Source organism: Bos indicus, chromosome 14 (genome assembly GCF_029378745.1).
Source record: "Bos indicus isolate NIAB-ARS_2022 breed Sahiwal x Tharparkar chromosome 14, NIAB-ARS_B.indTharparkar_mat_pri_1.0, whole genome shotgun sequence".
Lineage (NCBI taxonomy): Eukaryota > Metazoa > Chordata > Mammalia > Artiodactyla > Bovidae > Bos > Bos indicus.
Genome location: NC_091773.1, coordinates 77,042,361 through 77,114,449, shown reverse-complemented (window position 1 = coordinate 77,114,449; position 72,089 = coordinate 77,042,361).

The window sequence follows — 72,089 nt, the reverse complement described above, 5'->3', positions numbered from 1 at the left end:
CTGGGTGATTATTCTCAGTCCACACGGCAAAATCCATCCCTCAATTATACGCCAGCTTCTGACGACTGTAGAGGTGGATTGCGAGGCGCCTTGTTTTAATTTATTTATGGCGTCCTGGACGACTCGGACCTCTTGTACCCAGGAGTGCGTTAGTATACGCGTGGGTCCCCCAGTACACTCCACAGCACCGTCTCCGCCTCGTTACACATCTATCACACGTGTCCGTGGCATGGCAGCCATCAGGACGTTAGTGCGACTTCCTAACACACAGGCACTATTTAAAGATGCTCCAGCCCTGGAGCATTTTTAAATTGTGCCTGCCAGAGGGATGGTACGGGGAGGGAGGAGGGAGGAGGGTTCAGGATGGGCAACACGTGTATACCTGTGGCGGATTCATGTTGATATATGGCAGAACCAATACAATATTGTAAAGTTAAAAAATAAAATAAAAATAAAATAAAATATATATAAAAAATAAAGATGCTCCACATTCCCACTCAGCCTTCCTTTAACTTGTTTCTTGAAATTATAAGAATGTTTTCTTTATCCCAAAATGAATAGGATGGAACAAAACTCCAGCTTAGAGGGTTAATTATAGTTTTTCATTTCAAATTTACCTCTTCATAAGGTCACTCGCTAATTTAAGAACCAGCTTATCCCCAATTGCCTGCAGCTCATATTTCCCCCTGGCTTTCCAGGGCTCTGCTGACTCATAACATAAAATCACTTTACCTTCCAGGGCCTCAAGTTTCTCATTTGTAAACTGGAGAGGCTCATACAGACCAGCTTGGAGGCATTTTCTGTGACAAGCAGTGAAAAATGAGAGCCAGCTAAGTTGTGGCTTTCCTGTACTCAAAGGAGAAAGCTTTTCAAAAAAGTATAAGTGACTGTTGAGGCCAGCAAATCAATAGCTCAGCTGATTCAATATCTTTTCCTTTTTTGTTTTGCAATTCTGTCATATAATTTAATATAAAAGGGGAAATAAACTTGTGACTTCTTAAGAGGCATACAGGAGAACAGTTAACTTCCTTTGTTGAGTTCTGACCTGAAAAAGATCACATTAGGTAAAAGGAGATCAGAAAAATGATCAAAAGTTTCACATTGTGCAGAATCTTCAGAATCTGTAAGGAAAGGGAAACTGAATTATTAAGTTGGATCAAAAGACACTTGAAGGGTGGATACGACAAAACTTCCTTCATTCTGTACATATTCTGTGCTTATTTCTTAGATAACACTTCTTTTGTTGTTACTGTTATTTTTGCTTCTGTGTAGGAAAATTATTATAATCTAGTTGTGGTGTGTATGTGCTGGGAATGTTACATATTAGATTTGAAAGGATTAATGAATTCTTTGAAACACCCCCTTCTTTGCTAAATCATATTGACAGAGATTAAAGGTGCTTTGTGTTCAAAATAACTCTGCCAGGAAGTAATCACAGACACATTCATCTAGTATTACTTTTTCTGCCACCTTTGCATCTCTTTTGTGGCTGTATTCCTGCCGTCTCCTCATTCATTTACAGCGTTAGTTTGCAGGCTGTGCCCCTAACAGAATGGGGGTCTTTGAGTGTTTTTTCCTGGGTAATCTCACTATCAGCATTATACCTGCTATAAAATGGATGCTCAGGGAAAAAAAAAAAAAAAAAAACAACTTATTGATTGAATTAATGAATTGGTGAGTGAGTGAATGGAGAATACCAAACTAGAAATATGTAACTGACCAGGAGAAGTGTTTGACATTTGAAAACGAAAGATGTTTCTGGTGTAACCAGGGGAAAAAAATGACCAGTGAGATAATTGTGGGCTTGATGGATGTGCTTTAAAGCAGTGCTTCTCAAATGTCAGTGCAAATGTGAATTGCCTGGGAATCTTCTTTAGATACAGATTCTGCTTCGTTACATCTGGATTGGGGCCTGGGGTTCTGCTGTCTGAATATCAAGGCTTCCAGGGCCTGACTTGGAAAAATGATGGGCCACCCTTGAGAGTGGCTGACTGGGCCCAAAGTTCACAGGGTTCTGCTTGTGGAATTACAGTGGATTCTTGTTCTTTGTGGATTCTATAAAGTCGCTGAATACTGAATTAGCAAATACTGAACTATTGATGCTGAGGGAAACACAGAACTAGGTCTCTGTGAGCCCCTGGTCACAGCATTTTTGCCAACTAATCAATACATCTTGTTTTATATGTGCTTCTTTTTTTTGGCTTCCCTGGTGGCTCAGTGGTAAAGAATTCGCCTGCCAATGCAGGTGCCACAGGAAATGCGGGTTTGATCCCTGCGTCGGAAAGGTGCCCTGGAGAAGGACATGGCAACACACTCCTGTATTCTTGCCTGGGAAATGCCACAGACAGAGGAGCCTGGTGGGCTACAGTCCATGGGGTCACAAAGAGTCGGTTATGACTAAAGTGTTTGAGCACAAATGTGTTTTTACAGGTACTTCATTAAATATATATTATTGATTCATTAGCATTAAATTCCTGAGTCACACCATGACTCATCTCTGAATGAAGCTTGTCCAACATTTGTGCTTTCTTTGTGAGTTATGTCACAACCTTCTTGCAGTCAGGGACACTTCACACAGACAGTGTTATGCTTGGAGGCCATCATAAACAACAAAATCACCCCCCAAAAACACAAAAATGTGCAAAATGTGACACTGAATACACTACAGAAAAAACGTGTTACAGTCTGAGAGCTGAAACCAGACGGCAGAACACCACCTTCTTTGACCTCAGCTGGGATCTTGCAAAATGGGCAGCTGGTATGTTTCACCTCTTTGCACATGACGGCCACGATCGTGAGAATGCCATCAGTATTGATCTGAGGAGCTACATATAAATGTTTGTGGGTAGGTGAAACCACGAATATGGACTGTGAGTGATGAGGATTGACTGTGTAATATTCAGGTGTGTGATGAACCAGAAGAGACCTAAAAGTTGCAAAAACTTCAGCAGAACAGCAGCAGAACATTTCAGGACAGTATGATAAAAATAACTGGATTCTTCTGGGAAACTGCAAAGAAAGTCTGTGAGTCTCACGGGCCAGCAGGCAGGGACCACCGGGAAATCCCAGAAGAGGGCAAAGCTTGTGAGTCCCAGGACAGTGCAGCAGGCGCAGCGCTAGCCGTGGTTCAGACTTCAGTGGGGGATGAAGGCACTGTGGTTAGACAAGACCCCAGGGGTTCCCATGCAGTCATCAGTTACAGAAGTGTGTCCCAGCCAGCACTCCTCAAACCTTCCCACCCGAGCTAATGGCAGATTAAGCAGAAGCGGTATATACAGATACAGTGGAATATTATTCAGCTATAAAAAAGAATAAAATACTGTCATTTGTGTCAACGTTAGATGGACCTAGAGAATATTGTGTTTGCTGAAATGTCAAAGACAAATATTAGATGATATCACATATGTAGCATCTAAAAAATAATACAAATGAGTGAATATACAAAGCAGAAACAAACTCACAGATATAGAAATGAACTTCTGGTTGACAAAGGGGAGAGGGAAGGGGATGGAGGTACAAACTAGAGCATGAGATTCAAAGATACAAACTACTATGTATAAGATAGCTGAACGGCAAGAATATACTGTAGCCACAGGGTATCGCAGCCCTTATCTTGCAATAACCCATAATGGAATATAATCTGCAAAAATACCAAATCACTATGTTGTACACCTGAAACTAACACAATACTGTAAATCAGCTCTCAGTCCAGTTCAGTTGCTCAGTCGTGACCCTTGAACCGCAGCACGCCAGGCCTCCCTGTCCATCACCAACTCCTGGAGTTTACTCAAACTCCTGTCCATTGAGTCGGTGATGCCATCCAACCATCTCATCCTCTGTCGTCCCCTTCTCCTCCCGCCTTCAATCTTTCCCAGCATCAGGGTCTTTTCCAATGAGTCAGCTCTTCCCATCAAGTGGCCAAAGTATTGGAGTTTCAGCTTCAACATCAGTCCTTCCAATGACTGATGGATGACTTCCAATGACTATAGTTGAAATCAACTATATGTCAATTTAAAAAATGTATTCCTAAGAACCTGCCTCAACAAGGTCCAGTGTTGTATTCCACTTTATGAAATATCTGGGTTTGTTTGAATGTGACAGCGTTTCATATTATTTACTGTCAGATCAACCTCCCACCAGGAGCCCCTCTCACTCTCCTGACATGCACCACAGCCCAGGGAGGTGCCCTCTGTCCGTCTCTGTGTTGGTCATCTAGACTGCCCATGAACCAAGTCTGGCCCACCACCTGCTTCTGTAAATAAAAGCATTTTTGGAATAGAGCCATGTCTACTCTTTTAATATTGTCTGTGGCTGCTGTCACACTACAAAAGCAGAGCAGAGTACCTGCAACAGAGACTCTAAGGCCCACACAGCTGAAATTATCTGCTCTCTGGTTCATTGTGGAAAAAGGCCCTACACCTCTGGTCTAAATTTTTGTGTTGCTCTTTCTTAGTGATTGATGTTATCCTCTTCCCAACTTCGTATGTAAAGAAGCCTTTCAGACATTAAAAACCCAGACAGGCCTGAATTCATTTGTTTCAACTGATTTTCAACTCAGATACTGATTTCTCTGGAGTGAGCCAGATCTTCAATTAGACAAGATTCACTTATAACTCGAGTGGAACCAAATAAGACCTGGACCTGCTAACAGGAACTAGATTTTTTTAGCCTGAGCTAAGACTGTCCTTCTGGTCTGGGAGAGCCAACGGTGTTTTATATCATGTAAAGGTCAGTACTTCCTCGTGAAGGTGACTCAGTAATGGGTGATGAACGGGGAAAATTAGAGTTTAGACTAACGCTGATAGTCCAAACTCTCAGTGTAGACTGATAAATAAGGATGAAGAAAAGGAATTTAAACACAACGGGGCGTAAGGAAGGGGGAGGAGTATCCACACGCAGGACAATGGAGAGGATTTGGCCGCCTGGAGTTTGACCGCCCAAGGTAGTCAGGACAGAAGCAGCTGGGGCAGAGTTCAAGCAAAGCTTTGAGAAAATGCTGAGGTTTAATCTGGGATAAATGCGACTGACAAATCCAGAGGACGGGGCTAAAAATAGCAGGTAAGCCGGGGGAAAGGAAACACAGGTCTGAAACAGAGCAAGAGGAAGCATGACAGCAGAGCCAGGAACCATCCAGAATGCTGTACCGCAAAGAGGAAAAGCATCTTGCCTTCGATGGCATGTTGTCAGTGTTTGGAGTTCGGGCGATTTGAACGAGCTGGAAGAATCTGCAGGTTTTGAGAGGTCCATTCGTTCAATAAATAGAGTTTTCAGAAGGCTTCTGAAATTTTTTTTTCTTTTCTGAAATTCAGAGCGAGACTTGGAGGATCACACAGAACCTTGATTCTTCAAGAGTTGGGAGGTATAGTGGAAAAGCAGAATAAAGTTTGTAAGACAAAGCCTATTATTTGGAGCAAAGTTGGAAAACGTAAAGGCTCCTGGAAAGGCTTGGCTCAAGGAAATAAAAAGATTTATACAGGGGGAAATCGCAAAGACTTCTTAAGTTCTTAAACAGCGTATTATGGTTTCTATAATCACAGGCATGATGTTTGGTTGGTTTTACATATTGTCTACCTCAAGAATTTTCACATCTGGGTAAAATACTCCAAATAGGTCTTCCTCTCTTCTGCCCCTGCACATAGAGTGGCTGGGCCAGTTATTACTGATTATTCACTGTTAATTTGAGGTGCGGAAATACGTAAGGGCAGGAATTTCTTCTTGAACGAGGGGACGCTGTAGTTCCCTTTGCTCCCCACTGGCTTCCGTGTTGATGATGGAACTGGCCTTAGACAGAGGACGACCCAGAACGTGACCAAGTGGTGAGACTGAACAGAACCTTAGTTCTTGCTGGCATTATGGAGCCCTGGTGTACTCTTTGTTGGGCTTCTAGTTACTGAAAGAGTACATTTTTTTGTTTGTGTGTTTTGGTCATTTGGGGTTGGAATTTCTCTTCCTGTCAAAATCATACTGCTACATACTGACAGGCCCCAAGTCTTCTCCGGACACTAAGGCTGCAGAGGTGAGTGAGAGCTGGACACAGGCTCACTGGGAGAGCAAAGAAACCAGATGATTTTAAGAGAATGACCTGCGATGGATATTAGACCCCCGACTCTGGTTATCCTGCTACTCTTGATTAAATGACTTGATTTCAGGGAAGGGGATGGATTCTGAGGGAGCAATACAAACCCACCACGGAGGCTAAGACTTCTATGGTGATTGAAAGACACATGGTGAATCTTAGGGGGAAGGTTGGTGATGAGGGGTGATATGGTGGGGGCAGACTGGGAGAGACGGAGGGGTGTTTCCTCTAGGAAAGTCCTCTGAAGGAGACTCAGAAGGAATCCAAAAATGCGAATGAACACCAGGAGAATACGGAGGGAAAGAAATGAAGGAAAATGTATTTAAAGGAGACAATGGTTCATGGTGTCAAAAGTAGCTACGAGATCAACAAAGATGCAAACTGTAAATTGTCCACTGGATTTGACCAGAAGGTCAATAGGAAACATCACAAGTGTAGAGTCTGTGTAGAGATGGAGTGAGCTGATCAGGGAAAAGAGGGAAAGAAGTAGAAACGAGGTGGGTTATTTTTTCTCAAACAGCTTAACTGGCAAAGAGAATAGAAAGAGATGGAAGGTTGTGTGTATTCGTGGGGTGGTGGCAGAAGGAGAAATCTGAAAGTTCTTTGGGAAATTCTGTTTGGCCTGCCAAACAGATGGATGGAGAGCCTCTAAGGCAGAGGAATGAATGAGGTCCTTCAGCCCTGATCACAGGCCCAGTAAAGGCCTGCTGTGAAAAGGTCCACCCTGTGATTCACACGTTGAACAAAGGGAGTTAAATGAACAGGCTCGGATTGCCCAACAGCGCGCAGCGTTCGTTGAGTCTGGCTGTCAGAGTCACGGCTTTTCACTCATTGCATAATGTTGTTGCAAGTGCTTTTCTCAGCCAGATGTGCCTTTTCCACAGTTTTGAATCGAGTTCAAAGCTTATTCAGCAAAATTTTAAAAGTCTGTTTTTAACTGTAGGAGTTATCCATATAAGTAGGTGGTAACGCACTCCAGTATTCTTGCCTGGAGAGTTCCATGGACAGAGGAGCCTGGGGAGGTACAGTCCTTGGGGTAAGAGGCAGACACGACTGAGAGAATTACACCAGGACTACACTATAAGTGGTGGAGAAATCAACCTCCGCTCCCCCGCCTCCACGCCCCCGACACAGAGGAAAACCCTCTCTAAACACTGTGGTCTGGTCTACTTCCTTTCAGCCTTTTGCTGTTCGTGTGTTTATTAGCAGCCCCCACGTCTCAGTAGCTCACTGGGCCTGGATCCCTTGAGAAGCAGCTCTGAGATGTGAGATCTAGGCCCCCCTCTTCAAGCACTGACAATATTCTTTAGAAGATAACAAATACAGATTTTTTTTTAAAGGTAGTTTTAATATGTGAAAGTATTTATCGAATTTGTTACAATATCGCTTCTGTTTTACATTTCGGTTTTCCGGCCGGGAGACATATGGGACCTTAGCTTCCCAATCAGGGATGGAACCCTCACCCCCTGCGTTGGAGGGGAGGGTCTTCACCGCTGGACAGTAGGGAAGTCCCACGCATGCAGACTTGAGCAGGCATTCAGCGAGGTGGACCGACTGGCAGGGTTAAGACGGCGATGAGGCGAGGCTGGACACAGCATGCAAGTCGGGGACAAATTCTGTCTGTATTCAAAATGTTGATATTTTCTTCCTTATTAATTTTTTTTCATTAACTTTGATTTTAAAAACATTCCATTAAAGCACTGTGTATCTTGATTACTGAGTTTTGCAACCAAGGCGAATGGCTCCCTCGCCTCCCTCTCGCCCCGGCCTGGTGACACCCTGGTGAAGAGACGAGCTTTAGTTTCAGACAGATGGAGGTTTGAAGGCATCTCTCCCACTTTCTAGAAGTGTGGCTTGAGCAAGTTACCTGACTTCTGTAAGCTCAATATCCTCATTTGTAAAGTGGAGATAATTACATTGAGTTAATACAGATAAAATGCTTAGTTTAGGGATAGCAACTATTCAGTAAGTAGAATATTATTCCAAAAGCAAAGCGAGCAATCTGGATAATTACATACAATAGTACTGTCCAACAGAAATTGAATGTAAACCACGTGTGTGATTTTACATTTTCCAGTGGTTGCTTTTAAAAATGTAAAAAGCAAAAGATGAAAGTAGTGTTAATAATGCTGCTTAAACCCAGTTTATTCAAAATATTCTTACTTCAACATGAAATCGATATGAAAATTGTTAATGAAATATTTCACTTTTTTGGTACTAAGTCTGGGGAAGTTGGGCGCATATTCCACACTTAACGAGTGTGCATCCTCAGTCGTGTCTGACTCTTCGCGGCCCCACGGACGGTAACGCACCAGGCTCCTCGGTCCAGAGGATTTCCAGGCAAAGATACTGGAGTGGGTTGCCATTTCCTCCTCCAATTCTATACTTTACAGGATATCTCAGTTCGGACAAGCAGCACTTCAAGTGTTCAGTAGCCACACCCGAAAGGCTGCTGCTGTTTTGGACAGGTGACAGACATTCTTTGAAGGTTGTTGGAGGTGAGAGCCACTGGGACAGAAATGTAGAGAAAGGAGACATTTCTAACCCTTTCAATGGGGAACTTTGGAAGGATCACAACCTCCAAGTCCAGGACAGTTTCTATTATCCTTTAAATATGCAATAACTCTCCTGGCCTTTGAAATACGAAAGACTGTAAACATTTGGGAACAAAAATAGAAAAAAATACCTGTTAGGAAAATTACATTACCGCCTCTTTCATTTCTACCAGCGTATCAAACACTATTAGCTTATTCTTTTATTCTACTGAACTCTAAGGGGCTTCCCAGGTGGCATTAATGGTAAAGAACCTGCCTGCCAACGTAGGAGAGAGAGAAGTCTGGTGGGTTACCATCCACGGGGCCGCAAAGAATCTGACACGACTGAGCGCATGCACACTGAAGTCCAAGAGCACCATAATGTTACTTCAAAGTACAGTAACCATAGGTCCTAAATACTTTGAGCTTTAAATTAGTCTATTCCTTGCACGAAAAATTAAAAAGCATTTGAAAGCATAACACCCAGACACTTCACAGATACTTTAAAGACTCAACAAATGCAAACCTGAAGCCAGAAAAAATCCAAGTAAACTAAAAGTCGGCAAGGATTTATAATTTTAAAGAAACTCTTGCTTAGGCCAAATTCTTAAAAAGACATTGAGCCTGTAAGTAGTGTGTCTTTTATTAAAAAGCTGAGAATCTGTGTTTGTTTGATTCACTTGTGTCGAGAAAAAAAAAAAAAGAAAGTAATTCCCAAGGAACATGTGCAATATCCTTAGGCACGATCATAAACCATTTTTACAATGTTAACTCCAAGTGTGCTTGCTTCCTAGCCTTCCCCTGCCTTCTGTCAGTGGCATCTTTACGTCCTTTATCACACATACGCCACTGAAAGTTAGCAGTGAGTACATACCAGGTACTGCATGCATTTAAGATTAAAAATCCCAGCCACAATCTTCAGGGGCAAGTTATTTTCCTACCATGAAAGAAATTGCTGGTGTTTTATATGCTTATGGTTTACCTGGGGCTTCCCAGGTGGCTCAGTGATAAAGAATCTGCCTGTCAATGCAGGAGATGCAGGATTCAATCCTGGGTAGGGAAGATCCCCTCGAGAAGGAAATAGCAACCCACTCTAGAATTCTTGCCTAGGAAATCCCATGGACAGAGGAGCCTGGCAGTCTACAGTCCAGGGAGTTGCAAAGAGTCAGACACGACAGAGGGACTGAGCATGGTTTATTTATGGCATTTAACATTTTACTTCAAATCAAGACATAATTTTGGAGTGCATGAACTGACTTTTTGGAAATGGCAGGGATGAAATTTCTTTAACCAAATGCGCTTTCCCTGTGACCTGTGTATCTTCAAGGTACAAGCTGAGTCATCCATGATGCATTAAGAAACATCTTTTTCTTCCAGCTCCACCCCCTTGGATAGGGAATGGATATGCCAAATCTCACGTACAAATCATTTCTGGGAAGTTTTCCAGGTCTGAGTGTATGAGAAAGGAAGCTGTTTAGTTTACTGCAGCCTCAACTGCTCCGCGCGTGTGCCTGGATCAGCACTCCCAGCCTCATCCGAGAGCTCATTAGAGAAACAGAACCTGGAGCCCCACTGGGTCAATCAGATCCAAGCCTTCACCTTATGAGGTCCACTGGATGCTTTCTTTGCACATTAATGTTTGAGAAGCACCAATCTACAAAGCACAATAATCTCCATGGTTTTGTTTAAATAATCAGTGTTAAAAGACACCATGATAAATTGTTTCATTCCTATTAGCATTCTTCAAATTAAAGTAAAAAGTTTCCATATTTCACCATTTAACTAGCTTTAAGTTTTCCCTTACAATAACGTACGCATGCATGCATGCTCTGCCGTGTCTGACTCTTTGTATTCCCATGGACTGTAGCCCACCAGGCTCCTCTGTCCCCAGGATTTCTCAGGCAAGACTACTGGAGTGGGTTGTCATTTCCTCCTCTAGGTCAGGAACCTAGAGATTAAACTCACGTCCTCTGAGTCTCCTGTGTTGGCAGGTGTATTCTTCGCCACTGAGCCACCTGGGAAGCCCCACGATAACATATATCATGTTGTTATTTAAAAGTGGCTGGGATTTGACTACTACACTAAGAAATTTTCATGTGGTTTACAAGTATCATGGTAACCTCTGCATGCATCCAGCCTGGAAAGCTGTTCTTGGGGCTGTCTGATGCCTCCACAGGTTTTGGCCAGGCCCGGGGGTTTTCTAAAGCTTTCCTGGGGAAGCTAATACACGACCAGGACCAAAGACCACTTCTGTCTCCAGAATGTCTGATCCTCAGCCTCAAGGTCTTTGCAGTATTCACAACCAAAGGGAACCATGTTTTGCTTTTTTTAATGTAGTTTTTGTTCTAGGATTTTTCTCTCTCTCTCTCTTTTTTTTTTTTTTTGGTAGTTTTAGTTCATCTAAATATGTGATTACCCCATGGACTGATGAGATGAAGGGTTCTTTCCTGCCTCTCCTAAGTCTCTCTGGCTTTCAAGTTCTCAGCCACTGCCTGAGCAGTCACTCTTCTGGTTCTGCCCAGACTTCACTCATTAATCATTTCCTTTCACACTCTGGTCTCTTTCCAGCTTTCCAGAGCCTTTCTGGGATCCAGGAGCCTGAAAATAGCATCCCAGATGTGTCTACCTCCGTTTGTCTCCCTCCCTTCTCTAAGATAGTCTTCTGAGACAGCCCGAAATAGCACTGGCCTTTTTGTATTGGGATTTAAACATTCTCAGGCAGTTTTGTGGGTTTTTTTTTAATGAAAAAAAAAAAGTCTGGAATAGCTAAGTTGCATATCTAACAATTCAGATCACTGATTGATTTTCCACAAAGCCATAGGTTATATTTAAAAGCTAGAAATGCTGATGGAAAAATAAAGTGCAGGCTGCTTCTCTTCTTTAGCCCTGGGCCAATGGCTACAAGAAGCACTCCAGGGCTGGTTTTGGGAGCAGATGATATCCCAATGCTGCCGTGTTTATTTTAAAAGTGTCTAAAAATGCTGTATCAATGAATAATATTAAAAATCAAAAAAATGATGAATTTAAGCAAACTAAGTTAATTCTGTAAAACACATAAGAATGTCAATATTTCAAAAACAGTTCTGGCCAGTTGCTTTTCCATATAACTTGGAAAACATGCATATTACCCAAGGAGGGAACTAGTTTGGATTTGAGAATCTGCTGCTGCTGCTGCTAAGTCGCTTCAGTCGTGTCCGACTCTGTGCGACCCCATAGACGGCAGCCCACCAGGCTCCCCCGTCCCTGGGATTCTCCAGGCAAGAACACTGGAGTGGGTTGCCATTTCCTTCTCCAATGCATGAAAGTGAAAAGTGAAGGTGAAGTTGCTCAGTCGTGTCAGACTCTTAGTGACCCCATGGACTGCAGCCTACCTGGCTCCTCCGCTCATGGGATTTTCCAGGCAAGAGTACTACAGTGGGGTGCCATTGCCTTCTCCGATTTGAGAATATAGCTGTGAGAATGACCTACCTATTGTAGTTCTATTTGCTTGGTTTGGGGACTGTTTCAACAAGTTTTTAACTGGTAAGGACAGTTCTTGAAGAAGACACAAAGCTGCTGTTTTCTGTCTGCTATCGTACATCTAGAAAGCAAGAGTGCTGAATTCCAATTTCTACTTCAGGAGTCATTTTAGGTCTTTTTGCCCTCAGGCCCAAGCTTCCCCTCACAGAGAGTTCCTCGCAGCCTATAAGCTATTTTTCCACTAGATCAGTCTCCTAGTTTGCTCTTTACTAATTCACATCTGTTTTGATCCCTGAGACAGCAAGGCATATCGAACCGGCACAGTAAGAAGACTAGTGTACAGGTGGAAAGAGCGTGAGATGTTCGCCCTGGGTTTCGAGATCACTGTGAAGAGAATTGAAAGTGCTCAAGGTCCTGGATTCATGCATCTTCCTCCACCAGTAGCCTGGCCAGCCAAGGGACCCCAGTCAAGCAAGGTGGGGTAGTCTGCTGGGAAATGTACTTTTCAGGAAAGTGCTTTAAAGATAAAAATTAAAAGCACTTTACGAGACCTCAATGGCAATATTACCACTCAAGGGGGTGCTTAGAAGTTGAACTTTTCCTAGAAAGCTATACAAATAATGATGGGATCTTTAAATGCTTTAAAATGCAACTTATCAAGGTTTAAAATTTTAAGAATGAAATATTGCCATTTGCAGCTACATGGATGGACCTAAAAATATTATACTAAGTGATATAAGTTAGACAGAGAAAAACAAGTATATGATAACATTTCTATGTGGAATCTAAAAAATAATACAAAGGAATCTATATACAAAACAGACAGACTCACAGAGAAGGATTAAATTAATAGACACAAGCGACTATAATAAAATAGATAAGCAACAAAAACTTACTGTATAAAGAACAACATTCAATATCTTATAATAATCTAAAATGGAAAAAATACATGTCTATAACTGAATCACTTTGCTGTACGCCTATACTAATACCTCTCAACATTGTAAATCAACTATACTTCCATTAAAACAAAGATATAAAATTTTTTTAAGCTGATGTAGGAATTTAATATAAACAGACCCAAAATCTATGTAAATTGTTGGGGGGGGGGTGATACGATGTAGATTTAAAAATTGTGTATTTCTAATTCTAAGTACTCTCAAACAGGCTCTGTAGAAATCATGAAAGCACTTCTAAAAGACAGACATTCCAAAACAGCCCTACACATTTAATATAGTGCTAACCCTTCCTTTGAGAGAACTCCAGGAGGTGGTGGAGGACAGAGGAGCCTGGTGTGCTGAAGTCCATGGGGTCGCAGAGTTGGACATGACTCAGTGACTGAACAGCAACAAAACTCCTCTGTCATGTAGCTTGCTTTCACAGTGTACTGGCAAAGTCCAGGTTGAAATCCTGAACTGCCCTCCACGTGGCCAACACATTCAGTCTACTTCCAGCCATCTTTTCTAATTTGTGGGCTTCCCAGGTGGCACACTGGTAAAGAATCTGCCTGCCTACCAATGCAGGAAATGCAAGAGACTCAGGTTCGATCCATGGGTCTGGAAGATCCCCAGGAGGAGGAAATGGCAACCCACTCCAATATCCTGGCCTGAAAAATCCCATGGAAAGAGGAGCCTGGTGGACTATACTCCATGAGGTAGCAAAAAGTTGCACACGACTGATTGAGCATAGCACATCTTTTCTAATCTACCCGCCTAGTCTGTACCCAAACCCCACAACTCAGCTTTAGCGTCAGCTGAGACAAGTCTGCAGCTGAAAAAGAATAAACTTAACCCTACATGTAACCCTGATTTCCCTAGACTGGAACGAACATAGCAAAAAAATCATGTCTTCAGCAACAACCACAGCAAGACTGGCTCCAGCCCAACCAACGTTATTTTGAGTCTAGAGGCCCCTGCACTTCCCGGCTGGCCCAGAACTACCTGCCAGGTTAGCCCAGCAGGACTGAGGGAGAAGGGGGTCCCTGCAAAGCCCTTGTGCCCACTGCTCACTTGCACCCCAACCGACTCCTCAGCCCCATGGGTCCCACCCCCAATCCGCTGTGCCCACAGCCAGGTCAGAACTGGCCTCCACTTGCCCTCCCTGGAAACCCAGGTGCTTTCTGCCCGAAAGAAGCAAAGATTTTACTTTCAAATGAATTGCTTCCTATTTAGCCCTGGATAGTGTGGTCTGAGAATGACCAAAGATCTTTGGTATCTTTCAGGAGTATTTGGTATTTCCCTTTAGCCTAGTAGTTTTGAATCCTCCCAGGACATGGAACTGCTCAGAGAGCTTTTAAAAGTCTATTTAGACACAAACCCTTAAATTTTAATCTAATTGGTCTAGGGTGAGGCCAGGCTAAGTGCCTTTGAAAAGCTCCCAGGGGATTTTAATGTGCAGCCGGGGCTGAGCTTGGAAAGTGCCCCCTGGAGCGTTTCTGAGCTGCCAGGGTGCCCGGATCCGGTCTGGCCGGCCACCAGTGGGCCCCGTTCTTCCCTTCCTCTCCTGGTTGTGCCCTCTTCTGCTGGGCCCCTCCTTGTCGGCCTGATGTAGCCACAGCCCTGCTCTCTCCCCCAAGGGATGTCTCTGCCTCGTCACCAACGCCGCTTCTACAGGCTCTGCCACCCACCCCGGGGGCCACTGTGCAGTCGCCTAGGTACCATTTTCGGAATCAGGGCCACTCAGACTCAACACTGGTAATAATAAACACTTGGCTCTCCCTGTGTGCCAGAATTCTTCTAGGCACTTTGCACATATTACAGCATTTAATCCTCACAGCATTTAATCATTTAATCCTCACAACATTTAATCATTTAATCCTCACAAGGGCTTCCCTGGTGGCTCAGCCTGAAGAATCTGCTTGCAGTGCAGGAGCTGCGGGAGACAGAGGTTTGACCCCTGGGTCGGAAAGATCCCCTGGAGGAGGGCATGGCAACCTGCTCCAGGATTCTTGCCTGGAGATTCCCCATGGACAGAGGAGCCTGGCAGACTACAGTCCATGGGGTCGCAAAGAGTCAGACCTCACTGAGCATGTAATCCTCACAACATTTAATCACATAATCCTCACAAAATTTAATCGCTTAATCCTCACAGCAACCATATGAAGTATGCATTATTATTATCCCACTTTACAGGTGAGGAGACTGAGGCACAGAGAGGTTAGGGAATATGGAGGAAAATCCCAAAGAGGAACCTCCAAGTTTCTACCCCCTGATTATTCAGCCAAAGGCAAATACAGATACTGCTGTTGATGGGAGTTTGCAGATGTACTTTAAGTTCCAAACCAATTTCCCTTAAGTTTCAGAGATTCACCCAGGTTGCTGCTGCTGCTAAGTCGCTTCAGTCATGTCCAACTCTGTGCGACCCCAGAGATGACAGCCCACCAGGCTCCCCAGTCCCTGGGATTCTCCCAGGTTAAGTCTGATCTAATTAAATAAATTGCTTAAAAGTAGAGAGTTTTCTCTGACTGACCATAGAAGAGGAAGATAGAAAGATTTGAAGCATGAGGGTTTTAATGCTTAAAACATTTTAATGCTGGTTTTGCATGTGGAGGAAGGTATGTGATGAAGAAAGCAGGTGAGCTCTAAGGAAAGAGTAATTGGAGGCTGATAGCGGTGCAAGGGTGTGTGCTGGTCACTCAGTTGGGTTCATCTCTTTTGAGATCCCATGGACTGTAGCCGCCAGGCTCCTCTGTCCGTGGGATTTCCCAGACAAGAATACTGGAGTGTTGCCATGTCCTTCTCCAGGGGATTTTCCCAACCCAGGAATTGAACCTGGGTCTCCTGCACTGCAGATGGATTCTTTACCAACTGAGCTATGAGGGAATGAAATGGAACCTTAGACATATGGTGGCAAGAAACAGAATTCTACCAAGGAGGCGAATAACCTGGAAAGTGAATTCTTCCCCAGGACCATCAGATGAGAGCCCAACCCACCTGGCACCTTGACCTCAGCCCAGAGACTCTAGGGAGCCTGGAGCCCAACCACAGAATGCTGCTGGACTTCTGCCTTCAGGACTGTGAGCTGATCGTGGGTGTGATGCTAAGGCACAAAGTATGGCGATCTGGAACAAAATAACAGAAGATTAATAGTGGCAACTTGCCCAAGATAAGCCAGACAGTAAGCAATAAAAGGAAGATTTCAGTTCAGTTCAGTCGCTCAGTGGTGTCCGACTCTGCGACCCCATGGACTGCAGCATGCCAGGCTTCCCTGTCTGGATTCAAACCCAAGTGATTTGAACCAACAGCTTTTTCAAATTAAATTCCCTCACGCAGTGGATCCAAGCTGCCCTGGGTGACAGACGTGGTCCTGTGCTCTCCCACTCATGACCCCCTGACAGAGGCTTTGTGATTAGGTTGCAAGTGCTGGTCTGAGTGTCTGCTCCTTCTGAGGTCTCCTGGCAGGCTGCTTCATCCCTAGGGCGAAACATTTTGGTCGGTTTGCATCATGTTCCCTGGAACTAACTCCGTGTGGACTTCAGTTCGGATGCGATGTCCTTTGTACACAGGGTTATAATTCCCTCTGTTGGGAATGTGTAACACGTAACGCCCGAGAGGCCCGCTTGATCCCAGCACCCATTCATTGCCCATACTTGGCCTCCGTTTTCAGGCTGATCTATGTTCAGAAATGGGTTTCGCTTGTTTGGATTCTCCTCTGCTTCGTTGTTCGTGGATCACCGGGATGTTTACATTTCTCTTTTTCCCACTAGAATAGATATTGAGAATTCACTGGTCAGTATCTCATAGTTTTCCTTTCTATAGCTCTAAAAGTTTTTATTTACTAAATGACAACTAAGTACCAGGTAGCATGCTAACTGTTTTTCTAATGTCTCATTTAATCTTCCCAACAATTCTGTGATGCTGGTATCATTATTTTCCTGTTATGGATAGCTGAAGTGCAGAATTAGGAAGGAAAAATCCATCTGAGACACACAGGAGGGGAACTAGGTTTCTCCATGGGGCTCTTCACCTTCAAAACCCTTTATTAACAATAAATATTAAGTTATTATTTTAATAATAATATTATATAATTAATAAAAGTTATTATTATTTTAAAAGATATTAATAAAAATAAAAAGGCTGTTGCTTTTCTTATCTTCAGAGTGCCCCTAGAAGGTTAGACCCACCCCAGGGCCCAGCGCTTCAATATGGTTCAGCTGAATGTCTCAACCCCCTCACAACCTCAGTCTTCAAGCAGCATCTCCATTAGCAGCTCTGCTATCTGTCCCACACCTCCGAGTGTGGCCCTACCCCGTATCTGCATTTCTGGTTCTAAAAACTGTTCCACTTACGGATGCTGGCTTGCGTGGGATTTCCATTGACGTAAAACTAATTCAGTAACAATTCCAAGATAAAAAAAGAAACAATTTTGTGGGAATCCATTCTTAAACACACTTGATTAGCTTATTTAGAACAAATAAATCACATGAATTCTCTGTGCTGTCTTCTATAAACATCCTGTGTTTTCTAATAAAGAAGATGCTTAGGGTATGCATATTTAAGAGATTTGTTATTATCAAGAAATGCTGTATGTATAAAACATTTCTGGTGTGTGTGCTAAGTCACTCAGTCATGTCCGACTCTTTGCAACCCCATGGACTGTAGCCTGCCAGGCTCCTCTGTCCATAGGATTCTCCAGGCAAGAATATGGAGTGGGTTGCCGTGCCCTCCTCCAGGGGGATCTTCCCAACCCAGGGATCAAACCTGCGTCTCCTGCGGCTCCTGCATTGCCAGTGCATTCTTTACTGCTAGGCCTCTGGGGAAGCCCATAAAACATGTCCGGACATTTCCATAATTCAGTCGATAATGATAGCTCTTTCTATGAAGAACCTACCAATTAAGCAATCTTCAGATTAAAATCGAGTTTATTTCTTCTTTTGCAGGCAAAATCTTGGTTAATAAAATGATTACAATTTTCCTTTCCCACCCTATCCTAAAGTAAAGTTTGTCGATTTTTAACTCAGAAATGGATGGGAAAGCAGTTGCCAGAGGGGGAATCACAGGATGTTTGAATGTGCTCTGGGTTTGGAATGAGGAGGCCTGAAGTCTTATCTGTCTGTGTCACCCCCAAACCATGCTTTCTTGGGTCTCTGAGTTCTGGTTTTTATACATGTAATGAAGATAATGCTTAAAGCACTATACAGATCTATTATTATTATATTAAAATTACTATTATTAAAACTGACAAATGACAGTGGGTAGTTATCCTAGACCCTCATGATCATAAATCCTCTGTAGGAGGCTGTTCTGACCTGGCTTCAATTCTCCAGCTAACTCCCTTTTTGTTTTGCCTGTGGAGCCCCTTTCAGGCAGATAATGAGATGATGAGTAAGGCGATGCTCTTATTGCAGAAATAACTGGCACAATGGTACCCTACTGCAGTTGGCTGCGGTTGTCTGCCCACATGGATATGGATTGGGAAAGACACATTGCACAAACGTGAGTGTCACAAAGGTTGGGGGAATGTCTCATTCAGGATACTACACCAGCACCCAGCACGCAAAATACTTGCTAGAGTGATTAACGAAGGGATAAATGAAATAATGGCTTTTTCTCTTTAAATGGAGCTCAGAGTCAATGATCAAGCTAGGAAAAGGAATCATAAGATTATTTCTTTTTCAGTTCCTCTAGGAGATTATTAACCAGAGTTCTTGTCTCTAGGAAATTAAACCTCAGATATAACCTTTCTTAAGCTATGAAGTGCAAGTGTTAAATAATATCAGATACCATCCTTAACATATACAAATACATATTTTGCCAATAAGAATTATTATTCATTCATTTATTCACAGATTCTGACAGGTCATGAGTAAGGCTATTGATTTTTTTTTCCCTAAAGTCCCAGTGCTTAGTAAATGTATCCATTTGATAAATAGTCACTGAGTTCCAGGCACCTTGGTAAGCCAAATATTTACTCTGGTAAAGCTGGCAATGATCAAAACATTTTCAGAACTTCTTTTTCATTTGTTTTCAGGGCCTGAAGTGTGTTAATAAAAATAACACCTTTCATTCATGGAGGCAATGCACAAGCACTTTAATCCTTTTAAGAACAGGGCATTATCACAAGGTATGTGAAGGGAGTGCACCTCACAGGACCTCAATATGTACTTGAAGGAATTACTGTTAATCACGTTTGGCAAGTGAAGACACGGGAACATGAAAAAGTAAATGACTTTCACAAAGTCAACATCATAAATATAAGAACCCAGACTCTCACCCTCGGACCCTGTGCTGAGGTTTAAAGGTTTCTAAAAAATTCAGTATACACATATATCCAACGGGGACAAATCATCACTTTGGACAGGGCTTGGTATTTTGGAAACACATAAAATTTCTTAAGAGCTGATTATTATAAGCAAGGTGGAGAACCAGACTGGGTAAGTGGGGAGTGTGTATTGTTTCCTTTGTTTTTAATAAAATTGGGGCATTAAAGGAGGCAAAAATCTACAATGAGGAGAAGACAGTTCTCCAATAAATGGTGTGGGGAAAGCTGGATGACTACATGCAAAAGAATCAAACTGGACTACTCGCTCACACCATGCACAAAAATAAATTCAAAATGGATTAAAGAATTAAATGCAAACCTGAAACCATAAAACTTCTAGAGGAAAACACAGGCAGAACTCACTTTGAATCCACCTACTGAATGGAAGAAGATATTTGCAAACTATACATCTGATAAGGAGTTAAAAGTCCAAAATATACAAAAAACTCCTACAACACAACATCACAAAAGCAAACAACGTGATTTCAGAATAGGCAGGGGATCCGAATATCCATTTTTCCAAAGAAGGCATATAGATAACCAAAATACACATGAAAAGTTGCTCAACATCAGTAATCATCATGGAAATGCAAATTAAAACCATGAGGTATCGCCTCACACCTGTAAGAATGGCCATTATCCAAAAGACAAGAAATAGCAATTGTTGGTGAGGGTGTGGGAAAAAAGAGGCCTTTGTGCATTGTTCCTGGGAATGTACAACCATGACAGAAAACAGTATGGAATTTCTCCAGAAATTAAAAATAGAACTACCATATGATTCAGCAATTCCATTCCTGGGTACTTATTCAAATAAAACAGAAACACTAATTAGAAAAGATATATGCACCCTATGTTCGTTGCATCATAATTTGCAATTGGCCAAAATATAGAAACAACCTAAGCTTCCATCAACAGATGAAAGGATAAAGAAGCTGTGGTGTGTGTGTATATACATATATATATATATATATATATATAATGGAATATTACTCAGCCACAAGAAAGAATGAAATCTTGCAGTTTGCAACAACATGAATGGAACTTGAGAGCAATATGTTAAGTGAAATAAAACCGAGGAAGACAAATACTGTATGATTTCGCTTATGAGTTAAAAACAAAAAAAGCCAAACATGACAAAACAGAAGCAGAGTCATAGATCCAGAGAACAAGCAGGTGAGCGCCAGAGGAGAGTGGAGAGAAGAGACGTGAGTGAGGGAGACTAAGAGCACACATTCCCATTTACAGAATGAACGGATCACGGCAGGAAATGCTCAGTGTGGGCGATACAGTGGATAGCTAAGTAATATTTTTGTATGGTGACATAATTAGGCTGATCATAAAATAAGTCATATCATTTTGAAACGTACAGAAAAAATTCAGTGTGTTGTGTAACAGGAATGAACATAGTGTTGTAAGTCAATTATAAAAAACAAACAAATAAACATACAAGCTTAAAGAAAAAAGAGGTCGTATTTGTGGTTAGCAGAAGTGGAGGGGTGGAGAAAGGGGAACTGGATGAAGGTGGCCAAAAGATAACATACAGTAGTGTTAATCTCGTACTTATTCGTCTTGTGACCGGAAGTTTGTGCAGAGACTAAGAATGTTATCCAGAAAGTAAATTCTGAGTTCTGATCACAAACACACGTTTTTTTCTATTTCTTTAATTTTGTATCTGTATGAGGAGATGGATGCTATCCAAACGATGTTGCTATTTCATGTTTGTAAGTCAGACCACTACGCTGTACACTCCACATCCACACAGTGCTGAATGTCAGTTATGTCTCCATATGTAAATTTAAGACCGAATTTTAGACAACTGAGGCATTGACTATCATACTTATGCAGTGGCTTTGTAGACCATGCTGGGAAACGGATTCTAGATTTTTGTGAGCAGAGTCAGCCTCTCTGAAAGAAGCACACTGTGTGTTTCTACGAGATTCTTTTTGGAGAATTGGAATATTTTTATAGGATGTAGAGGGTATCACAGATAGTTCCAGGAATCTTGATTCTGTGGTCTAGACTGAATCTCTCCTTGAACATCCACAGCACTAATTGTGTTGGCTGTTTGCTTTAAAACAGACAGTAGAGGAGACCTGAGGTTTACTGACCACAAACTACTGCTGCTGCTGCTAAGTCACTTCAGCCATGTCTGAGTCTGTGCGACCCCATAGACGGCAGCCCACCAGGCTTCTCTGAGGCAAGAACACTGGAGTGGGTTGCCATTTCCTCCTCCCGACCACACAAACAATAGTAGCTTATTAAATAAATACAGAAAACGCATGTATATAAATATTTATTGATATTAAAGACATAGATACACCAAACAAAAATACGCAACTTGAAACAAATGTAGACTGACTCAAGAACAGGAAATAAGGGTGGTATGTCGTGCCGTAAGCACAGGAATGAGGCAGCTGAGACTCGCAGTAGGTGATTCTAAATAGAAGGCTGTCTGGCGTCTTTTTCTTCTCATTGGAGTGTAATTGCTTTACAGTATTGTGCTAATTTCTGCTGCACAGCAAACTGAATCAGCCACGTGTATACACATACAGCTCCCCTTGAGCCTCCCACCCCCAGGTCACGCAGAGCGCCGAGCTGACCTCCTGTGCTGCCCCGCAGGTCCCCACAAGCAGCTCTGCACACAGGAGTGTGTGTATGTCCGTCCTAATCTCCCCGCGTGTTCCACCCGCCCCTTGCCCTTCTGTGTCCACCTGTCTCTTCGCTACATCTGTGTCTCTATTCCTGCCCTGTAAATAGGTTCCTCTGAACCATTTTCCTAGATTCCATACATATGTGTTAATATACAATATTTGTTTTGAGACTACTTTGCAACGAAAACAGGAACCCTTAGTTTCTGGTAAGGTTTCCTGATAAGAGCGGCAGCCCTCTGGCCTATCTGGGATGAGGCCAAGGAGAGAACATTACGTAAACACAAACCAGGAGGGATTTCAGGTCAGACATCTCTGTGCTGCCCGGTGATCAGGCCAAACCATTTTACCCTCGGGGATAAACACAATACGCAGAGAATGGTTGCAGAGTGTAGAAAAGCTCAAATTCTTAGCCCTTCATTTTTTAATTTTAACTTTTAATGTGCATGGCTAAGTTCTGACATACTCTCAAGATCTCTACATCCCATAGCTATCAAACAACAGCAAGCAATCTATGACTAGCCATTTTATGGGAAATAACTCATGGAAATATCAAAAGTCATGTTTGACTCTTGGCATGCTTGCTTTTTTCTGAGGTCTCGCATCAAGAAACTTTGTAAGGTGAATTTTCACATTGCAGCAAGGTTGTTGGAGGCGACATGGAGAGACAGTTGAGTCCAGATAAATCACTGGGCCAGGTTTTATTACTCATGACCTGAGAAACTCAGCTAAGGAAATATGCATTTCTAAATATTGAGGCTGCTGATATTAAAGGATCAGTTCAGTTCAGTCGCTCAGTCATGTCCGACTCTTTGCAACCCCATGGATTGCAGCATGCCAGGCCTCCCTGTCCTTCAGCAACCCCCAGAGTTCACTCAAACACGTGTCCATCTCTTTGATGATGCCATCCAACCATCTCATTCTCTGTCATCCCCTTCTCTTCCTGTCTTCAATCTTTCCCAGCATCATGGTCTTTGCAAACGAGTCAGTTCTTCGCATCGGGTGGCCAAAGCATTGGAGTTTCAGCTTCAGCATCAAAGCAGGATAAAAATACAGCAATGGTTATCATCTAGCAGAAGAAACTTTATAAAGCTGCCATCATTGGAAGAAGCAGTTGTTGAATATTAGGCCAGAGATAGGTAACCAAAGATCAAAGCATACTTAAGAACACTGCCATGAGGAGTTAATCTGAAGACCTATTAGAAGCCAAAATTATTGAAAGACCCAAATTAGTTTCATGAGAACCAGAGAAGATGACATAGGTTTCAAAGGGCTTTCCCTCTTCTCTCTGGACATGGAAGATTCTAGAATGAATGGATCATTTACTCATTCTTTTGTTTTTTACATCAATACCTCCAAAGAGACAGACATGTAAAATATGCAAAACATGTAGAATATAAGGCCATGGCGATGCCCTTCCTCTCTTCAGTGCTGGGGTCATTCGACTCACTAACATGCCCCACTCAGGACCACGTTAAGCGCCTCCCCAACCACAATTGCCACACTCATTATAACCCACTAGAAGACAGGACAACTAAGAAAATAATGCCTGAGAGAGAGAGAGAGATTTATGGCTGATTCATGCAGTTGTGTGGCAGAACCCAACGCAATATTGCAAAGCAATTATCCCCCAATTAGAAATTTAAAAAGAAAAAATACTATCAGTATTATCCAGTCTCACAACTTTAAATACCATCTCTGTGCTGCCAACCCGCCCCCTGCTCCCTCCTGCATTCTGATCACGTATGCTAACTCTCTGCGTGACCCCTCTCACTGGATATCTCACAAGCCGCTCCAATGCATCTTTACTCAGAACTGAGAAACAGCCTGAGATGTGGGTCTTTCAGTTTGAAAACCAAGGAAATTCTAGGCAAATTTACAGGATCAGTTACTTTAATCTCCAACAGCTAGAAGAATCCTCAGCACATGCTCGTAAATGAAATGAAACGAGGAGCATCCTGTTCTAGACCACGTGAACACAGCCTCGTCTCTTGAAGTCTTGCAAGTCCCTCTTGACCCTTTCCAACCTCTCTCTTCCTGTCAATCCAGCTCCATTGTTAGGCTTTCCCTCCCCTGGTTTCCCATAGTGCTGTGCATAGACTGTATTTTAGCACTTAGGACATTGCATTGCCCTTGTAGTCAGGCTTTTATAGAGCTATCTTCCCACTGGACTTTGAACTCCTGACTGATGAGTTTCTAATGAGTTTCTAATCTTTCTGTATGCGATAACTGTTACAGTGCCTGGTACAAGACAGACGCTGATAAATATATGAAGACAGAAAGGAGAAAGAAAAGAAAAATGCAATGCAATGGAAAGAAAGGCTGGAGGGAGGAAGGAAAAGAGAGAGAAGGAGAGAGGTAACAAAGCAGGAAGGGACTCTCCAGTTTCGAGATACAGTGATGTAGCCATATCCACTAATGAAGCCTGCTGGTGTAATTCCTCTAGCTGGAAGTGGCAAGCAAGGGGGCAAGCTAAGGGAACAGAAGTTTGGGATAAAAGCTTTCCAATTCACCCTAAATAATCGTCATCTTCTGTGTTTATATGTATTTCCAGACCTGTATAGGAGCTTTTTCTTTGTTCCAACATGCTTAATCCTAAAAAGGTAGTTTAGTGACATGGGCTTGGGAATTGCTGGCTCAGAGCATGCGGCCTGAAGGCAACCATTCCTATGACCTCTCCTGTTTCCCATGCCCTCCATGAAATAACAGTCTTAGTGCACGTGTACTAAGTGACTTCAGTCATGTCTAACTCTTTGTGACCCCATGAAGTGTAGCCCACCAGGCTCCTGTGTCCATGGTATTCTCCAGGCAAGAATACTGGAGTGGGTTGCCATGCCCTCCTCCAGGGGATCTTCCTGACCCAGGAACTGAACCGGCAGCCTTCTGTCTCCTACACTAGCAAGCGGTTTTTTTTGTTGTTTGTTTTTGTTTGTTTGTTTTTTAACCACTGGAGTCACCTGGGAAGCCCAATCTTGAATTCTAATATCAATTTGACTACTTATTGACTTTGTACCCTAAGTCTGAATGATCTGTCTGATACAAAATCAGTTTTTGTATCTATAAAATGAAGATATAGGATTGTGCATTCTTGTCGAATTCTGAAAATCCTATGAATTTGCAGGACTATTTTGCTTTTGTATGGTTCCCTATATCAGCCTATGTACTTTCTTTTACATAAGTTAAGGTGAGTGTTAAGGACCTTCCAAGGTGTATCAACTAGAATACTCTAGAAATGGAGAGAGAAATGAAAGAAAATGGAGAAATTCATGTAATGTAACTAAGTAATTGGAGACAGTGAATTTTTTTTAGGATTCTTTTTTTTTTTTTGACTAAGCATACAAATTATTCACCAGAGTGCACGGGGTTGGAAAGGTTCAGAATCTATGGGTCAAAACACAAGCGCCCCTTTTAATCCAAGGTGCTTGTCTCATGAGGCCGGGTTATGCAGTGTCTGCGGTCCATATGGTTGCCTAGCCACAGCAGGTGTCATAAATTAGATTCTTCAGCTTCTTTGAGGAAAAAAGAAGGCATGCAATTTCTTAAATAGTGGCTAAAGAAATTATAAAAAGGGTGGAATTGCTGAGCCCGTGAGGAAAATTACAGAGAAGAGGGCAGCGTGAGCAGCTAATCCCCGTATCATCTCCAGAAAGCACGTGTTCCACTTTTCAGAAGCCAGAGGTGTCAGTTGCAGCTGACATTTATGAAGCCATGTCTCAAAACCGTCCTTGTCATGAATGGGGGAGACAGTGAGACAATCACACACACGGTCACATGCGTGCAAGCCCAGGCATGTACACACGCACTCTAGACCCATGCTTTCTAGAACTCCTCCCAGGGACTCTAACAGGAATTCATGTTTATGAATCTTTGCTTGTAAACCTGCTTGATGTTTATGTACATTGCTAACTTCACTCTTTTCTTAGATCTAAATAAGCATTTTAAAAAGGGGAACACAGTAGATAATGCCATATCTATATTTTCATATCTATATCAAACTATGAATATTGTTCCTAAGTAAGTGATGAGATTACTCATGTGTTTCTTGAAAATGATTAAAACCTATTTAATTACATGTCCAGAAGGGCCAGTCTCTACCTGCCGTGCTCCCCTTCCCTCTTTGCCATGGTATTTGATGAAACAGAGAGGAGGCTCAGGAAGAGTATTAAGAGTAGTGAACTCAAACAGCAGGTTACATCAGGTAACCTGCCTGTAGCATCAGTCAGTTCCCTAAGCAAAGGTCTGTGGTAACCATTAGATTATGTGGAATTTGAAAGGGTTCTTATAGGAACCCTTATGGAAACCCAACAGGAAACAGGACATTTCCTGTTGCCAAAACAATAGAAAAGATTGGCTACTGGTCTGGCAGATGGTGACAGGAGATGCAGGAAATTTGTGGGAAATTAGGAGGCTGTTGTGACACAGGAAACGGTGAGAATCTGAGCTAAAGCTCTGCAGGGCAGATGCAGAGAAGGTCACGGATGTATAAGATAACCAAGGAAGCAATGGCTCTAAGACCAGTGACCGACTTGAAGTGAAAGTTGGGGGAGAGGAAGGCACTCAGGGTGATGCCCAGATTTTCAGGTTGGGAAGAGTTGGTGAGGGCAGTCCTGAGATAAGAATTCAGGGCTCAAGATGATGACCTCAGATCTCACCATGTTAAGCTTAAGACCTTGAAGCAATTAAGAGATGTCCCATAGACCTCTGGATTGCTGTTGATAGACTTCAGGACAGAGATCTGGACTAGAGATCTGCATTTCAGTGTCACCAGCATATATCGATGGGGGTGGGCATTAGAAAATAAGAGGACAAGGACTCTCAGTGTGATGGTAATAAGTTGCGTGTATTTTCTCAATCCAGTAAGTGTCCTGAGTGTGGGTGAGCTTCCCCAGTCACCAGCATCTCTTCACATTTTAGGAGATTCTGACTCAGGGTGTTGCTACCATGTTATTTACAAATATAGTCAGTGCTTAATAAACACTTATAAACTCCATGACCTCATATTTTTATAAACCTATTCGATCAAGAGAAAAAAATATGTGACTTCTCTATAAAGATTTCTATGAACTATCAGCATGTTGTTACGAGAAAACCTAGGAATTAGAACCTCCAGGATGTGTTCTAATTTTTTCCAGTAACTTGTATGTGACCATGGGAAAATCCCTTCCCGTCTCTCTCAGTCTCCGAAGCTGTAAAATTATGGGGTAAGACCCTTCCCGTTGTGATACGCTGTACTGTGTATAACTTTGAAAAGAGGAGTACTGTATATCTCTCACTGGACTGATCAGTTTCAACTAATATCTATCTCTATAAAATATTATCTTATATTATATATAGCCCTTTAAAAATGCCCAATGTGAAGAACTTCTCCTAACCAGAAAAGTCTGCCTAGTAAAGGAGGATTTATTCCCTGTGTCTAGTCATTTTCTCAGAAGGAGAATTTAATTGTCATGTGGGTTCTAAACATGACGATAGGCTGGAATCGGCTTTATACCTCAGATAAACAGTGATCCCCAAATAGCAAGTCTGTCTAACTGCAGAAAAGGGAATGCACCGAGAATGGGAGAGAACCACCTACCGAAAAGCGCTGCCAGGAAAGTACTTGGGGGAGAACTGCGGCTCACACGCGGTTCATTCAATGATGCTTATTTGTTTGCTCGGGGAAAAAATAGTCCTGCGGAGGATTCTGTACACCTAATAATAGAGCCAGAAGGCTCGCAGCACTGTTTCTTTAAATATCCGTAATTTCCTGTCTCTTTACACTGAAAAAGGGACCGAAGGTAAAATGTATTGCTAATTATTCATTTCTATTTAGAGATTAGAAAATGTCTGGTACACAGCTAAGAAATGTTTATCTTTTATGTTTAATTATGGTGTATTCCTAAAATGATTCACTAGTTCAGTTAAAAAAAAATTGCTCAAAAAACCTCAGCCAACAGCAGTTTTTCTAAATTAATATTCCGTGTTTTTGAAAAGGTATAAGTGAGTATAGTTAAAATGATGTCAACAGTATTTTAAGTGGTCATTTTAAAAATATCAAAATGGACATTTTCCTGTACTCTAAAAGGAAAAGCTTTTTTTTTCTGACCCAGAGTAAAATGCCGTTGAAATCCTTAGTGAGGTTTAATTCAATTTTATTTAATTTCCAACCATGATTTTATAACGGTCTAGAAGCTAGTGTAATTCTAGTACATTAAGAAAGTAAGAAAATGTATTAAGAAAGTAAGATAAACATTTGTGTTTGATTCATTCAATTAATTTTATTAACCTCTAATCTGTTCCTTAAACATAATAAAGTGGCCCAAGTAATGAGCTGAGAGACAAAAACAACACAACGAAAAAATAAAAAAACAACATACGAAAAAATAAAAAAAAAAACAGTTCCATGTTTAACATGTTTGGGGAGAAAGTGGGTAAACAAAGATAAGGCCGTTTCCTTACTGAAGGACTATCCAGAGTCCTTATTTTCTAGTGTGCATTTCCAATCTTCAAAGAGAGTTTGCAAATTCGAATTACTTGGGCCACGGAAGCCTGTACCCCATCCCCCGTTTCCTGTAACTGCTGAGCCACAGAACACTTGCTGCTCCCCAACTTGGGAAGTCCAGCCCTGCACAGCACATCAGGGCCGCCCCCTGAAGTTTATTTTTCTGAGCTGGTTTTGGTACAGTGTAAGTCCCAAAGTACAGATCTTTAAAATATTTTGTGTGTGGCTGCTTTTTGTAAAGACACCACTGTGAACGCTGTGCGTGGTCGGGTCTCCTTCATGGGGATTCATGGCAGAAATTCCTCTGAATTCGCAGCCCAAGAGACGCCGCCCTTCACCTTGGTGCCACTTGCGCGTGTCCTCTGGGTCCACTGGATCAGCTTTCCCCTTAGGCATTAGCTCCTGATTAGAGCCAAGCTGTGTCTTGCCTTTAACAAATGTACATGAAGGACCCGGTACCGTTTGTTTTCAACTTAACCCCATTCCTGACTTCTCCCTTTATTTCCGTAATCACAAAATTCTAGTTCGATTGGCTCTAGTCACGCTGTATTCCTTTGTAAAACCTGTTTTGTGTCCTTTCTGGGCAAAGAAGGAAGGGGCAAAGGGGAGGGGATGAGAGAGGGAGCAGAAGAGAGCAGAAGGGAAGGAAAAAAATCCACCCTGTGAGACCATCTGCCTTGCGAGTCTGGTGGATCCCTCCTTCCGACGTATAATCAAAACCTTAAAGCAAAAGTGACCAAGAAGTTTTTTGCAAACAGGTAGTTTTCAGGAAACTTCTGGCAAGTGGAAATTTCTTTCAAGTGTATCAAGGAACATGAAACAGATGAGACCTAAGTTTAAAGAGAGGAGGGAAGCAAAGCCCATTGACTGTAGAAAAAGAAAGCTTTGTAATAGGGTGAATGTGAAAGAGGAGAGTGAAAAAGTTGGCTTAAAACTCAGCATTCAGAAAACGAAGATCATGGCATCTGGTCCCATCACTTCATGGGAAATAGATGGGGAAACAGGGGAAACAGTGGCAGACTTTATTTTTTGGGGCTCCAAAATCACTGCAGATGGTGACTGCAGCCATGAAATTAAAAGACGCTTACTCCTTGGAAGAAAAGTTATGACCAACCTAGATAGCATATTCAAAAGCAGAGACATTACTTTGCCAACAAAGGTTCGTCTAGTCAAGGCTATGGTTTTTCCTGTGGTCATGTATGGATGTGAGAGTTGGACTGTGAAGAAAGCTGAGTGCTGAAGAATTGATGGTTTTGAACTGTGGTGTTGGAGAAGACTCTTGAGAGTCCCTTGGACTGCAAGGAGATCCAACCAGTCCATTCTGAAGGAGATCAACCCTGGGATTTCTTGGAAGGACTGATGCTAAAGCTGAAACTCCAGTACTTTGGCCACCTCATGCGAAGAGTTGACTCACTGGAAAAGACTCTGATGCTGGGAGGGATTGGGGGCAGGAGGAGAAGGGGACGACAGAGGGTGAGATGGTTGGATGGCATCACCGACTCAATGGACGTGAGTCTGAGTGAACTCCGGGAGTTGGTGATGGACAGGGAGGCCTGGCATGCTGCGATTCATGGGGTCGCAAAGAGTCGGACACGATTGAGTGACTGAACTGAAACTGAACTGAAGATGGATTCTGCAGCAAGGACCCCGAAGAGAGTGCAGTCAAAAAGGAGCACAAGAGACTGGGAGGGGGACGCTGGCCTGGCCAGAAGACAGCATGATTTTGGCAGAACAAGAAATGGGGCTGAGGCAATTGAGAAAACAGGTGACTGGTCAAAGCACGGTCCCGGGATCAGAGTTCACTGCAGTCAGGAGAGCCAAAGAACAAAGAATTAGCACATGCTACAGTAATAACATTTTATGAGTGCTGTGGCTCACTGATATGTAATTTGGTTTTACCCGCGTGCACATCTAACTTGTAATTCTACTACTGCTGTGTCACCCCTTAGCATCACCACCAGCTTCCATACTGAAGTGAGTAATGAGGAGCATCACTCCTTTAAACTGTAATTACCTAGGGTTTCATCAAACTTTGCTTCTATATTGAGCTGAGGGAGAGATACATAAGCTTGGTAAAGTTTAGCTTTAGAAAGAACTTAATTACACAAACAAGAGACCAAAGAGATGAGATAAATGGATTTAAAGCTCAACTAGAAGGGATCTAAGTGGTCATCTAAACCAAACTCCTCAAATCTTTATGAGGAAACTGAGCGCACCCCCAGTGATTTGATACGTATTCAATTTATAAATTGCAGGTCAAGCTGCCACGTGGGCTGGAGGCTGAGGCCCCAGCATGAGGGAGGCCTGTGTCTGGCAGAGCCTGTGTGAGACCAAGAGAACACCCTCCAGAGCCACCGAGATAATCAAGGGTTTTGGCCGGGCCTTGAGCACACCCTGAGATAGCGAGGAGCCAGGCGACATGCACAGACTATGGCGCTGAAACGGATTAAGAGCCTAGTGATGTGACCCATGACCTTCCAGCACAAGGTTCTGCAGGTCCGGTAGGGGATGGTACGTTTCGTGGGAAGCCACAGTCATGGGACCAAATGACAGCCCGTATCAAGCTGGAGTGTTGTTTTTGGCGATTCATTTTCCTACGACTACCCCTTTAAAGCACCTAAGGTTGCATGTACGACAAGAATCTGTAAAGAATTTATCCTCCAAGTATCAACAGTAATGGCAGCATTTGTCTCGGTATTCTACCATCACGGTGGTCTCAGCTTCAGCTCTTTCTAAAGTTCTTTTATCCCTCTGTTTACTGCCCTGTGATCCAAACCCAGGTGACCCCCTACTGCCAGAGACTGCACAGACCTATAAAGCAGACAAAGTGCAGCAGAATATCTCTAGAACGGACTCAGAAGTGTACCATGTGATGCTGCCTTAAAGTCAGAATAACCTGCATCATAGCTGGAAGAAATTCACACTGTTCGTTTTTTGCTTTCCTTATTTGGCAGCTCCCCTATCAGGCCTCGTCGTTTTGATTTTGCTTTTTGTTTACCACCTTCCATTCATTCACATGCTCATCTGAGAAGACAAGTTCTTCCAGCTTCGGACAATAACTGCTTTTAGAAACTGTAAAGTAGTTACAAGAGAAGCGTTGCCGAAGGTTCAGAATTAAAAAAAAAAAATGGAGCAGGTGTATTATGTGGCCAGTGCCTTCACTCTAACTTGCTTATGAGACTAAAACCGTTCCTCACTGCTCTAACAAGCTGAAGAATCATCTGAGAGGAAAGGCGATGGATGCTGAGTTGGCACGTCAAAGGAAGCAGCATTTTTCTAGCAGCTTCCATGCGTGTTTAAGCCTTCCACTGTTAGAGATTTGAGGCTAAGTGATATACATTATGCTCATAATGTGGCTGGAGAACTGGTATTGAATTCATAGCATCAGCAGAACGGAAAATGTGATGTATTTTATCCATACCAATAAAAGAATGACCTGTTCTTGTTCCACAGAGAATGGAAATTGGAAGTCAAACACCCTTCGTATTCCAAAATAGAGCCTCCAATATTTTGCAATTTTCATTTGAACTGTTAGGAGGCTTGGAGTTATTACTTAATCTATCTTCCAATACACTGTTTAATATAGCACGGAATAAATGATGCAAGTTGTCAATGGATGAGTGATCAAGTAATAGCTCTGGTAGCAATTGATTTATTTTTCTTCAATAAAGTTGCATAAATGGAAAAAAAAATGTGGGTCAAGGCAATGTGGACAAACAAACAGACAAAAGCCCCATAAAACATAGTTGTGTATGAAGAATAGGGCGCAACAAAGGGGACGAGATGGTTGGATAGCGTCGCTGACTCTATAGACGTGAGTTTGCACAAACTCCGGGAAGTAGTGAAGGGCAGGGAAGCTTGGCACTCTGCAGTCCATGGGGTCGCCAAGAGTCAGACAGGGTTTAGCAACGGAAGAGGGTAAGACCCAGGTCTCCTGAGGGGGTCTGCAAGGCCCACCCTGATGAAGTCCTACACTTGGCCCAGCCTCACGGCTAAGCCCTCTCTCCCTCCCGCTTTCCATCAGTTTCCCTGGGACCCTGCCCAGCAGCAGCAGCAGCATGGGGGCCCCGACGTGATGAATGGGTGCTGGCTGTTACTTTCATGCCTTGTCTTGGCTCATATCCTCGATCTCTAGGATGTCCTCCCCTGTTCTTCTTCATCCCTCTGCTAGTTAACTCCATCTCAGTCTTTAAGGCTCAGTCTGAGCTCCATTTTATTTCTGAAAGTCTGCCCCCTGACCTGACTCCATCGTCCTCTGGGCATAATGTTTGAGAACAAAGTCAAATTGCTTGTATTTGAATCCTATCACTATGTATTATTGTCCCTTATGACCTTAGGCAGGTTCCTCTTCGCTTCAGTATCGACATCTGTGAAATGAGAATAATAATGTATCTATCTCTAAAAGTATACTGCTATGTATTAAAAGAGCTTGTACTAATAAGGTTTTAGAACCCTCCCTGGTACATGGGCTTCCCCGGTGGCTCAGTTGGTAAAGAATCTGTCTGTAATTCAAGAGACTTGGATTCAATCCCTGGGTCAGGAAGATTCCCTGGAGGAGGGAACGGCAACCCACTCCAGTGTTCTTGACAGGAGAATCCCATGCACAGAGGAGCCTGGCAGCCTACAGTCCATGGGGTCACAAAGAGTCAGACAGTACTGAAGTAACTTAGCACTCACGCATGCACCTGGTATAAAGCAAAGCATTCCATAAATACTAGCTACTGTTATGATTATCTGCTTTACTGATCTGACCAAAACATTCACGAGTTCCTTGAGGGTAGAGAGAATGACTAAATCATCTCTGTCTCCAGTCCCTAGTATGGTACCTGTCACATGGAAGGTGCTCAGAAAGTGTTTCATAAATAAATAAATGGATTCAGATCAGATCAGATCAGATCAGTCGCTCAGTCATGTCCGACTCTTTGCGACCCCATGAATCGCAGCACACGAGGCCTCCCTGTCCATCACCAACTCCTAGAGTTCACTCAGACTCACATCCATCGAGTCAGTTACTAATGGTTAAATGTTTTACTGTCATTCTGTTTGCAGAAAAGACTTAGAGTAAGACTTACATTTGAAAAATGGTGGTAAAATGGAGTCGTTAAGTAGGTCAATTACATTTTGAGGCAGGCAGATCTGGTCTCTTACTAGACTGAGAAAGATTTCTAAGATACTCTTTGTCATATAACTAAGTTAGGTGAAGATCGCTCAGTCATGTCCGACTCTTTGTGAGCCCATGAACTATACAGTCCATGGAATTCTCCAGGCCAGAATACTGGAGTGGGTAGCCTTTCCCTTCTCCAGGGGAATCTTCCCAACCCAGGTATCGAACCCAGGTCTCCCACATTGCAGGCAAATCCTTTACAACTGGGCCACAAAGGAAGCCCTCATATAACCCTTAGTTTTTTACTAGAATCCAGTTTCTGTCTAACAAAACAGGATGGAAATCTAAACCATTTACTCATTATATCAGAATGGGCATGTTGCCTCTTTTAGCTTTATGCCTAATAATTTTATATAAAATGGCTCTTCTTTTATATCATCGGCATTGCTATTTTATTAATATTATCTTTAGATACTTTTGATAAATTATCCATTTAATTAATGTGCCAACTATATTGTTAATATATTATTGCCAACATCTGCTGGATCATGGAAAAAGGAAGAGAGTTCCAGAAAAACTTCTATTTCTGCTTTATTGAGTATGTCAAAGCCTTTGACTGTGTGGATCACAATAAACTGTGGAAAATTCTGAAAGAGATGGGAATACCAGACCACCTGATCTGCCTCTTGAGAAATCTGTATCCAGGTCAGGAAGCAACAGTTAGAACTGGACATGGAACAACAGACTGGTTCCAAATAGGAAAAGGAGTACATCAAGGCTGTATATTGTCACCCTGATTATTTAACTTATATGCAGAGTACATCATGAGAAACGCTAGGCTGGAGGAAGCACAAGCTGGAATCAAGATTGCTGAGAGAAATATCAGTCACCTCAGATATGCAGATGACACCACCCTTATGGCAGAAAGTGAAGAGGAACTCAAAAGCCTCTTGATGAAAGTGAAAGAAGAGAGTGAAAAAGTTGGCTTAAAGCTCAACATTCAGAAAACAAAGATCATGGCATCTGGTCCCATCACTTTATGGGAAATAGATGGGGAAACAGTGGAAACAGTGGCAGACTTTATATTTTGGGGCTTCAAAATCACTGCAGATGGTGATTGCAGCCATGAAATGAAAAGACGCTTATTCCTTGGAAGGAAAGTTATGACCAACCTAGATAGCATATTCAAAAGCAGAGATATTACCTTGCCAACAAAGGTCCGTCTAGTCAAGGCTATGGTTTTTCCAGTGGTCATGTACGGATGTGAGAGTTGGATTGTGAAGAAAGCTGAGCACTGAAGAATTGATGCTTTTAAACTGTGGTGTTGGAGAAGACTCTTGAGAGTCCCTTGGACTGCAAGGAGATCCAACCAGTCCATTCTAAAGGAGATCAGTCCTGGGTGTTCTTTGGAAGGACTGATGCTAAAGCTGAAATTCCAGTACTTTGGCCACCTCATGCAAAGAGTTGACTCATTGGAAAAGACTCTGATGCTGGGAGGGATTGGGGGCAGAAGGAAAAGGGGACGACAGAGGATGAGATGGCTGGAAGGCATCACCAACTCTGATGGACATGAGTTTGGGTGAACTCCGGGAGTTGGTGATGGACAGGGAGGCCTGGCCTGCTGCGATTCATGGAGTCGCAAAGAGTTGGACATGACTGAGAGACTGAGCTGAACTGAATATTAAATATTCAAAGGCAACTTGCAAAAGATATGTTTTAAATAGAACTAGTTCCAAAATCAAGCAGGAATCTTGTTGTTCCTCTGTATAAACATTCATATTCATGTAAAGTCTTTCCCACCTCCTCTCACTGACTGATCTGAATGGATATTTATTAGCAGGAATGAAAGAAAGAATTATGAGCAGCAATTGTCACTAACTACCCTTGTGACAGGACAGACAATGTGAATAATATATGGTTGTGTTCCATCTTCATTTAAATGGGAAAAAAAAAATAGTTTCTCTAATCTGTTGCAGCTTTGACATGATCTCATGAATGAACTTTTGTCCTCCCTGGCTATTGTTTGGTTCATACATATGCAGGCTGGAGCTTTTGTTACCAAATATAGGAAGTGTAGTGACCATGTAGATTAATGCCAGTGGGCAGACTGGAGTCTGACAACACTGACAAAGAACAAAAGACAGCATACCTATTGTGATTTTAGTTTGGGAAACACAATGCAAAATTACAGCTTATAAGAATCTAGTCCTCGCTAAACTTAGGGTATAAAGAAAAACAAAATCCCCGAAGCTCTGTAGATCATTGGTTTGATTCCTCTTTGTCAAAGAGAATCTTAACTTTGGAACAGAGCCTATAGTGAAGATGCCCTACAGTAGCTGACTGACATCCAACCTGGTAATAATCCCTGGTCTTCCTCTCTACATTTCCACCCTTACCTTAAACTTCCCTTGGGAGTTTAGCAATCTTTTCTAGCATGACCTCCTCCATCTCTTTCTCATCTTTGACAGAAGAGAAATGACAGCGTTCTGTACCAAGTCTAAGATGACCTTAAAATCTAGTTGGAGAGTTGGAGAGATTTGATAGAGATATTGGGGGTTCCCTGGGGGCTCAGATGGTAAAGAATTCGCCTGCAGTGCAGGAGACCTGGGTTCAATCCCTGGGTCTGGAAGATCCCCTGGAGAAGGAAATGGCAATCCACTCCAGTATTCTTGCCTGGAGAATTCCCTGGCTAGAACTAATCAGTGCCAAGCCTCTCACACAGCCTTTGAACTCCCCCAAAGAAGTTTCAATCCATACCCAGATGCCTTGAGGTAAAGCATGACTTTTGATGAGCAAAGACTAGTTTCATGAAGTTTAGAAATGGCTTGAGTCTCCTCTGATTCTCTGTGCCTCCCCAGGTACATCCACCAAGGAGTTTCCCAACTGTCCCTACAGCAATCAGCCTCCTGCTCACCAACCTCACCGTTGCTGTTAGGACTTTCATTTTCTTCTCCAAAAATTACTTTAATAGTTTCACTTTCTTTGAGTGACACAGGAATTGCTGTTAAACAATTTCTTTATCTTCAAAATTGGGTTAATCTTAGTATCCACTCAGAAGGGCAATGTCTAGATTAAATTATATGTGGTAATTCCTGCAGCAACATTAAACTTGGTACATAATTAGTGTTCAATAAGATACTAGAATTATAATACTCCTAATACATGTTTCCATGTTCTTGATTTCATTTTAAAAATGCAAATTTTTTTTTTTTAAGTTTCCATGAGAGGCAGTAAGATTTTTGTTGCTGACACAAAGTCTGCTTCCCAAACAAAAGTTGAATCATGGTATTGTAGCACAGAAGCCAAAAGAAGCACATGACCCAGTAACTGTGTGGTAAGGAAGATTTTGAGTAATGACTTCTACCCATGTTAAGAGCTGTAATCATTACGTTTAAGTGTTCATGGAGCAATTGTCAAGAGACCGTTTACTGAAAAGGGCATTAGTCCTGGAAAATATTGGAAATTTCATTCATAGTATTGTTTTCATTAATGAGGACTGTATCAGTAAACTGCTAAAGGTTTTCCTTTCTGATTTCAGAGGTTGAAGGTGGAAACGACCTGAAAAAAAAAGTCAGAATGAGCCCCAGCTGAGTGAGTAACTGAGGACAGGGTGTGAGGTCCATTGCAATGATGACTGGGTTTGGCTGAAATCTTCTCTTACAAACCATGATATACTTCTGGGGTAGGCATGCAAGTGTAGAGTGATGGTATAATTCAAAATGCAGATCAAAATTTAAATTCTTAGCTTATCTAAGAATTGCTTTACTCTGCAAGGTACAAGTGGTTTAACCACTCTGAAATTCATTTTCAAAATCAAATGAATTCTGGGTTTTGAAGTGCGTTCTTAATGATATAGGGGACGTAAGGCTTCAATTTCATGGGCCTTTCCAAGATATTTACTTGTTTGTCTAATTTCTCAATCTGAACATATGGATTAGAGCTAATGAGAATAAATATTAGATTGATGGATTTCTCCTTCCAGTCAAAACTGAATTTATGGGATAAATTTTCCAGGAAAAGTTTGTCAGTTTCCTCTAAATTCAAGACTTTTTTCCCTTTTTGTTTTTGCTTTGCAAAACACAGAGTTTTTTCCTATATTTTATCATTTCTCTCATTAGGATATGTCCCCATACAAAGATAACACCTATGTGCTCACTATATATTTCATATTTAAGACTCATTTATTTTGTACCTCAAAGTTTGTACCTCAGTCTCCCTCATGTATTTCTTTCCTCCCCTTACCCTCTCTCCTCTGGTAACCACTTTTTAACATAATACCGTCTTAGTTTCATCCATGTTGTTGCAAATGGCAAGGAGCGGAACAGGAGCGGGTGGCATGCAGGCAGATTCTTTACCAACTGAGCCACCAGGGAAGCCCTCTGTGTGTGTGTGTGTGTGTGTGTGTGTGGCCAAAATATTGGAGTGTCAGTCTTTAGCATCAGTCCTTCTAATGAATATCCAGGGTTGATTTCTTTTAGAATTGACTGGTTTAATCTCCTTGGAGTCCAGGGGACTCTCAAGAGTCTTCTTTAGCATCACAGTTTGAAATCATCAATTCTTTGGCACTCAGCCTTCTTTACTGTCCAACTCTCACATCCGTACATGACTACTGGAAAACCGTAGCTTTGACTATACGGATCTTTGTCAGCAAAGTGATCCTCTGGTATTTAGTATGCTGTCGAGGTTGGTCATAACTTTTCTTCCAAGGAGCAAGCATCTTTTAATTTCATGGCTGCAGTCACCATCTGCAGTGATTTTGGAGCCCAAGCACATAAAGTCTGCCATTGTTTCCATTTTCTCCCCATCTACTTGCCATGAGGTGATGGGACTGGATGCCATGATCTTAGCTTTTTGAATGTTGAGTTTTAAGCCAACTTTTTCACTCTCCTCTTTCACTTTCATCAAGAGGCTCTTTAGCTCCTCTTTGCTTTCTGCCATAAGCGTGGTGTCATCTGCATATCTGAGATTATTGATATTTCTCCCAGCAATCTTGATTCCAGTTTGTGTTTCATCCAGTCTGGGATTTGCATGATGTACTCTGCATATAAGTTAAATAAAGCAGGGTGACAATATACAGCCTTGATGTATGCCCTTCCCCATTTTGAACTCGTCCATTGTTCCATGTCTGATTCTAACTGTTGCTTCTTGACCTGCATACAGGTTTCTCAGGAGACAGATAAGGTGGTCTGGTATTCCCATCTCTGTAAGAATTTTCCGCAGTTTGTTGTGATCCACACAGTATTTTGATAGGAATTGAATTTTTCTCTATGTTTTGAGGATGTTTGGCTTGTTCTTGGGTGTCAGTATGGTGTTCAGTTTGGCAAGTTTCTCTTATTTCCATGTGACCCTAGCCTTTCATTGTTTGGATCACTGATATTAATTAGCTCCAGTAGGTCAGCATCTCTCACTTCAGTTGAGTTGGAGCCCAACCCGACTAGATGCTTTTGCTCTACGTTTTCTTCCTTTAAAGGGCAAAGGGCATTCTTCCACCTTTGTAACTCAGTGGGAGAGTTGTCGCCTAAGGGCTCTGTGCCAAGAGATCTGATCCATGAACAACAAAAATAATGGAGTCAGAAGAATGACTGGTTCATTTTTGTTATAACACACAGTTACAGGTGTGCCTATTAAGGAGATAGAGAGCAGAGAATTATATAGTCCCATCAAAAAAAAAAAAAAAAAGCACGGGTAAATAGAAACCAAAAGTCAGCATGTGATAAAGAAGAAAGCATATGAGTAAAGAAAGCCCATGTAGAGTGACTCAGAAATTGCAAAGTGTTTAGAATTGCTAAGAACACCAGTGAGCTCTCTGCGTAGTTTTTCATGGCAGTGATCCGTGCCACTTCCGCCTATTGACATTATCTGAGCTTGTCTTGTACTTCCTTTTATTAAACACTGGACACTATATTTTTCCAGGTGCTACATTCTAAATATCAAGTTAATCTCAAGTTTTAGAAGAATGTTTTTAGGAAACTAGGTGGAACCTACTTTGAAGAGGTTTCTTTTTTTTTTTTAATTCTTTCATTAATTTTCTGACTTTATTGTTTAGAAATTAAGTGCCAGAGATTATGTTCAGTTCAGTTCAGTTGCTCAGTCGTGTCCGACTCTGTGACCCCATGAATAGCAGCATTTCAGGCCTCCCTGTCCATCACCAACTCCCAGAGTTTATCCAAACTCATGTCCACTGAGTCGGTGATGCCATCCAGCCATCTCATCCTCTGTCATCCCCTTCTCCTCCTGCCCTCAATCCCTCCCAGCATCAGGGTCTTTTCCAATGAGTCAACTCTTCACATGTGGCCAAAGTACTGGAGTTTCAGGTTCAACATCAGTCCTTCCAGTGAACACCCAGGACTGATCTCCTTTAGGATGGACTGGGGTTGGATCTCCTTGCAGTCCAAGGGACTCTCAAGAGTCTTCTCCAACACTACAGTCCAAAAGCATCAATTCTTCTGCACTCAGCTTTCTTTATAGTCCAGCTCTCACATCCATACATGACCACTGGAAAAACCATACCCTTGACATACCCTTCAGATGGACCTTTGTTGGCAAAGTTATGTCTCTGCTTTTTAAGAGATTGTATAGAGAACTGCAAACAACTCTTGATTTCTTCTCAAAGGAATACATTTGTTTTTCAGAGTGGTATGTGTGCAGCAGTCCTGAATCTGCTTTGTACTTTTTATTAAATTGGGAAGAACGGCTGAGAAGAAGGGAATTCACAAACAAGAGACATCATGAAATTGAAGGCCTCAGTGTAAAACACATCATTTTTGATCTATGCAGAGGCTTAACTCCAAAGATGGCTAGACAGAGATTTCAGGGTCACTTACTACTAAAGCATAACCTAGCCTAGTCTAACCGATTCAAAAGCTTTTGATTAAAAAATAATAAGGTGCTTAATAGCTGATAATGAGAAACCACCATCCATTTTCTAATCCCTTCCCACTCTCAAGAATAATCAATTTTTAATGCTTTTAGCTATTTCTTCTGATAGCCATCACTAAATTGTATTTTATACTACTGTTTTGTTTTTTTTTTTTATCAATTTCAGACACTATTTATTTCCTGCTGTAATAGACAATGATTTAGTTCTTTTTCACTCCCACCTCATTATCCACCTTTCCGCTAAAATTAAATAATCATTTTTTGGTGTTTAAATGTTATCCATCATCAATATTTTTAGATCCCAGGACTTTTACCTGATTTATTCTTTCAGGAAGCTTCCTGATAGAATGAAGATTTCATGGAGATGTTTTCTGAGCTCTTGCATATCTTATGACAGTTTTTCTATTCTCCAACTTTGATTGATAGTTTGGCTAAGTATAGAATTCAGGATGAAAACCATTCCTTCAAAAAATTAAAAACACTTCTCTACCATCTCTGGCATGCTGTCAACAAGTCATTGAGCATATTATTGAGAAATTCAATGTTATTCTGATTATCTTGTGTTTGTAGAGGAAATGTTCAAGATGTTTTTCCTCAGAGCTTTTAGAAAATTCTCTTTTGTAAAATTTCACACAAAGTTCTTTGTATCATTTTTTGTCGTTCAATGCGCAAGGCACTTATTTAGGCCATTTCTTCCCTTATATGTGAGTGAGTGTTTGTGTGTGTGTATGTTTAAAATTCCTATTGGCCTCATGGATATAGCTCTCTTGGGTAGACTCTTTTGTCTTTTCTTACACATATTTAATCTTTTTTTCTTTCTCCAGTTATTTTGACTTTGCAGTTTTGTTGTATTTCCAAGAAGATTTCTTTTCATGCATTTTAAAAGTATTCTTTAAAATTTTTTTCCTTTGGCAAATATATTTTTAATGTCTGCTGGCTTTTGATGATTGAAAGCACCTCACTTCTCTTCCTCTTTCCACAACATTTCCCACCAGGACAAGAGTCAGCTCCTGTCCCACTGGGTCATCCATAGTTTCTGCCCATTCAGTCCCAACTAGCCACTTATTAACCTATTCTTATTGTGTTATAATCCAGATTATGTGAAAATTGCCTGGCATTTTTCTTTTATCCTCATTTTTTAAATCCATGGTATAATCACTGGAGTCTCTTTTGATGCTAATAAATATACTTGAGAATTTTAATTATGTTGTTGATAGTTAATTTTTTCCAAAAGTGGAAGAAGCTGTGAGAATATATTTTTTCTAATCTTGAATTTCAAGAACAAATCTGATCATAGAGTTTTAATGAAAGACTTGTAATAAACTGTAATCTTTAAATTGGGGATACTGTACAAAAAAGAGCTTCATGACCCAGATAATCACCATGGTACTCACCTAGAGCCAGACATCCTGGAATGTGAAGTCAAGTGGACCTTAGAAAGAATCACTACAAACAAAGCTAGTGGAGGTGATGGAATTCTAGTTTAGTTACTTCAAATCCTGAAAGATGATGCTGTGAAAGTGCTGCACTCAATATGCCAGCAAATTTGGAAAACTCAGCAGTGGCCACAGGACTGGAAAAGGTCAGTTTTCATTCCAATCCCCAAAAAAGGCAATGCTAAAGAATGCTCAAACTACCACACAATTGCACTCATCTCACATGCTAGTAAAGTATTGCTCAAAATTCTCCAAGCCAGGCTTCAGCAATATGTGAACCGTGAACTTCCAGATGTTCAAGCTGGTTTTAGAAAAGGCAGAGGAACCAGAGATCAAATTGCCAACCTCTGCTGGATCATGGAAAAACCAAGAGAGTTCCAGAAAAATATCTATTTCTGCTTTATTGACTATGCCAAAGCCTTTGACTGTGTGGATCACAATAAACTGTGGAAAATTCAGAAAAAGATGGGAATACCAGACCACCTGACCTGCCTCTTGAGAAGCCTAGATGCAGGTCAGGAAGCAACAGTTAGAACTGGACATGGAACAGCAGACTGGTTCCAAATAGGAAAAGGAGTACGTCAAGGCTGTATACTGTCACCCTGCCTTTTTAACTTCTATGCAGAGTACATCATGAGAAACGCTGGGCTGGAAGAAGCACAAGCTGGAATCAAGATTGCTGGGAGAAATCTCAATAACCTCAGATATGCAGATGACACCACCCTTATGGCAGAAAGTGAAGAGGAACTCAAAAGCCTCTTGATGAAAGTGAAAGAGGAGAGTGAAAAAATTGGCTTAAAGCTCAACATTCAGAAAACAAAGATCATGGCATCTGGTCCCATCACTTCATGGGAAATAGATGGGGAAACAATGGAAACAGTGACAGACTTTATTTTTCTGGGCTCCAAAATCACTGCAGATGGTGATTGCAGCCATGAAATTAAAAGACACTTACACCTTGGAAGGAAAGTTATGACCAACCTAGATAGCATATTCAAAAGCAGAGATATTACCTTGCCAACAAAGGTCCATCTAGTCAAGGCTATGGTTTTTCCACTGGTTATGTATGGATGTGAGAGTTGGATTGTGAAGAAAGCTGAGCGCTGAAGAATTGATGCTTTTGAACTGTGATGTTGGAGAAGACTCTTGAGAGTCCCTTGGACTGCAAGGAGATTTAACCAGTCCATTCTAAAGGAGATCAGTCCTGGGTGTTCATTGGAAGGACTGATGATGAAGCTGAAACTCCAATACTTTGGCCTCCTGATGGGGAGAGTTGACTCATTGGAAAAGACCCTGATTCTGGGAGGGATTGGGGGCAGGAGAAGAAGGGGACGGCAGAGGATGAGATGGCTGGATGGCATCACCGACTCAATGGACATGAGTTTGAATAAACTCCAGGAGTTGGTGATGGACAGGGAGGTCTGGCATGCTGCGTTTCATGGGGTCGCAGAGTCGGACACGACTGAGTGACTGAACTGAACTGAACTGAAAGGAGGGAATTCTTAGTCACTATTATACATGCTTCCTAAAATTTAGAAAGCTAAATATCAAAAAGTCCAAAGAAAGTGAGATGTAGATTACTTTAAAGGGAAAAGAATGACTCAGGAGAACAGAAAGATTATTCTGCACTTAATACTTTTGAATAACCAGAAGGGGCTTATTAAAATGGTTATAAAAGGAGCTTTCTAGATGGCCTAGAGAAAACATGGAATGAGAAACAAATGTATCATGGTGGCGTGCAGACTTTGAGATAAAATTGCTCATTTTAGTCCAGCTCTACTGAATATCAGAGGCCAGACTTTGTCAAAATATTTAATTTCTTATATGTAAAATGAGATAATAATACATGCTTCATAGAACATTGTGAACTTCAAATAAGATAACATATATAAAATGCTCGATAAAAGATAGATTAAATCATGACATGGTTGAGATGAAGACAAAGTGTGAAATAAGCCTTCTATAAGAATAATTTGACAAAGGTTAAAGCTCAGAACTGGAGAAAGACACACTCCAGTATTCTTGCCTGGAGAATCCGTGGAGAGAGGAGCCTGGTTCACAGTTGGACACTACTGACGTGTCTTAGCAAAGCTAGGAATGAGCCAGGGCTTGAAAATACAACAAGAACAAACTAAAAACCATTTTTTTAGGTAAGTGCAGCCCCAGGAAAATAAAGAATAGGTGATTAGGATGAATAGCATCATGTTAACAAATGACAAAGTGAAAATGTTCCAGCATTTCCTCTGCTCTGTCAAGATAATTATCATATCGGGATAAAAATTTTTTTAATTATTCAATAAAATTATACCAGAAATTAGGGTAGAAAATTGCAAGAGATCCAGTTTTTATTCTGAATGAGCTTGAGTCTCTTGGATGAAGAGACTTGTAGGTGCAGTGAAAAATTCCAGCTTAACCATTGAACTATCATCCACAATCTGTAAAGAAATGTTGACCTCATAAAAAGTAGTAGGAAGACAGTAGATAAGTTGCTGTTTTCCAAAATTTGAAACAAGAAAAAGACAAATGCTATAAACTGTGCAGAGGTGATCTTGGCATTATTAGTCTGTCACACAGAACTTTTGAACAAATATGATTTGGAGAATGCCTAGAGAATAGAGACTCATTACTGTTAAATAAGGATTAACTAAGAAAACATTTTTTCCATTTTTTGGTGAGGGCTTTAGCAAGGTATCTGGCAAAGCATATTGTTATAGACACAATGAACCAAACAAAAGACTGGCTAATGAACAAATCTAAATTTGAGTGATGTTTTATAAAGGTATAGACCCGAAATTCTATCCAAGATGAGTTATGTGCGTGTGTATATAAATTTTTTGGTCCGTGACTCCAATGAAGACATGCGTGACAAATTGGAAAATGTATTAAACCAGTAGTTATTGAGATGACACGAAAGTAGAAAGAAAGAAAATGTTAGAGAAATTGATTTTAAGGTTATGATAGATGAAGCTAATAAGACAAACTTAATGAGGTAAATATTTATGACATATAATATCAATATATAAACAAATATGTAAGCAAAATATGAAACAAAGCTCATTTTTGCATTTTATATAAGATGGTTAAATAATCAGATCAGATCAGTCACTCAGTCGTGTCCGACTCTTTGAGACCCCATGAATTGCAGCACGCCAGGCCTCCCTGTCCATCACTAACTCCTGGAGTTCACTGAGACTCACATCCATCGAGTCAGTGATGCCATCCAGCCACCTCATCCTCTGTCGTCCCTTCTCTTCCTGCCCCCAATCCCTCCCAGCGTCAGAGTCTTTTCCAATGAGTCAACTCTTCGCATGAGGTCGGCAAAGTACTGGAGTTTCAGCTTTAGCATCAGTCCTTCCAAAGAAATCCCAGGGCTGATCTGCTTCAGAATGGACTGGTTGGATCTCCTTGCAGTCCAAGGGACTCTCAAGAGTCTTCTCCAACACCACAGTTCAAAAGCATCAATTCTTCGGTGCTCAGCCTTCTTCACAGTCCAACTCTCACATCCATACACGACCACAGGAAAAACCATAGCCCTGACTAGACGAACCTTTGTTGGCAAAGTAATGTCTCTGCTTTTGAATATGCTATTTGGGTTGGTCATAACTTTCCTTCCAAGGAGTAAGTGTCTTAATTTCATGGCTGCAGTCACCATCTGTAGTGAGCACTAAATAAATGTTACATATTTATACAGCAATATAAAAATAAATACATAAAATATAAATTTAAAAATCCATCCCATAAATAATCACAAGTTCAGGATAGATGATTATGGCTAAGTAGCTCACCTGTGAAAATCAGTTTGGTGCCATAATTGCCATCGAAACTTAAATACCATCAATAATGCCAAGGAGCTGAGCCAATAGGTATTATCAATCAGTTCAGTTCAGTTCAGTCACTCAGTCGTGTCAGACTCTTTGCGACCCCATGAATCGCAGCACACCAGGCCTCCCTGTCCATCACCAACTCCCAGAGTTCACGCAAACTCATGTGCATCTAGTCCGTGATGCCATCCAGCCAACTCATCCTCTGTCGTCCCCTTTTCCTCCTGCCCCCAATCCCTCCCAGCATCAACAGCATCAAATATTGATGCTTGGAAAGACTGAAGGTGAGAGGAGAAGGAGACGACAGAGGATGAGATGTTTCGATGGCATCACCGACTCAGTGGACATGAGTCTGAGGAAACTCTAGGAGATGGTGATGGACAGGGAGGCCTAGAGTGCTGCAGACCACAGGCTCGCAGAGTCAGACACCAGTGAGTGACTGAATAACAACATACATTTTATAGACCAGACAAAGGAAGTGTTTTTTTCCTCCACAATTGTGTCCATATTAGAAGATCATCAAATTTCTATGCACATTTCAGGGAGCCACATCTACAGAAGTGCTTGACAAATTTCAATATTAAGAAGACAGTGGAAGAGGAAATATAGACTATTTGGTATGAAGAAGAAAGGCCTTTGAATAAAAAAATGAAATGCTGGAGAGACTTTGTTGATCACTGGATTTGTAGATAGGAAAGATTAGACACATTTCTTTGCAGCTCAATAGAGCAGACTGGGCACAATAGGTGAAAAATCATGTCCACCCATATAGTCTATGGTTCTATATCTACCTCAAAAGTTCTGAAGAAGAGGAAGAAAGTTCCTGTTAAAGACTTACCACAGTGACTGACACCGTCAAACCACTCAATCAGCTCAGTTCAGTCGCTCAGTCGTGTCTGACTCTTTGTGACCTCATGAACCGCAGCACGCCAGGCCTCCCTGTCCATCACCAACTCCCGGAGTCCACCCAAACTCATGTCCATTGAGTCGGTGATGCCATCCAACCATTTCATCCTCTGTCATCCCCTTCTTCTCCCGCCTTCAATCTTTCCGAACATCAGGGTCTTTTCCAATGAGTCAGCTCTTCGCATGAGGTGGCCAAAGTATTGGAGTTTCAGCTTCAACATCAGTCCTTCCAAAGAACACCCAGGACTGATTTCCTTTAGAATGGACTGGTTGGATCTCCTTGCAGTCCAAGGGACTCTCAAGAGTCTTCTTCAACACCACAGTTTAAAAGCATCAGTTCTTCGGTGCTCAACCTTCTTCACAGTCCAACTCTCACATCCACACATGACAACTGGAAAAACCATAGCCTTGACTAAATGGACCTTTGTTGGCAAAATAATGTCTCTGCTTTTGAATATGCTATCTAGGTTGGTCATAGCTTTTCTTCCAAGGAGCAAGCATCTTTTAATTTCATGGCTGCTTTCACCATCTGCAGTGATTTTGGAGCCCCCAAAAATAAAATCTGCTAGTGTTTCAATTGTTTTCCCATCTATTTGCCATGAAGTAATGGGTGCCATGATCTTTGTTTTCTGAATGTTGAGCTTTAAGCCAACTTTTTCACTCTCCTTTTTCACTTTCATCAAGAGGCTCTTTAGTTCTTCATTTTCTGCCATAAGGGTGGTGTCATCTGCATATCTGAGGTGATTGATATTTCTCCCAGCAATCTTGATTCCAGCTTGTGCTTCTTCCAGCCCAGCATTTCTTATGATGTACTCTTCATAGAAGTTAAATAAGCAGGATGACAATATACAGCCTTGACATACTTCTTTCCCAATTTGGAACCAGTCTGTTGTTCCATGTCCAGTTCTAACTGTTGCTTCCTGACCTGCATACAGATTACTCAATACACAGCAGCTATTGGTGGTGCTGTGTTTAGTCTTTGGGATGTCATTTCTTGAACGTTTCTCATTGATTCTCCTACTGTACTGATATACAAGAACAAATTCAGATTTCTTCAATTAATTGTTATATCTCTCTTCTTAGAATTATATGGCAATGAAGAGGAAAAGTAAAATAATTTAGAAAGTCAATGAGAATAAAACTTATTCTTGCTACTATGGTAATCATAAAAGTTTTCCCATTGATATTTCTCCCAAGAGACACTGCCACTTATTCATTTATCCATTAGAGATTCTGACTGAACAGAGCAATTAATCAAGTTTTCTTCCATGAAGAACTGTTCTCATTTTCATTATTCCTATGTTCCTGGATTACCTTTGGGAGCTAAATTAGACACTTTAAAGTAATGTCTTTATTGAGCTAAATACCTGATAAATACTTGACAAGTCAGTCCTAAGCAAATTTGCTAACCTAGTAACGTGACTTTAACCTAGTAATGTTGAAGGTCAGGAAGGGTGGCAGTGAGGAGATACCCCTCGTCCAAGGTAAGGAGCAATGGCTGCACTTTGCTGGAGCAGCCGTGAAGAGATACCCCACATCCAAGGTAAGAGAAACCCAAGTAAGATGGTAGGTGTTGCAAGAAGGCATCAGAGGGCAAACACACTGAAACCATGCTCACAGAAAACTGGTCAATCTAATCACACTAAGACCACAGCCTTGCCTAACTCAGTGAAACTAAGCCATGCCCATGGGCAACCCAAGACGGGCGGGTCATGGTGGAGAGATCTGACAGAATGTGGTCCACTGGAGGAGGGAATGGCAAACCACTTCAGTATTCTTGCCTTGAGAACCCCATGAACAGTATGAAAAGGCAAAATGAGGGGATACTGAAAGAGAAACTCCCCAGGTCAGTAGGTGCCCAATATGCTACTGGAGATCAGTGGAGAAATAACTCCAGAAAGAATGAAGGGATGGAGCCAAAGCAAAAAAAAATAGCCAGCTGTGGATGTGACTGGTGATAGAAGCAAGGTCCGATGCTGTAAAGAGCAATATTGCATAGGAACCTGGAATGTCAGGCCCATGAATCAAGGCAAATTGGAAATGGTCAAATAAGAGATGGCAAGAGTGAATGTCGACATTCTAGGAATCAGTGAACTGAAATGGACTGGGATGGGTGAATTTAACTCAAATGACCATTATATCTACTACTGCGGGCAGGAATCTCTGAGAAGAAATGGAGTAGCCATCATAGTCAACAAAAGAGTCCGAAATGCAGTACTTGGATGCAATCTCAAAAACAACAGAATGATCTGTGTTCATTTCCAAGGCAAACCATTCAATATCACAGTAATCCAAGTCTACGCCCCAACCAGTAACGCTGAAGAAGCTGAAACTGAACGGTTCTATGCAACCCACTCCAGTGTTCTTGCCTGGAGAATCCCAGGGACGGGGGAGCCTGGTGGGCTGCCGTCTATGGGGTTGCACAGAGTCGGACACGACTGAAGTGACTTAGCATAGCATAGCATAGCATGAAGACCTACAAGGCCTTTTAGAACTAACACCCAAAAAAGATGTCCTTTTCATTTTAGGGGACTGGAATGCAAAAGTAGGAAGTCAAGAAACACCTGGAGTAACAGGCAAATTTGGCCTTGGAATACGGAATGAAGCAGGGCAAAGACTAACAAAGTTTTGCCAAGAAAATGCACTGGTCATAACAAACACCCTCTTCCAACAACACAAGAGAAGACTCTATACATGGACATCACCAGATGGTCAACACCGAAATCAGATTGATTATATTCTGTAGCCAAAGATGGAGAAGCTCTATAGAGTCAGCAAAAACAAGACTAGGAGCTGACTGTGGCTCAGACCATGAACTCCTTATTGCCAAATTCAGACTGAAATTGAAGAAAGTAGGGAAAACCACTAGACCATTCAGGTATGACCTAAATCAAATCCCTTATGATTATACAGTGGAAGTGAGAAATAGATTTAAGGGCCTAGATATGATAGATAGAGTGCCTGATGAACTATGGAATAAGGTTCGTAACATTGTACAGGAGACAGGGATCAAGACCATTCCCATGGAAAAGAAATGCAAAAAAGCAAAATGGCTATCTGGGGAGGGCTTACAAATAGCTGTGAAAAGAAGAGAAGCGAAAAGCAAAGGAGAAAAGGAAAGATATAAACATCTGAATGCAGAGTTCCAAAGAATAGCAAGAAGAGATAAGAAAGCCTTCTTCAGAGATCAATGCAAAGAAATAGAGGAAAACAACAGAATGGGAAAGACTAGGGATCTCTTCAAGAAAGTCAGAGATACCAAAGGAATATTTCATGCAAAGATGGGCTCAATAAAGGACAGAAATGGTATGGACCTAACAGAAGCAGAAGATATTAAGAAGACATGGCAAGAATACACAGAAAAACTTCTTCAAAAAAGATCTTCACGACCCAGATAATCACGATGGTGTGATCACTGACCTAGAGCCAGACATCCTGGAATGTGAAGTCAAGTGGGCCTTAGAAAGCATCACTACGAACAAAGCTAGTGGAGGTGATGGAATTCCAGTTGAGCTATTCCAAATCCTGAAAGATTATGCTGTGAAAGTGCTGCACTCAATATGCCAGCAAATTTGGAAGACTCAGCAGTGGCCACAGGACTGGAAAAGGTCAGTTTTCATTCCAATCCCAAAGAAAGGCAATGCCAAAGAATGCTCAAACTACCGCACAACTGCACTCATCTCACATGCTAGTAAAGTAATGCTCAAAATTCTCCAAGCCAGGCTTCAGCAATATGTGAACTGTGAACTTCCTGATGTTCAAGCTGGTTTTAGAAAAGGCAGAGGAACCAGAGATCAAATTGCCAACATCCGCTGGATCATGGAAAAAGCAAGAGAGTTCCAGAAAAGCATCTATTTCTGTTTTATTGACTATGCCAAAGCCTTTGACTGTGTGGATCACAATAAACTGTGGAAAATTCTGAAAGAGATGGAAATACCACACCACCTGATCTTCCTCTTGAGAAATTCGTATGCAGGTCAGGAAGCAACAGTTAGGACTGGACATGGAACAACAAACTGGTTCCAAATAGGAAAAGGAGTTCATCAAGGCTGTATATTGTCACCCTGTTTATTTAACTTATATACATAGTACATCATGAGAAATGCTGGACTGGAAGAAACACAAGCTGGAATCAAGATTGCCGGGAGAAATATCAATAACCTCAGATATGCAGATGACACCACCCTTATGGCAGAAAGTGAAGAGGAACTCAAAAGCCTCTTGATGAAGGTGAAAGTGGAGAGTGAAAAAGTTGGCTTAAAACATTCAGAAAACGAAGATCATGGCATCTGGTCCCATCACTTCATGGGAAATAGATGGGGAAACAGTGGAAACAGTGTCAGACTTTATTTTTGTGGGCTCCAAAATCACTGCAGATGGTGACTGCAGCCATGACATTAAAAGACGCTTACTCCTTGGAAGGAAAGTTATGACCAACCTAGATAGCATATTCAAAAGCAGAGACATTACTTTGCTAACAAAGTTTCATCTAGTCAAGGCTATAGTTTTTCCTATGGTCATGTATGGTTGTGAGAGTTGGACTGTGAAGAAGGCTCAGTGCCGAAGAATCGATGCTTTTGAACTGTGGTGTTGGAGAAGACTCTTGAGAGTCCCTTGGACTGCAAGGAGATCCAACCAGTCCATTCTGAAGGAGATCAGCCTTGGGATTTCTTTGGAAGGAATGATGCTAAAGCTGAAACTCCAGTACTTTGGCCACCTCCTGTGAAGAGTTGACTCATTGGAAAACACTCTGATGTTGGGAGGGATTGGGGGCAGGAGGAGAAGGGGACAACAGAGGATGAGATGGCTGGATGGCATCACTGACTCAATGGACGTGAGTCTGGTTGAACTCTGGGAGTTGGTGATAGACAGGGAGGCCTGGTGTGCTGAGATTCATGGGGTCGCAAAGAGTCAGACATGACTGAGCAACTGATTTGATCTGATCTGAACGTGAGTTTGGTGGCTATGTATTTCAAACAGAAAACATCACTAAACCACTCTATAACTAGTTAATGAATGACTCTAATAGCTTAACTTTACTGAAATAATTGCATTGCATTAAAGTGGTTGGGATTTCCCAGGTGGCTCAATGGTAAAGAATCTGCTTGCCAGTGCAGGAGATGTAAGAGACTCTGGCTGCTCCCATCTCTGGGTTGGGAAGATCCCCTGAAATAGGAAATGGCAACCCACTCCAGTATATTTGCCTGGGAAATCCCACGGATGGAGCAGCATGGCAGGTTATACAGTCCATGGGGTCACAAAGAGCTGGACATGACCGAGCACACACACAGAGGGGGTTCCTGAGTCATTAAGTCTCAGTGACATTTATTTAGTCATGTTTTCTCCTAGTGTTCAAGAATACCTGTAATCTTTTCTCCAGTTAAGAAAAGGAACTACTTATTTATGAAAATACTCAATCATCCAAGTTTGTGGTCAGTCTGATATCTTATCAATAAGCAAACTTTAAAAGATATTATCTTTCAGTAGTGTGATTTATCATCATCATTGTTAAAAGAAAGAGAAAATAATTAGAAATGATCAGAGCTTTTATCATAATTAACATTCAGAGTTAATACGAATTCTAACTTCAAATTAATTCTGAAAAAATCTCTGGGATGTTGTAAGAGATTTGAAAAGTTGCCTAAAGCATAGAAACGATTTTCTCCACTTTGTTATTTTTCTGCTTTATCTCTACATCCTTCCACCTCTTGTTTTCTCCTTTTCAGTTTATTCACTTTTTCCCCCTCTCTTTGCTTCTTCTCTCTACCATTCCTTATGAAAAGACAAAGAAAAGCCACAGTTTGTATGTAAATACCTACATGTAGCATAGTAAGAAATATATTGGGTCTTTGTCCCCAGTTTTGGCACAGATTTCCGAAAACACTTGGAATTTCCTGAGTGACAGAAGTGTCTTTTGTTATTCATTACAAAACAACTGACTTTCAATGGGCCCCCTAGATAACTTCTGGATTGAACTAGTCACTGACCAAGAGGTGACAGGGTGGAATTTCTCACCTCATCCACACAGCTCCGAGGTGGAGATCACGCTCTCTAAAACTCTCGAACAGGATTCAGGGAACTCGCAGGTTGGTGCGCAGACCCAGGCTGCTGGAGCGTGGTCCACCGGAGAAGCCGTGGACACTCTGGGCCCTCCCCCACCTTGCTCTATCCATCTTTCCATTTGACTGCCACTGGATCATATCCTTGATCATAAATTGATAAACGTAACGGAAGTGTTTTCCTGAGTTCTGTGAGCCATGCCAGCTAATTATCAAACCTGAGGAGCAGGCTGCGGGAACCCAGGTTATCACCCGTCCGTCAGAAGTCTGAGTGGCTCTGAACTTTGCCCCTGGTATCCAAAGAGGGAGCACCCTGTGGGACTGAGCCCCTAATCTGGGGGATCTGATGTGAACTCCGGGTAGATGGTCGGAACTGAATCGAATTGTTGGACACCCAATCGGTCCTGGAGAACTGAAGAATTGTTGGATGTTAGAAAACAGCACTCTCCAAATGCTTCAGAATTAATGGCTGACTAGATAACTGCCTGTGATAATTAGGTCCTTGGTTATTAATAAAGTATTTAAGGGTTATTTATTATATTTGTACTTGTTTCAAAGGGCTGACTTTTGCTTACTTTTTGAATGACTTAAAAGTAGAACAGGTGGAAATTTCTGACGCACCCTTCTTTCTTAAAGGCCACTGAAGGTGTAAATGCCAAGCAGTAGGAAGGCTGTTTATGCAAAGTTCATTAGAGTAGGCCATGTTTAATGCACATGCAGTGTTAATTTTTATTGTACTGCTGAGAGAATCTTCTCAAAATACATAACCCATTGCTTAACTTAGGAGCAGCCCCAGGTAGCCAAGTGCATGCCTTAGAAAAAGAAAGGAATTATGAGGTCAGTGTGCTTTATTTAAAAAAAAAAAACAAAAAACACACATACTTATTAAAATAAAAATTTTAAAACACCTCTATTGGGGTAAGATTTGCATTATGGATAATTTCTTTATATTTCCAAACTATTTACAGAGTATTCTATTATAAAATAATTTGAAATATGCTTTCAATGGTTGAAAAAACTCAAATGCCTTTAAAAGCTAGCCAAATAACAGGCAACATCTAAGACAATGAGTACTTGTGGACATTCTGAAATAGTGCATTTCAAACTAAAAGCACTCACAATCAATGTATTTAAAAATGATGAGTAGGCAAATAAATGAAAGTTCAAGAGCATTATGAAAGATAAAATCCTGTTCACAAAAGCAACAAAGGAGAGAAATCATTAAGAACAAGCAAAAAGTAAAGGTGTATGAAGATTTCAATGATAAATCCTCAGTTTATAAAAATAAGTACTACAAGCAAATCTTCATCTCTTGGCAGTGGGTCTGCTTTCCATGCTATGTACGCAGCAATCTTGAAGCTATTTTGAGTGTGTTGTTAGACTTAACAACTGGGAAGAAGGAAGATACATAGGAGATCATTGTGGAGTTGGGATGAAATCAGAGGAATCAGTGTAAACTCACCATTTCTAAAATAAACAGTAGCAAGATGGCTACTACCAACATCTCCCCTCCCTGTACACACACACCAGACTTCCAGAGAGAGAGGTGGTTATCTGTTTTTCTTTACTGGCTTCAATCTGGGCACGCCTGTGTCTCATGACCCCAGTAGAAGATGCAGAAGAGAACACTGGACCAGTTCCAGACTTTGCCTATTAAAGGATGGGCAGTTTCAGCTTCTTTCTTTCACTGCTGTCAAGACTCTTCTCAGAACGCAGCCACCGTGCCATGGAAGCCCAAGCTTCATTCAGAGACCGCTGAGAGACTCCAGCTGACATCCTCTCGGAGCTCTCTGCTGCCCGCCAGCACCAGCTGCCAGCCCTGTGAGGGAGCTGTCTTGGACATCATTCCAGTCTGACCTTTAGACAACTCCAGTCCCAGGCACCGTTTAACAATTGTGGGAAAAAGCCCAAGCAAGGACTGCCTAGCTGAGGCCAGCCAACACAACAGTTATGAGAGGTAATAATATATCGTTGTTTCAAGTCACTACATTTTGGGGTCGTTTGTTATGTAGCAACAGAGAGCCAAAACCCGCTGAAAGACCGTGGACATAATACATCTCAGAAGCAGCGATCTCGGTGTCTAGGTCAGTGTGCAGAGTTTTCTTCACATAGTTCCTCACCAAAAGAAAGCAGTTTTTGTTTGTTTTAGACATGGTTGATTCTGGAGCTGAGGCAGGGAGAGTGAAAGATGATCCAGACCGTCTTGTGCCAGAAAATGAATGAATAAATACATAAATTAATGAATGAGTCAAAAGGATACAAGTAGGTAGTTTGAAGGAGACAGAGCTGAGACAATTTCAGAATCAAAATAAATGAAGACAGTGATGGATTAAAACAAAACTGAATAAAAATCAGAGTTCATGTTGATAAAAAAGACAGGGAAGAGGAAGAAAGGAGGAAGAAAAGAAAAAGAGGAAAACAAAGTCAATTCTTTAGCTGACTCGTAGAGAGACAGAATGATGGAATTAAAAATCATTTCTTCATAATTATTATAAGAAAAAATTATTTTAGGCAAGAGTCATTTCGGTTCAGTTCAGTCACTCAGTCATGTCTGACTCTTTGTGACTCCACGGACGGCAGCACGCCAGGCCTCCCTGTCCATCACCAACTCCTGGAGTCTACTCAAACTCATGTCCATTGAGTTGGTGATGCAATCCAACCATCTCATCCTCTGTTTCCCCCTTCTCCTCCTGCCCCCAATCCCTCACAGCATCAGGGTCTTTTCCAATGAGTCAACTCTTCACATCAGGTGGCCAAAGTATTGGAGTTTCAGCTTCAACGTCAGTCCTTCCAATGAACACCCAGGATTGATTTCCTGTGGGATGGACTGGTTTGAGTCAGTAATGGGTGCTAAATCAAGGTAGAGAAGGGACATGGATAAGGAACGGGAAACTTATGTAGTCTCAAAGCATTTCCCCACAAATTACTTAATTGCAAAAGGGAAAACAGTATAACAACAAAATGGAGAAAATAGACAAAACCTTGACCAGGTGATTAAAATTAATATCACCAAGGCAGGGGAAGGGGCATCTGTGCTATCAACATTGCTCCCTGAGAAAGACACTTCTGTTATGCAATATTCCCGCCAAAAATGCATAACCTCAACCTGATCCTGAAGAAAGTTGGAAAACCCAAACTGAGAGACTTTTTCTAAATTAACTGACCTGAATTCTTCAAATATATTGCTGATATCATAACAAACAAACAAACAAACAAGCCTGGTAAGGGAACTCACATCCTGCATGCCATGTGGTAAACCCAAAATAAATTTAAAAATTAATTAACAAATTAAGCCTTCCTGAAAAAAAAAAAAAAAGGATGGAGGCGGCAAATTTCAAAACAAGGCAATATTGTAAAAAATTCAGCTAAGAGTCGAAGACAAGAGAATTGTCAAGAGCCTGAGTCAGATTATCTGCCTGTACAGCCTCTTCTCCTTATCGCAGAGCAAAAGCAACGTTCTAGCTGGCGGTCTGGAGGGGAAGGGGTTATACCGTGTGACAGTTTTGCAGACACAAGCTTTCATCTTAAATGCTCTTTTAGGAATAAAATTTTTTTCTAAAACACTTCCTGTCACGAGGGTCCACGTTTACGTATCTCTTGTTCATTGTGCTTCAGCTAACGTTACTTGGGTTTTTCCCATCCGTGCCACAAACACAGGATTTACGTTCAATTTGCTGACAGAATATCGTTAAAAGGCAAGAATGTCCTTAGTTAAGAAAAAACACGTGCGCTTCAAGAGGGAAATGCAGGCAGATTATCCAGGCCTGTTAATGGATACACTCTAGGTTAGTCTTAGCAAACAATTTCTAGTCATTCGGATCTCGTTCATGTGTAGAAAGTTGTGCTAAGTTGCTTCAGTCGTGTTGACTCTTTTTGACCCCAGGGACTGTAGCCCATCAGGCTCCTCTGTCCATGGGGATTCTCCAGGCAAGAATACTGGAGTGGGTTGCATGCCCTTCTCCAGGGGATCTTCCGAACCCAGGGATCAAACCTGCATCTGTTACATCTTCTGCATTGGCAGATGGGTTCTTTACCACTAGCAACACTTAGGAAGCCCCTCAGTCAAATTATATCTACTCCAAGATCCTTCCAGATCTAATAATCTCCATCATCTAATTTAGAAGTTAATATGTTCCGTCCTGTACTTGAAATTGGAGACGATGTAGTCCATCATACGAGTTGTCCACATGTTTTGAACTGTGCTATCTGGGAAAACATTTAATTATGGATGTGTATTAAGCCACATAAGATATCCATTTACTGCTCCACTAATAGATAAATCAGAACAAAGCACACACACATTAAAAATTTTAAAGAAAGAGACAAAAGTAAATTGTCAATGGGACTCTAACACCCCTTGCCCACTCTCCTTTGGAAGCCCTGCTTTGCAGAAAGATCTGAATTCCTTCCGGTGTCCTTGGAGCAGACTCTTGAGTTCACCCTCCGCCTCTTTCCCAGTCCTCTCCTGCTCTCTGCCTCCTGCCACTTGGCATTACTCACTGTTCTCTGGGCCAGTCAGGCCTTGGCACACTCCTGTCTGGGCTCCTGCTTTCTCCTGTTTTTCTGATTGAGGGGCTGGGGGGGAACCCAAACATCACACACATACTTCCTAGTCTTCAGGCAGTCTTTGACCCAAAGTCACCTCTTAGTGAACCTTCCTCCTCCCCTCAGTTTTGCTTTTCCTTGTCTGTAGTTCACCAAAGTAACTAGTGTAAACCATGTTAGGTACATAAAATGCACAGGTCTGTGAACTTCTCCACAAAATGTTGGCCTCTGAAAACCACAATTGTCTTTTTCTTATCTTTGCCTAATTTCTAGCACCTTGTATGATGAGAGCGCAATAAAAGTTCTGTTAATTCAGTTTCTTTAGGGAAGTTTAACCCTAATTCAACTTTTCCTTTTAAAAGACCCTGTTTTCTAGTAAAGCTGTGAAGGCACTCATCTACTGCAGTGAAGATTAAAAGTAAAACTAGTCCACAGACATCTTATATGTTTCCAAGACCATCTGTTATTGAATATAACAATTGTGATGAAACTGTAATTCTTGACTTCTTCCTTCAGTAACATCTTCCAAAGTGTTGTCCAAGGAATGTTATTTCTGTGAGATATAAAATAAGGTAAAAATAATTTATTAAAAAAAATAGCCATTTAGTAAAACACTTGTTAAATATGCCTTCTTCATTTAACATTTAACTGGATCAAGCTAATAAACACATTTCAAGAATAAACTATGACCATTAATCTATTTTTTACCCCCAACCATTTTTAGCTTTTCTGATTCACCCTGAGTGTGGCCTAGCATCTTGTGGCAGGCACTGTGAGGGGACCAGATTAACACAGGAAAGTGGTTAGTGAGTCAGAGTCGTGGGGTTCCTAGTTCACACAGTCAACTGTACTAACTCAAGTATGTGAGAATCAAAGAAATCCCGAAGCCTGGAAGTTAATGAATGATGTTATAGCAAAACTCACTCCTCAAAAAAAGAAGTGTGGCCTTTGTGGTTACAACTTTCTGTATGTAAAAATAAGCATAGGTCACTTTGGGGACGAACCAGTGTTTGCTGTCTAACTGGATGCTTAGCTAATGGTAAAAATAAGATTGATTACATTTAGAGCAATAGGAGGTCCTAGACCTGGGGTATTTAACCATTTGTTTACCAAGGACTCCTTTGAGAAGCTAGAGAAGAACCATGAAACCTTTACAAAGATGTGTCATGCCCTTGGGAAAAGCCTATATCCCCTGGGATGCCAGGCTAAAAGGTCCTGGAGCCTCCTTTCTCTCCTAGGGCTTCAGGATTTTCATGGAAAATTAATCAATTGTGTGTGTTGTGCTTTTACAAACTCACTCTTTGGACACTGAGAAACTTCTCAGAATCTGAACATTTATATATGGCCTCCAGAAACATTTTGACAGAAATATTAAGCTCAAGAATCAATTCAAACTTCCTGCGGGTTTTAGCAAAGCTCTTTTTTCACATAAATAAAAGATCTTGAGTTATGTAGTTCAGAAGTTCCAAGATACCAATTTTCATAAAAAAATGAAGAGTGCACTAATAAGGTTTTAATATATATTAGAATTAGGCTGCAGAGAAGGCAATGGCACCCCACTCCAGTACTCTTGCCTGGAAAATCCCATGGACGGAGGAGCCTGGTAGGCTGCAGTCCATGGGGTCGCAAAGGGTCGGACATGACTGAGCGACTTCACTTTCACTTTTCACGTTCATGCATTGGAGAAGGAAATGGCAACCCACTCCAGTGTTCTTGCCTGGAGAATCCCAGGGACGGCTGAGCCTGGTGGGCTGCCATCTATGGGGTTGCACAGAGTCAGACACGACTGAAGCGACTTAGCAGCAGCAGCAGCAGAATTAGGCTGACACTTTCTTGGCTTACCAAGTGGCACTAGTGGTTAAAAAAAAAAAAAAAAAAAAAACACCTGCCGATGCAGGAGACCTAAGCGATACGGGTTTGATCCCCGGTGGGAAAGATCTCCTGGAGGAGGGCACGGCAGCCCACTCCAGTATTCTTGCCTGAAGAATCCCCATGGACAGAGGAGCCTAGTGGGCTATGTTCCAGAGGGTTGCAAAAAGTTGGACACCACTGAAGTGACTTAAAATATACCCACAACTCTCTCCTAAGATACCACTAAGTGCTAAGATAATACTCAATGAAAACAAATCACAGAGATCCTAGTTATTTGGCTAATATTGAAAGCTCATGTGACTATACTAATATATTTGCATCAACATATTATTTGCTTCATAAAATGTAGACTAGCAAAAAGATTTATGTGAGTAATTCTATATTATATGAAACACTTCTTTATAATAATATGTTCATTTATTACTGTATCCTGAAAAAGAAAAGTCAGAAAATTCAACAAAAGAATTAGCAGCTCTAAGAATTCTGCTGAATGAAATGTTAATAGAAAAGGAATGACTTTAGAATTTAGCACAGGGAACTCTATTCAATACTCTATAATAACCTGTGTGGGAAGAGAATCTGAAAAAGAATGGATATATGTATTATATGTATATGTATAACTGAATCACTTGACTGCACACTTGAAACTAACAAAGCATTGTAAATCAATATATTCCGGGATAAAATTAAATTTAAATAAATAAATAAAATTTTGGTCTTGACCTCAAACTAGAATGGTGGATCTACAAAAATCTCAAGCCTATGTATGACTTTGATTATTCTTCTCTTCTAAAGTGGACACTTTCAGTTATTAGAGTTTTAGCTATCTATTACATTGTTTTAAAATTTAGTTGAGTGTGTCCTTATGAAGCAAAGAGGACATTTCAACCTGATTTCAACAAGATCTGATTTGGAAAGCAACTCTAAGAACAAGAAAAAAAAAAAGATGCTAAGATATGTAACTGAATTCTCCTAAAACCTACAATATGGAGAAATTTGAACATCTCATCCAGTCTTTCTGTCCCCACATCACCCTTGTGAGGCCCCGAAGGCTTTCTAAACACAAGGCCAGCATGTGGTCGGCCAAGGTCTCAAAGGGCAGGCTGTTTCTCACTCTGTTTGTGTTGAGACTTTGATCTTATCTCTTCTGCTTATCCCAAACCAAGTTCCTGTTGCCTCAACAGTTGGTCCAGTCTGGGGGGGCCGAGGGGAGCGATAGCAGCTTCTTAGGACCGGAGAGACCACGGCTGGAGGGCGGGCGTGGGAACCAGAGAGGAGAGAAGGCTGGCCCAGCAGCGACCGAGTGGTGCAACCACAGACATCCTGTCCCCGAGCGCCTCGGGACGGCCACACAGAATCAGGGACCCTTGAGAAACTGTATTTATTGGGCCACTGCTTTTACACAGTGAGGCATAAATTAAACCATCATAAATTTGCTCATTAACAAAGCTATTTTATTAAAATGTCCTACATAGCCATGCCTCCTTAATTATTCAAACTGCTCAGAATTACATGTATAGACTTAAAACTGACATGCAGATTTAGAAACTTATCCCTACCAGATGGAAACAAGAAGATATATGCTGCCAACCAGAATTCATAGGGGCAAACCAGTTGATTCCAAAACAAACCTGTCTACGCTACTGGCTAGAATCTAAGAAGTAACCTTACGGTGCTTGTCTAATCATGCCCTAATATTTCATAATTACATAGTAAACCCTATGATATGCGCTTGTGACGTTCTTAACTCTCTCTTCCTCAATCTCCATATTCACTTCGTCACCAATATTCACCCAGTTGAAATGATCCTTGAATTAGGTGCCTCTTCCACCATCCCAGATCATTATTTAATTCACTCTTTCAGGGTCTGAATACAAGCCTACCGAGCTTATCATCCCAAGCAAGTGGTAAATGTGCTTTCTTCTGTGTGCAGGATAAAGCCCAGCATCTTGACAGGGTCTCTGGGGTCCTTTGAAGTCTGGTGTCATCCTACAATGTTATCATCTAACCTCACGCTCACCAAGCCCTCTCTGTAATCTACACACACGACATTCTTTACAGTTCCTCCAGTACCTCTCTCAGACCTCCAGCCTTGTACACATACTGGCCCCTCTCTCCAGAAACACATTTCTTTGGTCTTCCAGTTCAAATGTCCTCTTCTCTGTAAATTTTCTTTGACACACCCACTCACTCTCACAGGGACAGTAAGTGGTTCCCTTGTTCCTGCAGCATTTTATTCATATCCCTAACAGGATACCTAACAGTTTCATCCACAGTAAAGCTTAAAGATCAACTTCAGAGTTCACTCGGTCACAAATCGCTGTGTGACCTCGTTGAACAACTAGACTTCCCTGAACTTAATTTCTTCATCTGTAAATAGGAATAAATATAGTTATTCAAAGATGTTTTAACAATTCACTGGTGCATTAAAGTATCAACACTGCTCCTGACTATAGTAAAAACTCAACAAATAGAGATAAAGTAATTATTGTTAATAATAATTATTATTGGGTTAAATATCCGTGTACACATCTATACATGCATGTGTGCATGCTAAGTTGCTTCAGTCTTGCTCTCCTCCAGGGAATCTTCCCAACCCAAGGATTGAACCCTTATCTCTTATGTCTCCTGCATTGGCAAGTGGGTTCTTTACCACTGAGCCACCTGAGAAGCCTGTAAACATCTATAAAAGGCTTATTAAAATTTCACCAGGATAATAACTAGGTCTATTTATCCCATCACACATACACATAAATTTACTTTTTTGCTTTATATCCTGAATGTCTGAATGATTTTCTCTTTTCTAATCATCACACATACACATAAATTTACTTTTTTGCTTTATATCCTGAATGTCTGAATGATTTTCTCTTTTCTAATGCAACCCCAGATGTAAAATTTCTTCCTAGGTTCTTGATTCTGGAAAACATGTCAAATGTGACAATATACCAGAGTCCAGCTAAACTATAATAAGACACAGGCCCTGATGAGAAATATAGCTTTCAATAACTATAGAGGTTCAGTGACATGCTAGAAGTATTTATTCTAAATATTTATAATTCCTTTCTTTTAAATAAAAGCCTAAATTATTTTTGGTGAAGGAGATAGCAATGGATAAAGGACTTCCCTGCTGGCTCAGAGGCCAATGCAGGAGATCCAGGTTCAATCCCTGGGTCAGGAAGATATCCTGGAGAAAGGAATGGCTACCCACTCTAGTATTCTTGCCTGGAGAATTCCAAAGACAGGGGATAGGCTGAGTGTTTGAATATGTACATGTGCAGAATATATATTATCATGGAACAACCCAGATGTTTAAATTATGCTTGTATTGCTTATTCCCAGCACTTCTAACTGCCTTAAATATTTCCCAATGCTCTCAAAGAGATTAAATTAATACAGTTATATTGAATACTTGAACAGAATTTTAATCACAAACATTCCCTTAGAGCTTTATATTTTAGATCACATTCAGGCCACTGAAGAAATATGCCCTTTCAGGAACTTTATTTCCAGCCTCCTAGCACATCCCCCAAAGTGACTGCATGTTGTAAACAAATGAGTTAAGGTTAAAATCGCACTGATGATAGCAGAATACAGCATATCTCTTGGCTTTCCATTTTTATTTTTGCTGCAACAGCATATACTGACATGAACAAAACCCACTTCTTGCATTATCCAGAATAGTCCAAAATTCTTTTAAATTATGTATTTTAATTATAATTGTATCACATATTTAATTTTTCTATTTTATTTAATATTGCATGTATTACATATATCTTGGGACGGGGGAGCCTGGTGGGCTGCCGTCTCTGGGGTCGCACAGAGTCGGACACGACTGAAGCAACTTGGCAGCAGCAGTAGCAGTTACATATATCTTTGCATATATCTGTATATATTTACATATATCTTTTCATCCTTCAGGTATTTAAATATTATATGTATATATGGCTAATCTTGACTAATTAGGCAATACTCATCCAAATTCTATGTGATTCCATTATTTTCTGATCAGAAACCTATAATAACAACTAACATACATTAGCAGCTAGGCACTGTTGAAAGCATTTTGCATGTATTCAAGGACTTTACAAGTCAATGAAGGTTACAACTGCCTATATTTTCTTCAATAATTTCTCATGATGCCAAGTTCATTTAACGATTGTTGCCTCTAGCATTTTCCACTAGAAATATTTTTAGCAACTGCTGCTGCTGCTGCTGCTAAGTCTCTTCAGTCGTGTCCGACTCTGTGCGACCCCATAGACGGCAGCCCACCAGGCTCCCTGTCCCTGGGATTCTCCAGGCAAGAGTACTGGAGTGGGTTGCCATTGCCTTCTCCAATGCATGAAGTGAAAAGTGAAAATGAAGTCGCTCAGTCGTGTCTGACTCTTAGCGACCCCATGGACTGCAGCCCACCAGGCTCCTCCGTGCATGGGGTTTTCCAGGCAAGAGTACTGGAGTGGGGTGCCATTGCCTTCTCCGCAGTCATGTCCTAGTAGCGTCTAAAAATTACATGCATTAGAACATAAGCATCAACTAAAAACATGTCAGAAGATCCTGAATAAACATTTTTGAAAATGAAGATGCCTGGTTTTCTATCTTGCAATGTGGACGCGGAAGGTAAACTAAGATTCTTGCTCACTGAAGCCCTCAGCACCTCGGTGCTGACCAGGGTCATTGCTCTGTGAGGTGGGAGGCCTGGGCCGCATTGGCCCTTCACCATTTACTGCCTGTGTAACTTTAACTGTGTCTGCTCACACGGGCTCAGTTTTCCCAGACGTACAAGTGTTATCATAATGACAGAGCTTTAGACTCTGATAATTTAAAGTTCTAAAATCTAGGTTCCTAAATCTGAAATTTGTTTTATTTCTATGAACACCAGAAGATACATACTAGAATTTGTATTTCAAGATATACCCTAGGTCTAGCACATATGGCAAGAAGATCAACCAGTCCATCCTAAAGGAAATCAGTCCTGAATGTTTATGGGAAGGACTGATAACTGAAGCTGAAGCTCCAATACTCTGGTCACCTGATGCGAAGAACTGACTCATGTGAAAAGACCCTGCTGCTGGGAAAGATTGAAGGCAGGAGGAGAAGGGGACAACAGGGGATGAGATGGTTGGATGGCATCACTGACTCGATGGACATGAGTTTGAGTAAGCTCTGGGAGACAGTGATGGACAGGGAGGCCTGGCATGCTGCAGTCCATGGGGTTGCAAAGAGTCGAACACGACTGAGCGACTGAACAACAACAAGCACACATATCATCGAATAGATGTACTTTTCTTTACCTTGTTCTCTTGCTCCTGATATATCACGTCTACTGTCTGCTCTTTCTGATCATACTTCGCTTGTCCTTCCCAGTGGAGTCCTACCCACCACTCACGTGCATTATCATCTCTGCTGCCACGGGTACTGATTACACTTCATCCTCTGTTACGTCAAACATGCCGTGTGCTGTTAATTCTGAGAGGCACACTTTTCGTATTTTAACATCTCTCAAATCAGAATGCATCTCAGAGACATGTTGCAAACATAATTGACTATTGTCCTTTCACTGTCATAAAAGCAGTCATGTATATCATAGTCAATGGCATCTTATATTCACTGAAAGTTAGTCTTGCTGATATTTGAAATCCCATATCCTGTCTATATATTTTATTTCCCAAACTTGTATATAGGATTATATTTCTATATTCTTGTACCTCTAACCACTAGAATATTATTATGTTTTAGGAATTCAATAACCAAGTAAAACCATGGTCCGAGGAACCAACGATTCTAGATTTTTAAGGTAATATTCAACAATATTCAATTGCATATTAACGTAATGTATTTATTTCCGTAGAGATATAGATCGATATATTTTAAAAGATTTTCAACAAGGATTAAGTTAAAAGAATCCATCGTTTCTTTATCACTAAGACACAACTAAACACTTTTCTTTTCCTTATTCTGTCTTAGGTTTTCCCGGAATCTCAAGGATGGCATGAATCTCTGCCAGTGCTTTGACCATTCCATCTTTCCCCACAGGCCTTTACCTAGAATGCTAGAGGGATATAAAACATATGTTAAAAATTCGATTTCTCTGTAGTTCGTATTTTAGTGTTTCTTACTGTAGCAAGAATTCATTCCAAGGTGTCGTTCGCTGGACAGTGAAGTAATGATGTCCACTGAGTTTGTAAAACTGCTTCAAGGCTGCCCTGTAACCAAATAAAGTCCACAATTAACCCACAATGTAGCGATAACATTAAATATTCACATTCCAAGGGTCTGGGCAGTAGTGGATCACCTTTAAAAGTCGCCACTTAAATGTGTATCAAATAAACTGTGGAACCAGAAATTCATTTTCAAAATCGCACTGAGCTGCATTTGTCTTATGCTCACTCACTGCTGCCTCCAGCCTGACACCGGGCTTACCTCTCCTCCCAGCCAGAGAGAGACTCAGTTGTTAACACTGGCTAAATGTGGGGACTGTGCCAGCTCAGCAAAGATGCAAAAATAAATTACCTTCAAGGGACTTACCATCTAATGTCGAATTTTAGGATGCAAGACCTCACCCAACTCCTGAGAACTTCACCATTGCTGGGGAACAATGACTCTGGAAGGTCTCCCCAACGTGAGCCACACACATTCATATTAATACTGGGGTGAAGTCAATGTTGAGGAAGCACTGCTTCAGCCCCCTCGCCTTATCTAGAGGTCAGAAGCCCAAAGTAGCATCCATATTTTTTTTTTTTAAGGAATCAGTACCAGAAGAAAAAGCAAGATATTTTAAAAATCAGTATCTGTTTGGCATAAAGAACACGTTTTTACAGCTGAGAAACAGATGAATTTTCTGAGCTCAGAAAACCAAGCGTCCACACATTGACATTCCAAGAAAAAGAACTCACTTTAGAACTCTGAGAAAGTGTGAGAAGAGTTGCCATCTGCGCTTCCCTTTTGTGGTGTAGACAGTGTGTTATTGAACATAAAGCCTGCGTGAGGCCCCGTCACAGCCTTACCCTGGCTCAGCGAGACCCGACTGCTCTCAGATTTTGCAGGCCAGTGGCCATGAAGAGACCCCTTCTGGACAGCTGGGACGGATAAAGGACAGAGTTTCTGGGGACACGCACTTGCGTATGTGCGTAAATGTTTAACTAGGGTACAGACTAACATGAAAAGAAACTACACCTTAGGAGTCATAAATCATTTTGTCATTTTAAAACGAGAGCTAATTGTTAAAATAATCTGGTTTTGCTTTGGAATTTACGTATGTGCTAATCAAGTCAAGTGAATATTAACGACGAGCATGTTCAGTCAAATACACTTACTGGAGCATTTAGAAAAATAGGTCCTGCAAAACTTAGACTGCAAACATGCCCCATTAAATAATAAAATAACATTAAGAAAATGTTAGGTTCAAAACAAGTTCTTAAAGATATTGGTCTTTCAGAATCCATTTTTTTAAATTATTAAAAAATCCATTTAGCATTACTATGAAGTTAATCCTAACACATCTACCACCCACTAACTTGAGTCTTTACACTGGATAAAGAAAGGAAACCAAACTAGGAGTTAATCCCTAAACTGTAATTCCACTGAAGGAATGTTCTATTTTAAAAATGGACTTTGACTTAAAAATCCATGTAATTATGAGCACAGCTAGGCTTCCCTGGTGGCTCAGATGGTAATCTGCCTGCAGTATGGAGACCTGGGTTCGATCCTGGCCTTGGGAAGATCGCCTGGAGGAGGGCATGGCAACCCACTCCAGTATTCTGGCCTGGAGAATCCCCATGGACGGAGGAGCCTGGTGGGCTGCAGTCCGTGGTGGTGCAAAGAGTCAGACATGACGAGCAACTAAGCTCATGAGAGCAGCTACACTAATAGTTACAATCACAGGGTTTCATTGGGGCAAACACAGTTTACATCTTGTAAAACTGTACATTTTAAATAGTACACCTTTTGTATGTCAATTACATCTCAATAAGGCTGCATAAAGCATCCATGTAAGTGGATATGTATGAGGTTACGCTAATGCAGGAGACTGCATAGTAGACACATAGTATTATTTGAAATAACATTTCAGAGAGGTTAGCATCAGTGTCTTAATCAGACCTTAATTCCATTTGTTCACATATCCTGTCTTTCAGAAGTAGAAGTTATTGAAGCAGATATGAAGAAAGGACAATAATATTAAATGATTAGCCAAACTAGGGACAACTGTAATGATAAAAATAAATAATGAATGAATGAAAATAAATTTATAATAGAATATATGAACAATGAAAATAAAATTATAACTGCAATTTCTGTAAATCTGTAAATACTGCCAAACTTCCTGGCTAAACTTGGGAGAAAATGCTAGGCAGAAATCGAAGACTGTAGACTATAGGAGATAATCTTTCTGCTAAAAGTGGATATACCTAATAGCAAGCACGGCCTTTTATTTAAATTTTACTATACATAATCCTGGCCTCCAAATATATTGACTTTTTTACAGCTGTTGGAAGAAAAATTTCTCTTAAGTTAGGGAAATTTAATTTGTTACCTTCAATGATTTCTGTCGAAGAGAATACGTAAATTTTTAGACTGCCTCTCTGATGAATTAATTCCTGCAAGTTCTTTTATATAAACTCAGGAAGAACAGACCAGAAAAAAGTATGTCTGACTTAAGTGTCATTCTAACAGGAAAGGATATTAGGTTAAAAAGAACCCTCTTTGCCAATGCTCCCCACCCCTGTGAATTTTTAAATATCTTAAGCCAAACACCGGATAGCCTGGTATAACTAAGTGAGGACATATGTGTAAACAGTTAATAAGTCTGTTTGAAGTTTGGGATTCAACAGGATATAAAAAGAAAGCAGGAGAAAGAATGAGCACACCAGGTAAAGAAAAAAAAAAAACTTGTTTTGATTTTATGCACATAAAAATAATAATGTACACATAAAAGTAAAAATAATATGTAGTTTGTGATTTTAATTTTTTTTTAAGCACAAAATTATGTGCTGGTGCTGCTGCTAAGTCGCTTTAGTCGTGTCCGACTCTGTGAGACCCCATAGACTGCAGCCCACCAGGCTCCCGCGTCCCTGGGATTCTCCAGGCAAGAACACTGGAGTGGGTTGCCATTTCCTTCTCCAGTGCATGAAAGTGAAAAGTGAAAGTGAAGTCGCTCAGTTGTGTCATTAAGTGTGTATTTTGTTCTAAACGGTTTTCAGGGCCTTCAAGGCCACACTTTGCCTAACTCAGGGTGAAATTGAAGTGAGACCGAACCTGCTGGGGGAGGCTCAGTGCACGATGAGTCACAGAGCGCATTGGCAATGCCAAGGCTTAATGGCCTTTGTCCATATCACATGACCTGGCATTTTGGCAGATTTATGGCTCTGCTGATGCAAAGGGAGGGTCTTTCAGGAAGCAATAAATATAGATTTCAGTTCAGTTCAGTTAAGTCGCTCAGTCGTGTCCGACTCTTTGCGACCCCATGAATCGCAGCACACCAGGCCTCCCTGTCCATCACCAACTCCCAGAGTTCACTCAGACTCACATCCATCGAGTCAGTAATGCCATCCAGACGTCTCATCCTCTGTCATCCCCTTTTCCTCCTGCCCCCAATACCTCCCAGCTTCGGAGTCTTTTCCAATGAGTCAGCTCTTCACATGAGGTGGCCAAAGTACTGGAGTTTCAGCTTTAGCATCATTCCTTCCAAAGAACACCCAGGGCTGATCTCCTTCAGAATGGACTGGTTGGATCTCCTTGCAGTCCAAGGGACTCTCAAGAATCTTCTCCAACACCACAGTTCAAAAGCATCAATTCTTTGGTGCTCAGCTTTCTTCACAGTCCAACTCTCACATCCATACATGACCACTGGAAAAACCATAGCCTGACTAGATGGACCTTTGTTGGCAAAGTAATATCTCTGCTTTTGAATATGCTATCTAGGTTGGTCATAACTTTCCTTCCAAGGAGTAAGCATCTTTTAATTTCACGGCTGCAGTCACCATCTGCAGTGATTTTGGAGCCCCAGAAAATAAAATCTGACACTGTTTCCACTGTTTCCCCATCTATTTCCCATGAAGTGATGGGACCAGATGCCATGATCTTCGTTTTCTGAATGTTGAGCTTTAAGCCACCTTTTTTACTCTCGTCTTTCACCTTCATCAAGAGGCTTTTTAGTTCCTCTTCACTTTCTGCCATAAGGGTGGTGTCATCTGCATATCTGAGGTTATTGAGATTTCTCCCGGCAATCTTGATTCCAGCTTGTGCTTCTTCCAGCCCAGCGTTTCTCATGATGTACTCTGCATAGAAGTTAAATAAGCAGGGTGACAATATACAGCCTTGACGTACTCCTTTTCCTATTTGGAACCAGTCTGTTGTTCCATGTCCAGTCCTAACTGTTGCTTCCTGACCTGCATACAGATTTCTCAAGAGGCAGGTCAGGTGGTCTGGTATTCCCATCTCTTTCAGAATTTCCCACAGTTTATTGTGATCCACACAGTCAAAGGCTTTGGCATAGTCAATAAAGCAGAAATAGATGTTTTTTTGGAACTCTCTTGGTTTTTCAATGATCCATGTTGGCAATTTGGTCTCTGGTTCCTCTGCCTTTTCTAAAACCAGCTTGAACATCTGGAAGTTCACAGTTCATGTATTGCAGAAGCCTGGCTTGGAGAATTTTGAGCATTCCTTTACTAACATGTGAGATGAGTGCAATTGTGCGGTAGTTTGAGCATTCTTTGGCATTGCCTTTCTTTGGGATTGGAATGAAAACTTTCTTTCTTTTCCAGTCCTGTGGCCACTGCTGAGTTTTCCAAATTTGCTGGCAGATTGAGTGCAGCACTTTCACAGCATCATCTTTCAGGATTTGAAATAGCTCAACTGGAATTCCATCACCTCCACTAGCTTTGTTCGTAGTGATGCTTTCTAAGGCCCACTTGACTTCACATTCCAGGATATCTGGCTCTAGGTCAGTGATCACACCATCGTGATTATCTGGGTCGTGAAGATCTTTTTTGTACAGTATTTCTGTGTATTCTTGCCACCTTTTCTTAATATCGTCTGCTTCTTTTAGGTCCATACCATTTCTGTCCTTTATCGAGCACATCTTTGCATGAAATGTTCCCTTGGTATCTCTAATTTTCTTGAAGAGATCTCTAGTCTTTCCCATTCTGTTGTTTTCCTCTATTTCTTTGCATTAATCGCTGAGGAAGGCTTTCTTATCTCTTCTTGCTGTTCTTTGGAACTCTGCATTCAGATGCTTATTTCTTTCCTTTTCTCCTTTGCTTTTTGCTTCTGCCCCTCCTTAAATAATCCAAGAGGATTACCATCAGATTGAATTTTTAAGAGCAAATTCTTTTAGTCTATGAAAATGGTTGATCATGCAAATGGTTTTATTAAAAAAAAAAATGATTATCACACTATTTAATCTTTGGATGTGTAAAGACCAAAGAATCAGGGTTGACTACAGTTTTATGTGACTCAAACACTAGCTTAGAAGCATTACAGTTTTCTGTTCTCATGAAATGGGCTCCTCTCCCCACCAAATAGCACTTTTCCTTGAATCTCATGGAATGGGCAAGGTAGACATGGAGATACACATCTAATAAATCTTAAAATGATTTTGGATAATGACTACTCTAAGGAGAATGATACACCCCAGTTATACTCCCCAAGGAATTAGTTTTTAACTTGGCTTCCTGTTGGTAGCTATTGAGAGGGTAACAGGCAGGAAGGCCAGGGGTCTCCCAAATGGAGCAAACAGGCTGCAAATGTCAGATATTTTTATCTCTCTTATGCGGCAGGAGGAAACAAACTAGCGATATTTTTCCCCTTCTTTATACAAAGTTAAAAGGAGGTTTCTCTTAAAATACTGTGTTGCCATAATGACACCTGGTTTCACCTGAAGTTAACCATTCTCAAACCTTGAGTTAACCAATGCATTTTTCTTATGGAAATGTTTGTCTTAAGCTGTGTTAATGTATTATGCATTTACCCAGACTCTGTCTTCAAGTCGGTTCCGCCTAATGGCTCAGAACCGACTTGACAAACCATTATGTTATACTCAGACATTGTTCCCCTAATCTATGTAAACAAAACTATTTGTATGGTAATCTGCCCTTCTACAAGATTCAAGTTGATCATTTTATGGCCCGGGATGACCCGTCTGGTGCCAATATTATCCCAAAATACATCTTATGGATGAAAGGCCTGGTGCCATTCTGGGTTTTAAGACTCCTTTCTTTCATTAACAGACTACTAGTGACTATATCTGGAGAAGGCAATGGCACCCCACTCCAGTACTTTTGCCTGGCAAATCCCATGGACAGAGGAGCCTGGTAGGTGGCAGTCCATGAGGTCGATAAGAGTCAGACACGACTGAGCGACTTCACTTTCACTTTTCACTTTCATGCATTGGAGAAGGAAATGGCAACCCACTCCAGTGTTCTTGCCTGGAGAATCCCAGAGACAGAGGAGCCTGGTAGGAGGCCGTCTATGGGGTCGCACAGAGTCAGACATGACTGAAGCAACTTAGCAGCAGCAGCAGTGAATATATCAGATGGGGAAACAGTGGAAACAGTGTCAGATTTTATTTTCTGGGGCTCCAAAATCACTGCAGATGGTGACTGCAGCCATGAAATTAAAAGATGCTTACTCCTTGGAAGAAAAGTCATGACCAACCTAGATAGCATATTCAAAAGCAGAGACATTTCTTTGCCAACAAAGGTCCGTCTAGTCAAGGCTGTGGTTTTTCCAGTGGTCATGTATGGATGTGAGAGTTGGACTGTGAAGGAAGCTGAGTGCCGAAGAATTGATGCTTTTGAACTGTGGTGTTGAAGAAGATTCTTGAGAGTCCCTTGGACTGCAAGGAGATCCAACCAGTCCATTCGGAAGGAGATCAGCCCTGGGATTTCTTTGGAAGGAATGATGCTAAAGCTGAAACTCCAGTACTTTGGCCACCTCATGCAAAGAGTTGACTCATTGGAAAAGACTCTGAAGCTGGGAGGGATTGGGGACAGGAGGAGAAGGGGACGACAGA